Below are 72,089 nucleotides of genomic sequence, written 5' to 3'. Positions count from 1 at the left end.
ATTTTTACTGAATTAGAATTTTTCTATTTAAAAAGCATAAAACAATGCATTTTACAAAACGTATTTAGGAAGATAACTTCTAAAAACATTCTTGCTTGACTTTTAGATTTTTTTAGAAAATCAAAGTTAAAAATCTAAAACTTAATGCTCCGATTTTAAAGAGCTATTTTAAAGTATCATAGAGTGTCCACATATTAACGCAATTTTAGTCTTTTAGTACATGTGAGGGTAGGTTAGAATTAAATTATACGCTAGTATGAAAGTAAAATTTCTATTTGTATATAATATTATTTTTATACTTGGAACTTTTTTTTTATATACAATACTTTTTGCTGTATCTTATATTATGAAACAATTTACCTTACACCCATTCCATGTGCCAAAAGCAACCAAAAAGAAAAAAGCTTACATTCTTCTTGAAATAAAATAATGCTATATTCAAATTGGACATATAATTAACACACTCTTCGAAATGGAAACAGATGTCCTCGTTTGACATATTGATGTTTTGAAAAACGGCTCACCTTTTCGCAAAAAAAAAAAAAAAAGTATAACTTAAATATATTAAAAGATATTTTTTTCTCTTTTTTTTTTCTTTTGAAAAGGATACAACAGCTACAGTTCATAATTTATTTTTAATGAGTTTTTAAATCTTGTGCGCACTTGAACACAAAAAGGAATTGATTCAGCATGAAGACAAATGTGTCGGCCCCGCTTAATCGGGTAACGGATAAACGAATACCCCGCTTATACGAATAAAATATCCCGGAACCGAATATTTCCCATGCCTTAGATGCAATGTTAAAAATCCCCGAATAATCAAATACCCCGCTTAGTCGGATAATATTGGACCCGACAGCATTTGTTTAAGCGGGGCCAACAGTACTATATGTTTCTCGTTTCATCCACGAATCATCGATGTATAAACTTTGATGTCATTGGTTAGTGCTTTAAGCAATGGCTGGTTCAAAAAGTGTCAACACAAGAAATTGAAAGTGAAAGTCACGCCTATATATACGCAATTTTTCGATAAAATCGGAAACAGGTTTGAAGTCGACTAGAACAAACAGCGTTGTGACTCACAAATTGAAAAATGTATTGCGTATGCGTGTTTGGTGTTTTCAAAGATCCACTTTATTCAATGTGAAAACGTTTTGAGCTTCAAGAACCAAGCAGCAGTAACAATGCGCAGTTTTCTTGCGCAAGCCGCAACCTATTCTTCATTTTGACTTCTGCTTGCTTCCCATAGCTCAAAATGATCCCATTGTGAAAAGGGACGTTTTTATTAACTCAAATACATGTATGCAATAAATTTTGCAACTTGTACGCTACATATTGTTTTTTACATTTAGTTTCACACAATAATAAAAGTTTAGTTGTTATGGTTGTATACCCAATCGTTTTGAGTCTCAGTCTCGAACCGCCGTTTGAAGCCATCTATGACCAGTCAGAAGAATACAATCGGCGGTTCGGCTGACTGATAGAGGCTCAAATTGGGGGGTGACTACGAAAATAAGAAGTTATTTTAGCTACTATCTTTTCTTAAAATGAACTTCGTTTAACACCTTCTTCCACAACAGCGAAAACAAATTCAAAAAAAAAAAAAAAACATGGCTTGTCTTCATTTCAGTCATTTACATAGACTAAATGTAAAGCCAAATTTCTCGTTCTGTTAATAAAAGCCTCGAGAAATCAGGATCTCATTTCGTGGACATATCTTTTATTAACATCGTACTCCTTCACATCAAAGTTCGATAGCATTCTATGCTCCAGTCCAAATTTTGCACTCAGATTTGATATTTATAATTGCAACAAATTATTTTACATTTGCCAAAGGCAGAAATTATATTTGTCAGTTTTTGATGATATTTTTTTTTATTTCGATGTCTCGAGAAGTTATGATTATAATTCGCAACTGAAGCGATTTTAGATAATCATTTGAAATATTGTGTTATGTCACCTTAATCAAGTCAAACATAACTAAATAAAAATAGTTTTTACAAAATTCACTAAATTCATATGTATTTATAAAGCTTTTAATTAGATAATATATTGGTATGCATAAGAAACATGTTTGTAAACAAACTGCCATTGCTAATTCAATATTTTTGAAGAATTAACAAATTCGTGTTAAAAAATACTTTCTTTAAAAAATAAAAAATAAAAAAACAGCAACATAATAACAACACATATTGCTTTTTCAAAGTTGTCAACAGCAAAAAAAAATCCAATATTGCAGGCACGTGCGGTGGCCAAAGCAGCTGTAATGTACTCAATTGTCTCCATATTATTACTTATATTTTTGTACTAGAAAATCTGTTTCCTGAGTAATTTGAGTAACTGTCATGTTTAATAGAACACTTTATGTGCATCAAAAACAAGTGATACATAATACTGATTAATTACACAAATACCTTACAAATGCGTACTAGCAGCACGTTAAAAAAACAAATAATGACTGACACTGGGGTCGAAAATATACAGCGTTATAAAATACTACTAAAATACCACAGAGTTTAGAGTTTTTAGAAGCACATACGGCATTTAATTTAACAGTTCATTTATAAAGGAATTCCATTCTTCATTCATTAGCATTTAAATGTTCAATTACAGAATCGAAAAATGTGTTTCTCTCCTTTAGAGCATTTAACAGTTCATATTCAATCGAAATCAGTCCAAGATTAGAAAACCGCTTTTACACTGTCGAAATGCAAAAAAAAAAAAAAAAAAAAAGCCAAGAAGCCAGGCGATGTTTTTTTCAAGCGAGACGATTTCAAAACAAGTCAGTCTGGCAACCCTGCTATCTCACCATGCTTGGAACTGTTTGCTTGGTTTCGAATCTGAAGAAGCGCCAGCAGCGGTTTCTAATCATTGGACAGGCGCCATGGTGACACTCTGTTGTCATGGCAACACCCCGTCGTTCTTCCTCATGCATAGGTTAGACTTGTTGGTTTTCTCTTTCCTTTGCCTCGGGATACGTGCTTCTGGGAAATCACATTTTTTTAAACTTATTTCCAGTGAAAGTCAAGACAAGAAAAAAACTTATAATTCATACTTCTTGTCAATTATGCTCATAAAATGCAAAATGAAATTTAGAAAAGTATAATTAGAAAAGTATAAATTGAACAGATGATTCAAAATTTTTGAAATACAAATTTTAAAATGATTACTTTTTTTTTCAATGTATTCATATAAATGACTACCAGGTAAGCCATGGATAAAATTTATACAATTAAGAAGCAAATGTCAGTGCTAATAACGACTTCTCTAATCAAGTTGGTATGATAGACTGGGAATAAAAAATTTTATCTAAAATTGACTATTAATTCTATTTAACGTGATAGTCATAGTATGCAGATTTTCAGACTCGTTTATCAAATACAAATCGTATTTTATGCGAGTCTCGTTCAAAGACAAATGAAAGTAGTTGTGAAGACTGCGATATATGTTACTGACTACTTAATGGTTACTCTGTGATTCGTTTTAAAATTTTAACTATTGTTCGAAGTGGCTCAATCCAAAGTTCTCGCGTACGGGGTTTGGTTCATAGCAGCACTTATATGTATACAGCGTGTCCCCATTTAACCTGCACGACCCCTATTTTCGCAACCGTTAGTCTTAGATAAGTACTTCCACTCGCAAAATTGGTCAAAATAAAGTTTAGAGTTAGTAGATTGAAAGTTTGAAACAAAAACAAAAATTAATGAAAATATACGGTCTAACTTTTGGTACGAATTCTAGGTCCTCTAACTTGCATTTAGGGAAACAATCTCAATTGAAAAATAACTTCAGTACAAAAAAAAATTGAAACAGTTGCTACCCAAACTCAAGAAAATAGTCGAGTTCAAAATTTTAAGGGACCATGCAGAAAATGAGATTGGAACTTATCGCATTTTCAGAAGACTGACAGGTTGCAAAGTAAATAAACTAAATATTTATATTTTTCATTGCTATTGAAAAATAAATGCAACGCTATGCTATGATACGTAAAAATACACTAAAAAAATCGTACAATTTTGAAACCCTTGTTATCAGCTATATTCCTCCCAAAAAGTGTTATTGAATGCGAGTGTACAGTGGTGTTAGTTACAAAAAGCTGTATTTCAAATCTCGGTGATTATTCGTTGTACTAATGTCAAATTTTTTGAGTTGGAATTATTTTAAAAGGAGATAATTTCTTTAAATATAAGTTAAGGGACCTAGGGTCCGTATAAAAAGTTAGGTTTCGTATATTTTCACGAACTTTCTTTTTCACTTCAAACTTTCAATATCTTAACTCTGTACCTTATTTTGACAAGTTTTGCAATTGCACTGTTATAACCAGAGGTTCCAGACGAGTGAATATATTCCCCCTAAGGTGAAAGCATGGTGACCAAGGGTGCCATACTGGCCAGGAAGTAAAGCAGAGGTGCGAAAGTAGCAGACAGTCGTAGACAGGGGTGCCAAAACAGCAAGCAATCGCTAAATGACTTGCTGGCGCATGCGCTTCCGGCATACATTCACCATTCAACCACTTCAATATGGCGGACGAATGATAGGTTGCACTACGCGTGGCTTCTACGTCTTTCACATTGAATGAAGTACACTATTGGATTAAATCTCAACTTTTGTAGGATAATTCTTTAAAATAACAAGTAAGTACAGCTTTTGATCACTTTGTAGCTTTTAGGGCTTTCAAACATAGTTAAAAGTACGTTTAATGCTTTTCAGTTACCGTTAGTCCGTTACGATACCGTAGTACCGTTAGTTGTTTATTTTCAGGTTACCGTTACTATCGTGAAAATTCCATCATTCACACAAAACGCTACTAAATGTATCTATCATTATTTTCTTGAGTACTCGATAAGCAACATTTAATCACCGAAATAGTAACCGCAATGATATTTTCAATAACCAACAAGTGAGAACCTAAATAAAAATGATTCTTGTGCTTCCTGTAGCGAGCGCAAAAAATAAAAAAGAAATCTCTCTCCGTCTATCTTTTTCTTTTGCTTTTTCGTTCAAGTGTTTGAATCATTTCCTGTTAGCGGTTATTCGATAGTGTTAGGAGTTTCTTTAAATTTTTAACTGTCGAAAAATTTTATGCGCATTTTATTTTATTGTTATTTTGATTGAAATGTTGAACGTTTGAGAAACGATTTTGTTTTATCGTAGCTTTAATATCCCAGAATATTTTTGGCTGTTCACATGTAAATAATTCATAAGTACATCTACACTTTACTTTCGGTGCGGTTATTTCTCACAAATGATCATTAACTTAACTATGATTATTCAAATAATTACTCGTCTTTAACTTTAAATATATTTGTGACAACTCTTTGATACCAAATAAAGTCTGTAGATATTTATTGTTTTATTCATCTTTAATATTACTTTGTAAAACAAAAAAAACAAAAAAAAAAAAAACTCATCAGTACGCAGAATTTTTTCACAAGTTTTTTACCGCCCCGAGAGTTATTATAATTATTATTATTTATTTTATTTATTTTTAAGAAAAGGATAAAAATTTCACAGGTCCGCAATGTTTTTCATTTGTTTTTACCGACCCGTGGGTCAAAAGAGGTTGAGAAACACTGATGTAGAGAACGATCAGATGAATTAAAGCAATGAGCACTTCTTAACTATGTTGAAAACTCTGAAATATGGTCAAATGCTGTAATTACAAGTTTTAATCATTTCCAGTACTGAATTCATGCAATGTGAAAAGTGTGCAAAACGTAGACTATCATGAATCAAAACAAAACTATTAAAAAAAGAAAAATACACAACTGTATTCAAAAACGCACGCAATACGGGGGAGGGGGGGGGAGGATCTACAGTAAGGGTGCCATTTCTCTCTCCGAAGGTTCATTCTTTTCACCCCGGCTGCCTACTTTTTGAAAGGTGCCTGTTTTTCACCCTAGTTAGAGGTGAAATTTCGGCTCCGTATTGGGTGCCGCTGGTGAACAAGCGTTTCACCCCTGAAAGGTGCCAAATGCAACCTATAGTTTTAACAGTGTGGAAGTATGGACTAACACTTGCGAAAGTAGAGGTCTTGCAGGAAAAACGGGGACACGCTGTATATTATCATACTAGGATTGACAATGTGGCTGAAGCAAAAGGGTTCTTGAGGGGGCTAGGATTCAAACCCCAAAAACTTCATGGTTGCGTCTCTGATTGTTTTTATTTTGAATTAAGTACTGAAGAACGTACTGTCACGTTGAACAAGAGAAATTTAAGTGATTCAGTTTTTTTTAAATCAGCACTTTTGTTTATTATTGTATTTTACTGTTAAACTACGTTTGTCACGTATAATTAGTATTTTTACTCGACTTATCCTTAGGAATATGTTGGACATTGAGATTACATTCAGACTATGAAGTAATAAGTAATTCAATTGTGATGAAAAATTGGACAATTTTTAACAGACATCCAAATGAGCAACATTTATGCTAAAACTCGTTCAATTGAATTCTATTGTTTTGAACACGAATTAAAACACAATTCATATTTTTTTTTAAATTAGAGCTTAGAAAACATCAAAATATGAACATTGAATGAAATTCTAAAACATTTGAATGCAATTAAACTGAAGCAGTTACATTTTTATTCATCATTTCCATGCGTGAGTTTGATATTAAATATGAGAAAAAATTTAAAAATGTTATTGTTAGTAGATAAATTAGCAGTAAAATTAGTTTAAAATTATTTTTATAAGAATTTAATACATATTATAAAATAAAATCAGAAAAAAATTTGTATAAGAGTTTCTGCGTATGTCCAGTTACGTTGTACTTTACTTTGTCCTTTAAGTCCTGTCTCACTTTTGACGAGATAGAAGTCAACATAATAATTTTGAAACTGAGCTGTATTAATGCTATAAGCTGCGTCCCTCTTTGTTATACTCATTTTTTCTTTAATATCCGAAGTCAGTTCGTGTAGGTATAAGGTAATGCATTTCAAATTTTTAGATACAGTCAAGCATTAAGAGGATCGAGATATCGAAGTATAGTGGACTATCGTAATGCTGCAGGTGTAGGACATGCCTTTCATCAGTATTATAATGTAACCTAGGCATGGGGAAACTCATTTTTTGAATATTAAATTTTATGACAGTCACAACCACCCTAAGTTTTTACAGCAAAATCTATCTCCTTGTTTTTCGACAAAAATCTCACAACTTCAACTATAGCTGAAAAAAAAAAAAAAAAAAACAAGGGGGATTCCCTTGCATCATGGAAAATAAAATTTGATGTCATTACTGCCTCGTGTTAATGAGGAATGGAATTTTAAGTTTAGGTAACGGAGGTGAGCATTTTTTATGTTACATGACTACTTATCCTAAAAAAACGAACTAAAATACAATATTTAAAAAATTAAATATACTTAAACACTTAGTATTTGAGACACTTATTAAAGGAATACAAGATAAATAAATATATACTTTTAATTAAACAAGTTATTAAGCAACATATACAGTCATACCAGGCGTGTGACATGCTAAGGAGGTGAGAATTCACAGGTTGTGTACCAAAAATATACTAAAATAAAAATTATTATTAAAAATTGTTGGCAGGTTTAAATAGATATATTCTTGATGAAATTAAAAAGCATTGTTAAATGAATTGTTCCTTAAAGTTTTTTCTGTAAAAGGCGTGTGACAGAAAAGTTACACTTTTTGAAGAATGACCCATATGTATATACAGGGTGTTCCGTTTTATCCTGCAAAACCTTTATTTTCGTAACCGTTAGTCCTAGATGTATACTTCCAATTGCAAAAATGTTCAAAATCAGTTGCAGGGTTAATATATTGAAAGTTTGAAGCGAAAATAAAAATTAATCAAAAAATATTAAATTTCACTTTTTATACTGGCCCCAGGTTCCCTAACTTATATTTTCGGAAATAATCTCCATTGAAAAATAATTCCAACAAAAAAAAAAGTTTGAAATTAGTACGACCAATATTCAAGGAGATATGAAACGCAGCGTTTTGTGACTTAGACCACTTTTCACTCGCCGTCAATAACAACTTTTGGGGGGAAATATAACGGTTAACAAGTATTTAAAATGATATGTGTGCATAGAGCGGGTTTCTCAAATTGTTCTAGGTTTTGTAGTGTATTTTTACGTATATCACGGCATAACATTTGCGTTTATTTTTGAATAACAACAAAAAAATATAAATACCTTGTTTTTCTTACTTTGACGACCTGTCATTCTTCTGAAAAGGCGATAAGTTCCAAACTCATCTTCTGTATGGTCCCTTAAAACTTTGAAATGGAATATCTCCTTAAGTTTTGATCACACAAATGTTTTTTGTGTTGAATGTATACATCTAGGACTAACGGTTGCAAAAATAAAAGTCTTGCAGTTTGAAACGGAACACCCTGTATATATATTTAGTCACAGTAAGGATTTTCATCTTATACTCATATAAAATGTTTGCTCAAAGAACAACAGGCATTTTAAAGACTAATTTAACGTCCTTTAATACATAATTGAGTTGAGGACTGACGGTTTTAATGGATTTCATCCATGCTAATACCTTGATCGTCACTGTTTTATTTTCAAATTGTCCCCACCCTTTTCTAAATATTTAACACTTCATCTAAGTTGTAATATATATCTGTACATGTCTCATTTTATCACTCAGTGGACAAAATATTTCCTTCTTATCCTCTCTCTCTTTTTCTCACCCCCAAACTCTTTCGCCCGAAAAATATAAAGAAATCTAAGCACAGAAAATAAACGCAAATATTTAAAGCGTTAAATTAAAAAAAAAAAGTTATTGATTTCTTTACTGTCAAAAGTGTGACAAGACTTATCGAACAAATATAATAGAAATAAACATCGAAAAGAATATATGTGCAAAAGTAGATAATCGGCAGAAATTCAGCAAAATAAAATTTGATATTTGTTTTACATACATACCAAAATATATAAAAACTTATAAATCTTTTAAATATTTCAAGGACTCGAACTTTTTAACCAATCATTAAAAATAATACATGTTTATGATTAAAATTTACATTGTGCATTCAATGCTAAAGCAAGTACATACATTAATAGCTTCCTTGCATTCTTTAACAACATTTAAATTTTAGAACAAGGTGCACTTTTTGGAACCGACTAGGTTTCATTTCTTATCATTGTTATTACGAATCAAATGTGTGTATTTTGATAATGTTATTTTTATTTATTACGGCCATTCGGATTTCATCTTCCGTATGAAGCATTTAAAGAAGCTAGTAAAATTAGATGCTGTGAGAGCATTTTAATCTAACATTCAATGGGGAAATAAGCATTTAATGAAACTTGGACACATTATGCTTAATTTTATTTCGAAAGTGACATTTTTTTCTATGCTTCAACCAGATAGGTCGGTCATCCAGAGAGATACATGAACTATCATATCGTAAGTCGGAATGCGCGTAACAAGTGTCACACTTCAGACCGTGAAAAATAGCGGCAAAAATTTCGACGCTCAAACGTTGAGCCTGCGCACCGTCTGCAGATCTAAAATATGGAAAACAGTACTCAACATTGAGACGAGATGAAATAGGGGGAGTGAAGACTTTCATTTATGAAACCATGACCCCCAAGTCACATGATAGATTTTAGAGCAAACCATTGGAAGAAATCAGATTTCTTTCGCTTGTTTCATGCAAAACGTGCCAACCATTCGTCGTTGTTGAGTCACGTGACTTGGGGTCAGCTTTTGCTAAGCCAATGGTTGGACTTGCTCCCTTCATTTTAATTCCTGCTCTAAGGTACAGAAGATGCAGCAAAAACTGAGCGATGGGATTTTTAGTCGCTGTTGCGCTTCATCTGAAGTAAAACTCAACTAAAGAATAAGGCAAAAGTTTTTTTTTTTTTTTGTTATTTATTAAAAATCTAGTACAGCAATTATGAATAATGCGGATATTATGAGTGTTAGTAGAAAAATCCAGATAACCATTTTATGCTTATGGCCACATTATCAACTTCTAGTTTCACGACAAATCTTAGCAACCACGAATGAAACAATATTTCAACAGATTTTTAAAATTAATATTTTCCTTTGGTAAGATTGTGGTTTTTTTTTTTTTTTTTTTTTGCTGAATTAAGCGCAAAAGTAGCCTAAACTATTCCGTTTTTATGACAAACAATGCCTATTTTTAATGGAAGAAATGAAAAAAAATCATATCAAACAAGTACCTTGTTCTGAAATTTAACACATAATAACACAGCATACTGTATTAACTATGCATATTTAATGGTTAATTGAAAATGCTCAAAACGTAATTGAAGAATTCTTCTCATAAGAAATTTTGATTTTATACAACTTTAGTCAAAATTTCAACCTGAAAATATAAATAAGTGCATGCTATTTATATCAAAAAAAAATGTAAATATATAATAGCACATCACTGCAAAAAAAAAAAAAAAAGGAAAAGAAAGAAAGAAGAAAAAAACTAAGCTTTTCCTGCTACTAAAAATGATGCACTTTTGGACTATGTATGACATCATCCTACACTCCTTGTCATGTTGTCAAAGGATATATTTACATAATATTAATATTGTTGAATTTGAGAAAATGTTTTTATTCACTATTTATCAAGTCGCTTTGCTGAAGAATAATAACTATAAATTTTGAATTCCAATTAAATACGCATGATCTTTTATTAAAGTCTATTGTTGTAATATCCGGAAGAAATGTCGGAAATATCCTAAAAGTTAAACTGCCATAGAATTAAGCATTTATAAACATTGGTCTTGACTGAAAAGATCGGCATGAAATAGCTTCTTCACTGTGCTGAAACGTTGCACTTTTTCATAGTGTAAGAAGAAATACTGCTACCAATTTCATACGTGTGTGTGTGTGTGTGTGTGTGTGTGTGTAAAGTGAAGTGCTCGTTTGCCAAGGAAATTACTCTTACATCATTTAAACCTCCCACTGCTCAAGTAAAATCGAATTAATAAAAATATTGAACGAAATACTTTAATAAACAAACATTTATTTCTGATAAACAAATGATATTTAATATTGTTATTTTTTAAATTTATTTTTAAATTTTTGCATTTAAGTATTTTAGTAGAAGAGGGAGAAATTTTTGTCTCCAGATCAGATTAAAAATAGCATTTTTGCATAATTATATTACGAGATTACCTGTTGGAGTCCCCCAAGGATCTGCATCCTTCCCTCAAAGGGTCATTATCGCTGACATAATATGTCATGTAAAAATGCAGAAAACGGTGAATCGTCACACATGCGAAGATATTTTTAATGCAACGTTATTGATTTATACTGACTTCCGAAGCGCAGTTTTTGCAAATACAGTATCTCTTCCGGAAATTATAATGGTAATATTTCATATGATTTTAATGATAAAAAATGTACAACAAATTTGAGCTCTTAAAATGTTTTTATGAATATATCAAACTTGTAAATGGAATGTTTGCCAATTATTAGATTTATCTACTTATACTATCCAAATTAAACTTAGATAATAAAAGTGTTGAAATATTTTATTAAGACTCCTGTATTACTTATTTTGCTTGAATTACTGACACCCTTCTCCGTAAATCCATTACATATTTTTTTTAAAAATACGTTTCCTTCAGTTATTTAACCTTTTAAGCAGAACTTAATTTGCACGAGAGCCCATCCCCTGCAGTTCTTTTAAACTTGAAAAAAAAATTTACGCGTTTGCTAGAATCCATATGAAAATATACTCTTCTTTTGTAGCAAATGAGGCCCTGATTCCAAGTCCATAAAAAATTGAAGAACATAATCTGTTTAAAAAAATATTAATCTTAAAACATTTAAAAAACGCCTTTTTTTCAGTAACGCCTACTGCGCAGCTGTGTTTATTTTCTTTAATTATTTTATTTTTATATCTTTTTTGCAGAAGAGGAATGACTACAAGTGTTATAAAGTATAGATAAACAAACAGCTTTATATTCAGCAAATGTTATGGTTAAATACATCCCCCCCCCTTTTCTCCAGAAAAAAAAAGAGCAGCACCGTAGGTCTTTTTATTTTTTTTTAGAGAAAATTTCTTAGGGTATAGCAAGTTCATTTTATCCTAAAATATAGGCATATCATCATGAAAAGTTTCATTTTTAGGTTCATTCTTTTTCTGCGCAAGTATGAAATAAAAAAGTTAAATTTCATTAATTTCAGAACAACACTCGAAGTTTTAGGACTTTTAGGACAACATTTGAAATTTTCAGAATTTTAGGCCAACTCCTACCCCTGTCGTAAACATATCATTTGAATGATTTTGATTTATTCGGTATTTCTGGTAGTCATCTTAGTTCAACAACTATTTCTACATACCGTAGAAAAAATTCTGCTTCAAAATTGAATCGACGAGTCCGAAAAACTACAATTTCCTTTGGAAAAACCCGTAGAAAATAATCTGTTTCTAAGTTCAACTGACGAGTTAGAAAACCTGTAATCTCCTGGTTTTTACCACAGGAAATGAAAGCTGTTCGGTCTCATCGATTCAATTATAGAAACAGTGTGAACAAAACAAAAAAAAAAAAAAACATTGCTTCTTATTGAACTCATTCGCAAATTAATTTTTCGCTTTAGTAACGTCGTTTCTAAAACTCATATATTTTCAGGTATATCGTATTATTTTCATTTCTTATTCTGAGTCATTTATTTATTTTTAAAAAGTAGTTTGGTAAGCACTACTTAACTTTCTTTTTAATTCTTACATTTTGAGTTCCTTGTTTGCGTTCACTGCCCGTAAATAGCAGTCAATTACAAGTTTATTGAAACTACGTGCAATGTTCTAATCATTTACAAAAAAATTTAATTTTCTTCTAAACATCGTCGTCTTAGAGCAACAGAAGGAAATCTTACTGTCGTTTTCAGGCTTTTTTATGTCACATTGTTGCTCTGAGGCGACGATATACATCGAATGTGCCACTTAAGAGTAGGAATCACAAATCTGATGAACGTTCCAGTGTTGGAATGAGTAACAAATATCAACTCAAATCCAATGAAAGGCAAGTTCATAAGGAACCTTTTTGCACTGACTAAAAAACTGCCTGATAGAAGGTAAAGCGAAAACTCGTTACAACGAACATCAATAAAATACTTCGCTGTAACGGAATGTTCATGTAACGAGAAGTCATCATAAAACTTGATCTGAATAAAAATATTAATTTCTCAAATCCATGCACTAATACAATTAAATCGCTAAAATTTATCGTTGCAATAACGATCTAAAATATAACGAAGCGCATTATTTATTCTTATTAGTTAAAGAGAAAGATATTGGATACTGACCTTTAATCAATTTGATGTCATTACAAGATATGTTATTATCTTGTGCACGAGGGACTTATAACGAGAGGACATATCAAAGATTCAATTGGGTAAACATGAGATAAATTGGGTTCATTCTGAGACGAATTTTTTTTTTTTTTTTTACGCGTTGGGTTCAGCATCATCAATATCTTCATTTCTGGGTTACTTATTTGCTTGAGAGTTTTTAATGGATTCAACGATTTCAGAACACTTCATCAAACTACCATCCCCCACTAAGAAGAAATCGTCTAATCTTAAACAGTCAGAAACTGATGCATGTTCCTTGATTGTGTTCGAAAGGTCTTTTAAATTAGAGTCGTCAAGTTCAGGTAACTCAGAGTCAACTTCTTCTTGGAGCTTAATGCTCAGGTTTTATTTGATGAGAACTACAATCTTAGATATTTCGCCTCCCTTACATGAATCGATTATTTCAGAAAGGGCATATGTCCAACTAATGCAACTTTTCAGGAATCAACAAAAAGTGATTATTTCATTCAGAAATGAACTAAATTCTACAAAAACTTTTATGACTAATCTAGTCACACGTAGGATCATTACCACACCTTAAATTCCGTTTCATTTTGTCACTGAAATTAATTATTATTTTTTTAATTAGGGGACTTATGCCCTTTCTGCAATAAATATCCTGAAAGACTAGTTTTGAGTGAGAAAAATGGAAATCAAGTGAAACAGATTTGTTTCAAGCTGATTTATGATAGTAAAATATAATATAACAAAGTGACAAAAATAATTAGTGAAGTCCGTATTCATAAATTCATTATCTTAAGAAAATACATTGTGTATTTTCTTCTTTCTCTCGTCTTGTTTTAGTGAAATAATAAAGTCTGGTGTAAAAAAGTTTTAAAAAATACAAAAACTGACAAACTGAGATAAAAAGCAAAAGTTTTACATAAGAGAGAGAGTCGAAAACTATTCATATTCATGTTCATCAAATACGTCCTCCATGAAAATCTTTTTTTCTATCCTTCTCTTGTCTAGTTTTGTGTACCAAGTTCGATGTACATATTAGTAAGACTATGTTCAAAATTGCACTGAATAATCATCTTGATATTTGTTGTTTTTTCCAACAATAAGAAAATTTTCCCTTTGTACTCAATATTGGCAACGGTAGTTCAGCCGACAAGCGTTACTTCGCAATATTCTCTCGAAAACTGTTATAAAATAGCTAGTCCGAAACCGTTCCTTTGTTGTTCTATCGAACATTTAAACATCATGAATGTTGATATAATTGAAAGCATTTGTCGCCCAGTAGAATCTTTTTCCAAAATCTCAATTTGGGAGACAGGTCCTCTTAAAAAATGAAGGGCACCTGTTTTAGCAGATACAGATTTCATTGTTTTCAACAGATGTGACTGAATCTTAATGTAATTTCAGAATTTCACTTATAAGAGATCGGATTTCACATGGTAATCACCTGTCATATTGGTTTGACACTCGTTTTACTGTCCTAAAATCCCGGTCGCAAAGGACAAACAAGTGTCCTCTCAGAGGTAAGTCATCAGCAATCTTGTTACATTTCTTCAGTGTTATTTTTAGAAAAAGTCTCCTGCAATGCTGTTCTTATTTTGACCACTGAAAGCATACAATTTTTTCGCAGTTCCTAGAGTGATGCCAATAGAACCATTGAGAAAATAGCGAACTTCATTCCGATTCCGTGATTTCGGATCCCCCCCCCCAACCCCCGAACTGACGAACCTACCATAACCGAAATTATGCTAGATCAAAAGAGTTATTTGTTTTTACTTCATTACGCCAAAAAAAGCTAGTTCTTCTATGATCTTGCAGATGCCGTTGCGTCTTACTATTTCTTCCTTCGCGTTTAGTGCAGAAAGGGCATAAGTCCGAGACTAATGCTCTTTCTGCACTAAACAAAAAATGTGACCCCTAAATAAAGTGCTTTGTTGTACAAGGATTGACTTCCTTGCTACACTAGTCGATGTCTGTACATACAAATATGGAAAAACCACAGCTAACTCAATTTTGAAAAAAAAATGCGACTTACGCCCTTTCTGAAACAATTGATACACATATGCTATATTTTTATTCCATATTAGCCGCCTTCGGCGACCAGCTGGTCCACCTTTTTACGCCATTCGCCTTTTTGCGCCAGGGTTGCCGTCTTCGGCGGCTGCTTAGACAATTTAGCGACGGTATTAATCAATGTTTTTCTTTATAGATCAATATTATCATTTGCCTTTTCACGCCAATGTTGCCGACTTCGTCAGCTGCTTAAATAAATTTCGTGGCAATATCAATCAATCTATATTGAAAGAATATTTTCTAGACCTATCTTCAGTTCCGTCGTTTAGAATACTTTTAAAGGAGGGGAGGGGAGACACAAACGTTGTACTCTTCATGCAAATTTTGTCGAAAAATAACAAAAAGCACTCTCACTTTTATGTGAAAGCATTGTTTTTTCAAAGTCATGATGTGTGTGGAGGGCGGGGGCATTGACACCCCGTTGAAGTTTTTTAAATGACGGGCATGTCTCTTTCTTGCTGTCCATCTACTATATCGACATCTATATTTGTTTATCTATCTGTCTGTCTATCTATACGATCTATGCTTATCTACCTCTGACAGTAATTAACAATCTTTTTTTATTTATGTAAGTATTAATTCGAAAAAAAAAACATTTTTTTCCACTCAATCTCTATCTCTGTATCTACCTAACCTAACCGCCAATCCGTAACAAAAACACAGATCATGCAAAAAATCGCTTGCTTTATTTATTTAATCAAAGTAGTCCGCCAAAAAAAAAAAGCTATGTTCCCCGCATAAAAAAAAAAGTGAAGAGAAGGCAAACGATTTCAGTTGGATCACGTGATGAGGTAAGTTCGGAACTCAGCCGGCAAGCGTTGTGTCCCGTTAAAAAATTGTTTAAAAAAAACTATTGCGTAGTTTTAAAAACTTTTTTCTTCTGAAGGGGGCGGAATGTTTTTACTATTACCAACTAAAATTTTAGAATTGAGGGTTCAGTACTTTTCGCAGGATGGGTTTCGAAAAAAAACAAAGCATAGAAAAAAATGTGAAATAAAGATTTTTTCAAAAATTCATAAAAAATACAAAAATTGCTCTATCTTCAAAATGTTTTCATTCATCATATTTAAAATTAAATTTCCTACACTATAGTACAAAAAATATCCGTATGGCGCGATTGGTTCGGGGTCTGTGAGGTTAAAAGTACTAAAAAGTGCTAAAAATATCATAAAACATTAAATTCTTTTTTTTCTAATTAAAATATCAAAAATCTAAGCCCGAGGTGCACATCTTCAGCAAAAACTGTACCTGCATACCAAATTTCATCTTTCTAGGCCTTACCGTTTTCCCGGGATGCGCGCCACACACACACACACACACACACACAAACATCTTATTTTATTATATGTATAGATAGTACAGAACATGAAAGAATTTACAGCACAAAGTAGGGAAAGTGCATCCGTCGCGAGGGTGGGAGTCGATCCCTCTGCCTCAAGTGTGTCAAGCAACTGCTCTGACCACTCGGCCACTGAGGCCCCTCATATACTACACACATATGAGGGCCCTCACTACATTTCCCTTTTCTTCTGTTTAAAGGGTTTATTTTCAAGAAAAACACAACAAAATATTTTCGTGTTTTTTTAGAAAGTATGGAGTGGATTTAGGCAAATTTCTATTTTTCTCTCTGAAAGTATAAGGATTGAACTTTTAAGGGAGTACATTGTATAAAAAAAAAATTTCTCAGTGTAGCACACAAAAAGCCAATTGGTGGAAAATCACGTGACCACACTTTCTGTAAAAGCTGATATGTTGCCTGTTGTAATTTCCAGTCAATCACTAATTTCCCGGAGCTTTCCAGGTTCTCTAGGGGTATTTTAAAATTCCCTGAGAATTTCCTACTGTTTTCCAGAGTGAGTGGCTACCCTGAGCTCCTTAGAAAATTTTAAATTTTTTTGATACCTGACTTGCTACAGAACTCTCAATCAATATTAAGGAAATAGCATACAAAAACATACAAACGTTTGTTTTCATGTGACACATTTCCACCAATTACGAAGAAAAATTAAAGAACATTCACCACGCGAAGTGAGATCAGTAAGAAATTTTGATTGCTGAGCAAAAAAATAAATAAATTACTGTTTGTTGTTACCCTCTCCGTACAACTTTGAAGAATTATGAGAACAAAAAAGCATTTTTAAGGCTTCTCTGGCAACAGAAATGGTGCATATAAAAAAACCATATCAATGTTTGCTTGAATTAGCTGACAGAGGTATCACCCAACCCTGCCTATGCAATTATGCATGCATTATATCAATTGTTTTACACCTTTTGGGTTTTTTTTTTTTTTTTTTTTTAAATCTGTTAAGAACGGCGCATAGTGTTGCAAATTACAAAAAATAACAATTAAAATCTGACAACAAACATCAATGAAATTCAAGCTTTTTTTTTCATAAAATTTTTATTGCTGCATTAAAATTTGCATTTTTTAAGGACAAAGAAAACATTTTTTAATCATAAAAATTGTTTTGGAAAATTTTACTTAGTTATGATACTAGCAAATACTTTTAGGAACTCACTAGGTTTATATAATTTGAAACAAAATTTGTGTTATAATTCATAAAACACAAAATTATATACTATTAATACAGTAGATTTTTTTTAATGGTTACTCTTCAATTTATGCCAATTAATAAATGTAGTAATGTAAATATATGCGGCGATTATTGATAAATACTGTGAAAATAAACCAAAATGAAACGTAACCCTATAGAATTGGATGACATGTTTCAACAGAAAATAATGCATTTGTACATAGGTTATAATAATAATAATTAAACATTTGTACATAATTTACATAAAATCACTTAATATCTTCACATGTGCATGCATATTCCATAAATGCATTCAAGTGCTAATTTCATGCGATTTTCAAACATCCATATTATATTTATTGCACAGATATCCACTTAAAATTTAGAAACTCATGACTTCAAAAATTATCAAAAAGTAAATGATTATGGAATGTTAAACAATATTTCAAGGGTAAAATACACTGAAATCAAATGCATAACTATGAATGCACACACATCTGGGCAACAGAAGCAAACTAGCTGACTTACAGCAACGGAAATTGAATATATTGCATGTAGACAGATAAAAACCACAGGTTTTGAAAAACAGAAATAAACCCAAACCTGGAACTTTGTGGAACATTGAAAATTTTAAGAGAAAATCAACTCAATAACTTTACACAATACTGTAAGACATAATACATGAGCACACAGGGTAGTAAAACTAAAATGAACATACAATCAACGCTCATTTAGATTTTAAAATTTAGTACTAAAATAATGAGTAGACTTTTATGTATCATTCAGTTACTGCAAGTCAATCATGCTCTTCCCTTTCATTTCTTGGAGGAGTTGATACTCAAATTTTTGACACTTTTGCATGAATAACAATCAAGAGGAATGAAAAAGGACTTTTCTTCTCTCACAATGCTCAATTTTTCTTTGTAACTGAAAAACAAGCATGCAAATTTCATTGCAAATTTTGTTTTGCAATGAAAATTTGTTAATGTGTACAGTCTGTGCAAAGATAATCAAACACTTAAACATTGAATACATTTTGTAAGTAATTCAAAAGAGCATTTTAATTGAGTGAGGAGCAGTCCTCAAAAATGTGGTTCATTGCCAGCAACAAACTATTTTCCCCCACCTCATGCAGCAAAACTTATATTTAGCCAAATTACCAAAAATTCTTGCATGATCAAATGTAGAAGTATCAAAGGGCACATTTCAGCTATATTTTGATGATAAATGTCTTGTTTAGCAGATAAGAAATTTCTGTTAATTTCATTTTGATACTAAAAACTTAATGCATACATATTTTCATTTGTATGCATAATTTTAGTCAGTACTACATAAAATAATTATAGCTCAAAATAAATGAAAATACTAAATTAAAAATATTTTAAAAATGCCCAACTATTTTCACAGAACAGTTTTCACTCCACATAATCCAGTTATGAATGCCAACAAAAGAATCAAAAAATGAATGCTTTTTTGAGCCAATCACAATTTTTTAAAGATAATACTGAAGACGCTTATTTTATTGATTGGAACTGCTGAGAGCTTTTAAGCTTTACTTAGTCAGAAAGGTGAAAAAAATTGAACTATGTAAAAGCAGAAAACTTCCAAAACAGGACATAGCAGACTTAGGATTATCCAAAAGGGCAGGAAATCCTGGTTAAACATATACATGAGAAATTAAAAGAGTATAAAGAAGTTCGCTTAATTTATTACTACATGACTAAATGGCTGAAAAGTTGACATAACTTTTCGGCCTTAATTTTAGAGCAGCAACCTGCTGAATTCGGAGCAAAAATTTCTCTGCATATTTTTTTTCACAAACTGTCTAATATATCCTGTGTGACCATCTTTGTGATCTAAGCAACCATGAAGTTCTTCAGCATATTGATTGCATCTTGACAACAGAAGTGACACAACTCAAAAAACAGCATAGGAGAAAAATCAAGGTTCTACACACTGCTACTTATAACTGATTTATTCTTGAATACTAAATCATTTATCATGTCATTTTTGCTGGTTGGTTTTTATAGCTTAAATTACAAGTGAATACTTCAAGTTCAAAGACTGTCTACTAAATTATAAAAGTTTAATGATTTGTCACTAATGATTTTACAATTTTTTATGCCATTACACATCAAGTTATTTAAACAAATTTTATAAGTTTTGTGCAAAGAAAGAGCATTATATATAGATTTTAAATCAATAACATGAGGTATTCCTTAAAATTTTTTGAGATTAGTCACTTTTGCTTCTGCGGTGCAATATGCAATAACCCGAAACAATGACTAAGGATATGCATTGTTATAAGATCAACTTCTGCAGTGATCAATTGATTTTATTGAGTGTCTGAAATGCATTGCTCAAGTTCCATCTTCATTTAATGTTTTACATCATGCTAATTTATCTTTTTCTTAATTAATAATGTATCTACTTTCGCTAACATGTTTCTGTTTGCAAAATATTCAAGACACTTTTCTCTCAGAATCAAATTCAAAGGTTAAGCTTAGCCTCAAACTTTTAATTGAATCTTTGACACCAATTTCCATTTTGACATTACTGCTTGGTTTTCCCTCTGATTATGAAAGAACATCTGATTGGTATATACTAAAGCACAAGAACCCCCTTTATTCAACTTTTAACAATTACTCTTTTATTTGCCAATCTAGTTAAAATGTTTGTATTTCTATAGCTTCTGTGCTTATGAGCAAAGAAACAATGCATTTGCTCTTTAACTAACTCACACACACTTCATTCTTACTTATATTATTTACAATTTTTTCAGCCATTCTTACAACATTTATCAAGCTTTATTTTCATTTGTAAAACAGGAATAATCTACTTTATGAGTTGCTGGTACATTAACAGAAATTATACAATCGACTTAAACATTTCCCATTTACATAGTTGCAGACAACACTAAAAACATGAATCCGACAATTTTGAGATGCATGTCTACTATTTTCACTGCAAAATATTGTTCTTTACAAAATCTACACTAGTACAAAGACTATCTTCCATGTTGAGAGAGAGATGTGAAGACATTCAATTTTTTTAACAGCTGCATCTGAAGTTAAGATGCTTAAAGAAAAACAAAGAATTTCCAAATGATCAACAAATGAAGTAATTAATGAAAAGAAAGATGTTAGGTTTTTTTTTATTACATGTATCTCCTGCTCTAAGCCATTTAAGGCAGGTCCTACTTAATACTGGAACCTGGAAAAAAAAAGTGAAATAAAAATGTAAGCATGCTCATGCAAACTTTGGTTTTGTTTTTCGGATGATTACAACCATTTTTGATTGTGAAAGTACTTTCTGAAACCTTTTAGACCATGTCATATCCAATAAAAAAAGCTCAAAATGTGAATAATTTATTTTCTTACTTGAAGCATTGAATTAATTGAAAAGATTTGCACCACATTTTGAATCCAAATAAAAAGCTTCAATTATTTATCATAGTATTGATTCGCAAATGAATTGCCACTATTTTCTAATATATCTTACATTTTCGGTTGCATAAATTTCTACTACAAGCTATACAGAACACTACTCCTTTACAACATTAAAAAAATAGATTGGCTTCCGGGGTGTCAAACAATGCCCGCTTTATGGAAACTACTGCCATAAAGTAAATCTTGTTAGTCCATGGTCCATAATGCTTTGCACCTCAAATGAAAAAGAGAACAAACAACATGTTGCAAAGTTGCAAATTAACTGCCACACTCTCTTTGTCACTCTGCCATCAAATGTCATCTGTTATAATGCAGTTCCAACCAGAGACTGCTTTTTTTATTTTGCACATTTCAAACCAATTTCCCTCCTGATTAGCCAAGCTTAGGTCTCTAAAATGTTCCCTTAGCCTGAATAACCAAACACAGCAAATTGATGTAGATAAATGCAGTTCAAAATGATTAATTTCCAATGTAATTAGATATAAGCTATTTTCTTATTATTTTTGAAAATATTTAAATGCCTTCATAATAAAATAAAGATAGTTGAATTGCATTTTTTTGGGTCCAAATGTTCGAAAACCATTTACAGAAAAAGCTGCCAGTGCAGCAATTGCAATAATCGGATCAGATTTATTTTTAATGTGGACATTAAATGAAATTTTTTTCCTATAAATGCAATAAAGCAATCATACATTATGTTGACTTACATAATGAAGTTTACTTTTCAAATCTTAATCCAAGAATAAATTACTTGCATAAATTAAAAATAGATGCATTCCCTGTGGACAAGCTACTTTAGATGGCTAGTAGTTTAAAAGAGCTGGACACACCTGATTAATATGCAGTAACTGCTCAAATTCAATTTATTCAATTTCAGAAGAAAAAAATAATTGGGACACAGTAAACTTTTAAAACAAAGCAACAGGAACATTATTTTAGAATGTCTAGTGAACAATTCATCTAAGTTTTATACTTTATGCTGTGGAATTATTCTTATTCTCATCTGTGTGATTCTCTAACTCACCACATTTAAATGAAAGAAAAAAATCAGTTAATATAAGAGTTTTTTTCTGACCAAAGTAAAAGTAATATGATAGTAACCAAAAAAGACACTATTTATTATAGCTTTTCCAAACATAAAAAGCATAAAAATAGGAAATTTTTAAAAAGTATTCTGAAACTTCTTCACAACTATACAGAAATTAAATATAAAACTAGTATCTCTGATATATCAGCTTTCAGGCTTGTATACTTTAAAAAGAAAAACAAAGAAACAAGCAAGATTTTACAAAATACAACTTTAAAAATTACCCCGATAAGGTATAGAATTACATGATATATTTATGGTAATCTTCCTAGATTGTACAATATTATCAATGTCTTCTTAATGCCAGTTATTATATTCAATATGCATTAGTAATTCAAACTTGCATTTTGAGATCAAGACGTTGCCTCTGCAACAAATTGGACGGCAAACAGGATGGCATCTCAGTGGATATTAAATGATTGGTGAACAACCAAGACATCAATAAAGTTTAATATTTTCAAATTGCAGAGGAAAAAAAAAACTACAGTTCTCACAGAAATACTATGCACACATGTATCTCGTAACCAGCTGAAATTTTATATAGAATAATTAGGAAATTGAAGTGTTGAAAAGTTTTTGAATGATTCACGATTAAACATGGGAAGAAAAAAATGTATCACAATAATTAGAACATCATTTTTTAATCGCTCCAATATAAGAAACACATAAAAAACTGTTTCATTGTCCAAGTAAAAAAACTATGAAAGGAATCAACACTAAACATAACGCAATTGTACAAGTTAAATTAAAATCCAATCTTTAATAAGTTTGGTTCATAAAATGTTGTACTTCATAAAGCAAATGGGGTGAACGCACAAAAATCAACTTCACATACGACTTTAATAAACATAGACAGAAAATTAAGACAGCAGCAAAGTGCATTACAAAGGAAATTACTTTACATAAAATCTTTCAAGCTGAAGTATCACGTGTATATGCAAAATTAGAAAGACTAAGCACAAAAACAATGTTCCCTGAACATTACTTGAAATAAGACAAACATTTGCCGGCACATTTGATATTCATTTCAATGTACAATAAATTCATATATAATTTGTTTCTGTTAAATAAACATGTATTTACAAAGCTAATATTAACAAAATCAGTTTTGAGCAACATCTTGAAAGCATACTCAATAAATGGCCAATCAAATCTTGCTTATAACAACAATTCTATTCATAAATAAATATAATTCACACAAAGAGCAATTACTTTACAATGTTGAACAGCACACACCCGCTCCAATTCCCATAAGCTGATTATATGAAAAATAACATAATGTACAAATGCAGCAAGTTATTGTTGCATGAAAAAATTGCAAATGTAACAAAAACTGCATAAATGTAAAATGAATTTCTAAGCTATTTTTCTGGTAAGCGGAGCTTAACACAGCAACCACAACATAGAGGGCTGCTTCAGTTGCTGGACAATCAATGATGAGTCCAATGGTATTGGAGATCAACTAGAAATCAGTTGCAAAGAATTTGAGACTTCAATTATTCATGGCATATAAACGAGTCCATTCTCTTGCTAAAAAATAGAAGAAAAAGATTACAAAGGTATGACCAATTTTACTTATAATGTGCTAACAGAAAAAAGCCTATCAATATTACATTGCTTTGGTTTGACAAGGCTCTAACAGTAATTAAGTTTGTTTTGAGTAAAACTAATTTAATGTTTTCACTTATAAAACTTAATTTATAGAACAAAAATACAGTTAAAATCCTGTTCAAAACAGAAGATTTCACAAAAAAGAAAATTGACTATAATGTAACATAGAATTTTTGTCATAGTAACGCTTTTATTATATGATCGGTAACAATGATAAGGTGCAACGTTTGAACACATTTCAAAACGCAATGGGAAAATTGATGAATATTTCATATCATGAAAAATCAAATGTGATCATTAGAAGTTTTTTTTAAATAAATACCACAGAAAAACTTACATTTTTTTAACAGATAATTTGTAGGAAAACTAGTAAAATGAATGAGGTGTGGATTATATGCAGCTGTGGATTATCCCCCCCCCCCTCCCTGTGCTTTTTATTTTCTCAATGCCAACGCATTGCCTCAATTTACAGCAGGCTTCACCAATAGAGACCGTTTCGCTGGCTGTTGGCTGTAGGGTTGATTATTTTACAAAGCTTGAATTTTCCTCTTACATAATTCATGCTGTGTAAAATAAACAACCGTACAGTAAAGGAATTAGCCTCCATTTACACAAGACAGAACCAGTTGGTCCTTTGTCTTAAAGTAATTAGCGTATTATAATCACAATATCAGGAAGAAATCATTATTTTTGATTGTGCCTAAAGAATTATTACTCTTTCATATTTTTAAGTTAATTGCTAAAACTGTATGTTAAATCAAAACAACAATTTTTACATCATATAATCTGCAGATTATATGCCGCTATGAATAATACACAGGAAAACAGGGTAACTTCTAGCTAAAATTTTTATCTGCCAAAAAATTGTTTGATATTTCTGTGATGTTAAGTTTTTACCTTTTTAAGAAGTTTAATTTTTTAGTTTATTCCACTTTAAAAAATTTGAACTTTTCACAATTGAGGCAGTGAGAAGCAAAGGGATGTAAGTGCCAAAAGTAAAAGTTTTGAGGTATCTAGTGCAAATGTTAAGAGGTCTTCTTCTCTGTTATGGGGCATGAGTTGGTACTTTGGTAGGTGCTGCTATTCAGCAAGATTTAGCAATAACAAATATTAATGGGTTAAAATTTTGACAGAAAGCAGGATGAGGGGTCAATGTTTTAAGCTATTCAAATCTCAGGCTCATCTGGAAATTAGGAAAAATTATAACTTTAATAGGGTTGTGGGCACATGGAACTGCTTACCGGAAGAGACTGTAATGAGTAAGGGAGTAGATACCTTGAAGGGCTATTGATCTTCATTGAGAACTAATAATCTGACTAGGACCAGCCTAGCTGGGCCCAGAGCCTGTTGCTGGTTATCACATTTGTATTTGTATCTTAATAAAAAAAATTATTAAATGTTTATCTCCATATTTTCTTTCTTTTAGTTGTTTTAAGATCAGGGTTCATACTCATTTTAAAAAGTGAAAAGTAAAGAATTTTTAAGGACTCTAAAACATTTTACGAACTCATCGGAAAAAATTAAATAACTTTAGGTACACCATTTTAAAGTTTTCCAGTTGGGCAAAGTACTTGGCACATATTACATATGCACATACACAAATGCATAACATTGTTTCGAAAATACAGGGAGAGGTGCAATTGACTGTGATGCCCCATCATCAGTGAACTATACTTTAAAATTTCATACATCACAGGGATGAGAGTGATCAGAGAGCAAGATGAAAGAAATCAAAAGTGAAAAAAGAATCTTAAAATCATGCAGAAAAGGGATGAGATCAAAATAGCCCCTGAAGTCCATGACATTCTAAAATTCAACAAAATAATGTTAATTTACCAGTTTCAAAGATAATACGATATTTCCCCCCTAATAACTATGTTTGAAATAATTGGGTAGTAATAGTAATTAATGCATGGCACATATTGTTCTAGTATTTCTCAAATTTCAGTTATAAAAAAAAGTTCAAGAAAATGAGGACAACTAGAAAATTAGTTCTATATTAAACATTATTTTTTAATTTTTTTTAGGATACATTATTGGAAGGAGGGACAAATTGAAGGAAAAGAACTAAAATCTCTTTTCTTCAAGATATTTAAACTGGTTTTGTTACTATTGCTTTTCATTGGTTACTAACATACCATTTTGCACAAATTTGCTGCATTGAACAATTTCTTGCAAGTCTGTTTATTTCTATATGACTTTAAATTTTGAAGGAGAGGCAACAATTTTTACCCCCGAGTCCTTGAATAAAGGGTTGAGGGAGCCAGGGTTCAATCTTGGCTGCATCACTCAATAATATCAATTTTTCATAATTTTTAGAGAAAAATATTTTTAATTAAAAATATTTGAATTTAAGGAATTGAAAATGAGAACATGAATTTTAAAAAATTAAAACAGAATGAAAAATCTAAGTTTTCCTTATATGGTAGAACATGCTTTTCACAGCAAGAATTGAAAACATATAAATAAATATATACACAAATAACTGGTTGTCAGTTTTCCTTGGATTGGAACTCAAAATTTGGTTTAAAAACCTTCATAATACTATTTCAGGATCAAAAGAACTTGAAATTGCTTCATTTAGTCATGAAATTCCAAAAAATTCTATAGACTAAAGCCTAAACTATTAGAGATGCATCATTAATATTTTGAAATCTTTCTCAAATACATAAAAAAGTAACCATGCCAAGTTTCAATACAATCCAAGACTGAAGTAGGGGCACATTTTTTTTTTGAATTGTGCATTTTTTCTAAAAAAAATTTAAGAAATAAAAATATTATTGAAAGAATGAATAAATAAGCAGATATGAAGTAGCATATAGTAAAAAAAACCTTCCAACAATAAAAATGATTGAAATGTTTTCAGGATGCAAAAAAATTTAAATCTCAAACAAGGCATGAAATTTTTCGGCGAAACATGTGTTTGCACGTCATTGTCATGTTTCCCAAACATGTGTTTTCAACAGATATCACTGAGGATGAAGACTTTGGCGAGAGGGGGAGAGGGAGAAAAATAAGAAAATGGGGACCAAACAATATAATGCTTTCAAAATTAAGGAAATTTTCAGAAAATTAAGGTTTTTTTAAGGGTTTTTCAGAGACCTTAATTTTGCTTGATGAATTTAAGGGTTTTTTAAAGGAAGTACAAACCATGAAGCTGTTTCTCCTCAAAAGAAGATTACTGATCCCATGAACTATTTTATATGTACCCAAGTGTGTCTTGTAGAAATATCACCTGCAACATTTTAAAATGAAGTAGTCATTAAAATGAACGAGCTCAATGAACAGGTAAAAATAATGAACAGTCCTCTGATGAATGGATCATTAAAAAAAACGACATTGCTCATCTCTAGTTTCTAATGACTACTTAAAAATGTTTCTAGGAGTCCCTCATATCAAATTTGTTATGCATTATTTTAATACGAATTGGGTGCAAAAATTGTGTTGCTTTTAAAACTGCCAAATCTCATAATTTAGAAATTTGGCTATTCTTTGGAGATTTTTAAAAGCAATCGAATCAACGAAAAAGCAATAATTTCTAAGAATACATAGCAAAGTTGCCAACCTCAAAAAGAAAATGAAGAGATTTTTAGGACACAGGGAAGCAGAAAAAAAATTGATGATCATAAAGCCTTCAAAATTTTTGGCATGCTCTACAATCAGTTCCCAACTTATTTGGTTTAGTTTTAAGCATTATAATACACAGATGCAGTCATGTCAGACAAGAAATAATCTAATAACCTTTATAACATTGTGCATTGCATCTGTCAAAAAAAAAAAAACTGTGTGACACAGAACAGTTTGTTTTTTAAATCACTATTCACAATTTAAATGTCAGCTGCAGTAGTACAGCAGATGTTTCTTGTACCTTTAGATTTCAGTCTTTTTTTTTTCATTGCAACCACTGATTGTTTTTTTTTTCTCGTCAAACAATTTTGAGCCAAAAGGAGGTCAATGAAATTTGATTTTGGCACCAGTTGCTTTAATTCTATCTTCTACCTCTTTTCTGATTTTCTCAAGCAGCATGCATTTTTACTCTCATTCAAACTTTAGTAGACATCAAAATCAAGTTAAAACATGACAAAAGCTTTAGATTTGATGAAAATATTTCAAATTGAAAACAAAATGACAAAACTTAACAATAAAGAGCTCATTTGTTTAAAATTTTATGCTCTCCCAAAAATAAGTAACCGCAGAAAAAAATGAACAGTTAAAAAAAGAATAAATTAAAGTAAAATTTTAAAAAGTGCAAAGGCTTTGAGTATGTGTAATTTCTCTTAATCAACTGAGTTTGCTATTACTTTCAAAGCATAACTTGAAGCAAAATCTATCCCAATTACAAAGTTTGATGGATGGGTGACTGAGAGAAGGGTACAAGGACTCCAATTTCATCAATCCATACCAAACGATGCGGTAGCAATAAAATAGGTTGAAAAATGTTTAACTGAAATTTCAAAACTTAAAGTTAAATTAAAAGAAAATAGGTTTAACCCAGGTAATAAAAACATCAGGAAAAACACACTAAAGCTGGAAAGAAGGAGATTGGCTGCAAAGCAGGAGCATGCTGCCAAAATCAGAAGAGTTGATTAGGGGAGAGTGTTGTACCTTGGGTCATTTTTCATATTTTAATATTTAACGTCAATTATTTGAACCAAATTTAAAATCTAAAAGTCACATTAAAATACTCCAACATACTTCTATGCAATGTATTTTTTGAAACTCAGACAGTTTGAAAATAAAATACTGCCAGTAAAGTAAGAGTTCCAAGCAGTGCCAAGGTACACCCTCCTATTGTACCTTGGGACACAAATCCTGTTGTACTAGGGGAAAGTCTTCATGATTGAGAAAACAGCCATATTCTTGAAATAGTTTTGCCCCAAAAAGCAACAAAAAAAAATTTCATGGTAATTAATTTTATCATGAATAATGAATTAATGAATTACTATCTAACATTAAATGTGTTTAAAAGACTACATAAGATTAGAACATTGTTCCATGTTCCTAAATGTATCTTAATTATTAAGAACCACGCATATGAGTGATTCTCCAAAAACCTGACATTTTCCAATCACATTTTTTTTTTTAAATAAAACTGCTAAAAAAAGTCTGAAAAACATTTTACCTACTCTTTGTTTGGAACTTATTAAGGGAAAAATAGAGGGAACTCGCTTTAACTATGTTACACCCCAAAAAGAGGGGGTCAAACTTTCATACACCAAGAGACTGACAAGCAGCACCAGGAGAGTTACATACTGAATTTTTTCATGGGTTATCTAAAATGTAACTATAGTAATAAAGAAATAACAGAAGCCTAAATCAAAAAGTATGGCTATTAAATGACGAAACAAAATTTATTTAAAACTTCCCTTAACGGACACCCCCTAATTTCTTCAAGTGTAAGTCCCACATAGGTTTTTCCATATTATTCACTCTGAATAGCTTACACTTCAAATAACGGATATTCATTTCAACAAACAAAAAATCGATTGCTACATTAAAACTTTCAAATTAGCCATACACAGCAAGATAAAATTTGCAAAAAGAAAAGTTACCATCTTATTACTTGCGAATTGTTTTACCGTTCAGGAAATACAAACATAAAACAAAAAGGGAATCAGCAACCTAATTTAAAGCAGCAACGAAATTTATAGCAACTTTACTAACCTATTCGAGCATCATTTAGATAAACAAATGTCTAACTAATAAATCTCTTTTGGAACGATTTGTTTGAACAACAAAAAAGAAATATTAAATAAATAGAATTATTCCACAGATGTATTTTTTATTTATTGTTTGCCAAATTCAACTTTCTTTTTTTCAATCAATCTTATTTTCCAACAAATGTATTGGAAATAAATCCTTCTATTCTACGAGATGCATTACCAGTGCTTGAGAAATAATGCTAGGAGAGTGATTTTTTTAGGACAGGAGTATGACACTCTTTTTAAGACAGGAGTATGACATTTTCCACACAATTTGCCTGTTGCGAAAGCCCAGGATTATATTTATTTAACACAGAAATTTTGACCCGGAGAATGACAGCAAAAATGTTACATACCTATTTTTGAAATTCAAAGTTTTAGTAAGAACAGCAGACAAATCATATGAGCTTAATGCTCAAGGAATCAAACAAAATGGTTAAAATAAACAGTGTTGTAGCACAGCAAATCAAAATTTCCTTTTTTTAATCTATAATAATTGAACTCATTCCTAGGACAGGAGAATGACATGAAACCTGCGGACAAAGTCTAAAATGATGTACGTTGATGATTTGAATAATTTAATTTATTTAAAGAATGCTATTTTACACCTTTAAGTATGCTTAATTTTGTACTTTAAATTGAATTTGTAGAATGTTGATATAAAATTTTTAAAGAATTTAAGTTCATTCGAAAAATGGATGGGGACATGCCAAAAATGTGACTTAATGAGTTACGGTTTTAATAAGAGTAGAATAACATCAGATAAGTTATTTCTAACTGTTAAAAGAAAATAAAACGCTTTCTGAGTTAAACACTTTTTGTGGTAAGCTACTGGGACATAATTGTTATGGCTCTATGGTACAATATGTTTGGCTGTCCCATGGTACAATCACCATGTGGTTTAAGAAAAACCAAAATGGTGGTCAATCTAGATGCACGACGACGAAATGGCCAGCATAAAAATCAACTGATTTTCCATATGTTTGATACTTAGATTTATTGCTATGGTGTAATAAGATTAGTTCATAATTATAATACATTTGCTCTTGTCAATTAATCATTCAATTCAATTATAATGATTGTATACTTTAGTATCTAATAAATCCAAAAAAGTTGTTAATCTCACATTGGTGCAACTAATTTTAGATTATAACTAACTTAAAAGTAATAAAATTTAACAAAGTGAACAAGCTATTGAGCATGATTACATATTACAATAACAGAAATTGAACTCAATGGAACAGTCACATTAAATGCTTGGAGACATACATACAAAAAATATTTCCTTGATAATTATTGATAAACATGAGGATGAAATGGATGCAAACATAAAGAATATAATTAATAATATTAGGTAATATAAATAAGTGAAAATTCTAATTTGTCTTTTGAAATATGTCGGTATTTCATAAGATGTACTACAAAGAAATTCCTCAATTATTGTAGACGTATCTAATCAATTTCAAACACTTTTGAAAGCTGATAAACTTAAAATTTATAGCAAGATGTTATAGAAAAGATTTGATGACAGCATCACCCCAGCTCACATTGCATCAAAAATACATGCGTGAAAGACTTACTAGAGACCAATAAGAAATAGCAACGAATTGGCTGAATGACATTGATAAAAATCTCTTGATGATGCTTGTTACATATTCTATTGAAACAGCTCCATTTCTAGCAACCAACATATTGTATTTTTTGTAGCCAATTATAAACATAATCTAGCACCAGCAGATTGGTGGGAATCACTGAAGAGACAGAGTAATTCAGAAAGTATTTCCAATTTTGCATGTCAAAAATTTTTTCATTTCATTAGCCTCCATCAGCAAGTACTGAACTTATTTTCTCAAATATTCACATGATACAAAGCAAGCTTAGAAACAGGCTACAAACTGGTAACACAAATTGGTAATTGCTAATGAAAGCTAAAATTCTAAGGATAAAAAACCTTATTGATGACGCATTTGACAATTATTAAATATTTTTCAATCAATGCACATTGAACATCCTATTAAAATTTCAGTGTGGCTGTTATGCATGGCTGTATTCCCCCCCCCCCCGTAAAGTATTTGTACACTGCATGTTTTTATGGATATGTTAATTCCATACAAGTTAGGAAAAAACTATTACTTTAGTATGGTTGTGAGCACTAAGAGCAGCTTACTGAAAGAGGCAATAACAAGCAAGGGGCTAAATAGCTTTAAAAGGGTACTTAACCTTCATTAGGGATTAATAAATTAACTAGGAACAGCTCAGCTGGGCTCAGAGCCTGTTGCTGATTTTTGTATTTGTATTACAAGAACAAATTTTATTTCATGGTAACATTTTCTTTATTAATATCAATTAGTTTTTTTTTTCTTTTATTTTTTTTTTTATTTTTTGTTTTTATTTTTTTTTTATTTATGGTTTCTAATGTTTTGAGAGTGTTAACCTTTTAAAACTTATAATTTCTACATTTTAATTTTATTAATACATTTATTATAAACCTCCCATGTCACAGGCAAATATCTTAAAATTTACTGCGGATGTGCTTGTTTTCATACATGCTATTACATGCATTATAACTTATTAATATTTATTTGTATTATATACACATTTGCATAACCTTCAATTGATCTTACTTATTTCATTTTCACTCTAAAATATCTTACAATTAATTGTTTATATGCATATTTATGTTAGATATTTTTATATTACAATATTACTTGAATGGGAAGAATCTATATATTTATTTGTTATTTTCAAACTTTGAATTTTTAAGTAAGTACTTTCAGTTTACTGACAAAATGGACAAAATGATATTTTGTCTAGGGTGATTTTTTCTGGGGTGGACAAATAAGGACAACCCTGGAAACTAGGGGCCCGGCAACATTGAAGGAAAAAAAAAGAAAGAAAGAAAAAGAAATAAAGAAAAATGGAAAGAAAAAAAGGGGGGGAAACGAAAAAATAAACTCAGAATAAGCCAAAACATATAAAGAATAAAATTTTCTTTCAGCCTGAGTCTTTGCAAACAAGCACACAAATGTTCTGTATGCACTAATGATTGGGAGGGTAAAAGTGAGTGGCGAAATAAACGTTGATCTTTCCGTGCATGCAACCTTTTGTATATAATATTTATAATAGATTCTCCTCCCTCCATCAAAAGAACGATCATCAGAAAACATGAGAGGTTGTTGAATTGAAAATTGCGAATTGTATTACTGATTTCAGTGGCATATTTACACTCTTGAAGCCCGCCTCAACATATTTTTACCGATCCCCCTGATCACTCTAGAAAAACTGCAATAGTTTTTAAAATGAACTTTTCAGAACTTTGATCATGAAAAAAAGAAAACAAGATCAAAGATTCTTCAAAGGATTGTCTTCAGACATTAGATATAGCATTGTAAAAATAAATTTCATTTCAAAACTAAGTTGGTTTAGTTTTTCACCTTACATGATAACCAAGATTAATTATTGATAAAATACTACCTGTTTATGAAGCACTCTTATTTAAAGATTTATAGACAAATCGGGCTCCTAAAGTACAATGCAACCTCTTGGAGTTTTAGCACTAGAGAACAAGCTTTCAAAAAACTTTGATGAAGTATAAATCATTTCACAAATCAAAAAGGGAAGGAAGGTTGCTTCGAATTAAGTTCAACATTGTGAATATGCCTAGTTTCGATGTATGAAAGTTTGGTTTTGATGTATTCATTTTTGTGTCATACTTTTTTCTTTTTAAATTAATTAGCAAGTAGTATTTCTGAATTAAAGTTATGATTGTTTGTTCAATTTAATCTTTTGGTATAGAATGTTGTGGTACTTAAAATAGAGTTTGTTTTCTAGAATTTGATTTTTTTTATTTTCCCGCGTTTTCCTTTCTTCTTTTTCTTTTCCTTTCTTCTTTTTCTTTCTTTTCTTTTTGTTGGAGGGGAGGGGCAGTAACAACTGACTATCAGCCTGCCCTGGCTTTCTGCTGCCCTGAAGACACGAAATGTTTAACTCATTGATGGTTTTGAATATCTTATCACACCCTAGTGAGCATGTTTCAAAAGCATTTTACTTATTTTTCTTATGCTAAATGTACGCTGTCAAATAGTCAGAGGCACAGGGCGGTAGCATACTAGGCATTGATAGAAGGTAAGGCACTTCATTTACATTGCAAGTTACTCGAAAAAAAATTTCATGGTGAAGAATTTCACACATGTTACACCTGACCCAGGACCATCAGGGGGTTAATCAAGCTTATTTTAATATTTCTTGCTGATTTCCTTCAACTCAAAAATTTTAAAATCAGTCACAAATACGGAATCCAGTATTTCTATCAAAATCATGCTGAAAGCAATATTTTTCTGCCAGTGGCAAAGCATATGAACCACCATAAGCAAAAGGTTACAAGACAAAACTACCTGTTTTGATAGCTTCAGCTTCATTTATTTTCCATTGTTCAGCAACATCATTTGCTAATGGGTCATCTGGATTTGGTGCACTAAGTAAAGCTTGAATAGAAAGCAGCACAGTTCTAATTTGTAGTGCTGGACTCCATTTATCTAAGAATTATGAAACTTTAAAATGCCACATTCATACAAACATTAACCGAAAAAAATCAATTAAAAAAAATATACAGGGAAATTAAACTAATAAGCACAGCAGACTTGCAAAAACAATTTGGCGAACCATTATTGTGTTTGTTATAAATATAAATACAGATAAATAAAGTATCTTTATGCTAGATCGATTAAAGTTTTCTTTCACTTTTGAACCATTTTATAAGTGAATCAATAAATTCAGAAAGGGCATAAGTCCCACGAATGAAGCTTTTCAGGATTTAATAAAAAGTGTTTATTTCATTCGCAAGTGAAAGAAATTATGCAAGAAATTTTGTATCTAAACCAGCCTTAGTAGGATCACTACCGCACCTTAAATTGTGTTTTATTTTGCCACTGAAATTAATAATTGTTATTTTTTTAGTTTTGACTTATGCCTTTTCTGTAATCAACAACCAGAAGGTCTAGTTTAACATGAGGAAAATGTAAATAAAATAAAACAGATTTATTTTAGACTGAATTATTATAATTCAAAAACAATATAACAAAGTTTAAAAAAATAATAATTAGTGAAGTCCATATGCATACAGTCATTATCTTAAGAAAATACTTCTTGTATTTTCCTCTTTCTCTCATCTTGATTTGTGAAATTATAAAATCTGGTGAAAAAAAAAGAACTATTAAAAAATAAAAACCAACAAACTGAGAAAAAAGCATAAGTTTTGCATGTGTGTAAAACTATTCATGTTCATCAAATACATCCCCCATGAAAATATTCTTTATCTATCCTTCACTTGTCTAGTTTTGTGGATCAAGTTTGATGTACATATTAATATGATTACAGGCTAATCTCAATTTAACAATTGTCAAGGACACGGAAAAAGTCATCATTAAATTGAGCAGTATAGACATTTAATACGGTCAAATCTGGACCAGTACAATGTATCATTAAATTGAAGAATTCATTAAATTGGGAATTGTTAAAGGCTAAGAATAGCTGAGTTCACATATGAAGGGCCATGGGGAAGAATGATCATAGTCCACCATGCTCAAATTTTCCTCATTATGTTTTTGAGCCTGAAATCTTGAATCATTTCCAAGTTAGCCTCATTCTTCCCTGTTAAAACTCACTATGATGATTCTTGCCCGAATAACATTTCTCTTGACTATCTGTCATAATCTACGTGTTCCTACAGGTTAACCAGAGTTTTTTTTAGAAAAATGGACTTTGATAGTTCTTCCCCGCAGCCCTTCATATCTATCTTAAATATTGCAATATCTACTAAAAAAAAATTTGCACTTTTCTATTGGCTCTGCAGTGCAGTAAATTTCTTTTTCTTCAAGCATTGGATATATATACATTTAACACTTTCTTTTCTTTTTAATTTCAAAAATTTAGCAGACTTTTCAATGTTTACATTTTCTGGATTTTTCAGTGCATTGTCCTTATTACATATTTAGTGTAGCTTTGTAGATATGGTACTTGTTACCTTGAGACTTCCAATGCTGAAAGATTAATCTCAAAGCATCTTTTTCCTTTTATTTGGCATTTTTTTAAATTTCCCACTTTTCAACTTTTTCTATTCTTTTTGCTAGTTCTTTTATTAATTTACCATCACTTATTGTACTTTACTTCATTAATTGCTGCTTTGCACATTTTTAAGGGTTTTTTTAAAGTGTTTTAAACAGAAACTGTTTCTCATCAGCTGATATGAATCAAAGGCAAGATTGAGGAATTTGTGTTTTCTACGGAGGATGTATTAGAGTTTTTGAAACAATTTAAGCAGCTAAGGCTCCAGGAGCTGATATTTATTCAAAATCTTAGAGGAGCTTGCAGACAGATTAGTAGATGTTATCCCTAAAAATTTTCAATGCTTTGTATAGCTCGGGGATAGTGCCAGAAGACTGGATGCTGGCAAACATTATGCTACTCTTTAACCTTAGCGTCAATGACTGGGTACCTTTTTGCGACTTTTATCATAATTTTTACCCAAGGTCTTGGTAAAATTGCTTTAAATCCTTGTTATTTACATGAATCTGAACTAAAGAAAGTTGTAATCGTGTATTCAGAAGTAATTTTGGGGAGAGTTTTTTAGCATTTAAAAATATTATACTTATATTCAATAACCAAGTGTACCCAGGTTCCCATTACACTGCACATCAGAAAATACCCCTTGAAAATGCTTCTGACACCATTTTGATGGTTCTCATGTAAAATGAGTCCTTGAATCAAAATATGACCACCAATTTCCCCCACTCCTCCCCCCCCCTTTGATATCATACCTACTAATTTGATTCAGTTTTCAACAGTTACATAACAATTATTTGTATTTGATAGGGAAAATAGTATCGTATTCACCATTAATATTCTTCTGAAGGGTAAGAGAGTGTATAATGTAAAAGCATGAACATTTGTAGCAAGTTGTGACACTCAAGAGAGTACCACCAGCCCCCCCCCCCCTCCAAAAAAAATCCAGAAAATATTCACAATTTTTTTTTTTTTTTTTGATACAAGTTCATATTTTAGTTTTTTCACTTATTTTCTTGGTGTAAAACCAAAGACTCACTTCCCATTCCCAAAAAAATTTTCACACTGTAAAAAAATTAAAATTAACACTTGAAAACATTGTATATTACAAACGAGTCGCACTACAGATCTTATGTGCAAAGAAACTTTCCGTATTATTAACATTTATTCAAATCACATTTACATAAATAATCAAGATTTTAAATGAAATAAAGTATACTCATAATATGGATCAATGTATTTTTATATTTCAGAGGGCACTACACCCATTGTTTATCACCATTCCATCAAATGCTTCGAAATTATCGAAACATTTGATCAATCGTGTCAACACCAGATTTTGTTTTGTTATAAAACAAAATAGATGTGACTTTTGGTGCTCCAGAGTTGCTTTTGTTATGATGTGAAGTTGAAAACAATATTACAGCTTTTTTTTCGTGTTGATGTACAAACATATTGTTACATCGTCAGTGATACCAAATTAGAAACTTTGTGTCTCTCGATATTTGGACAATAATATTTCAGTAGGAATGTATGATGTCTTTTTTTTTCTTTTTTTTAGTATGCCTATAAATGTCAGACCGCATGACGGCAAAGGTTGAGAAAATGATAGTGAGGATAAAAATTACACACACAAACAATATTTTTTGATGCAACTGGCCAGATGAATGAGCTTCCTGGGCCCCTATGTAATCCTCGAGTCATAAGTTGAACATCACTGGTAAAAATAAATAAAATACTACGAATTCACTATGAAATACCATTGCGTAAAACCTAATACATCCAGTATTACAAAAAAATGGAGAAACACATTTTTTCTAACAGACCATTTAGCGTGAAACGTAAACATAAAACGCTGGAAAAACAATAAGCCATTTCGTTTTTTGTTAAAAACAGGATACACACATTACCCAAGATGAGGGTGGAAGAAAATGTTCCAATTGAATAAAAGAGGTGTCAGGAAAAAAAATATTTTCCTGCTCTAAATCTTCGAAATTTGAAATGAGTACCCGGGTACCCGGTTATTGATAGTAAGGGAAAAGTTTGCTCGTTGACGCTAGGGTTAAGAAAAAGTCAAAGCCAGGAAGTTAACTACAGACCTGTGAGTCTAACTTGGGCAGTTTGTAATATTTTTGAAGCTTTGAGAAAATAATGGTCTGCTGTCCAGTTTGCAGTACAGTTTCAGAAAGGGAAGATTCTGTACCACAAATTTATTGCATTTCCTGACAAGATTAAGTCCCCTACACACAAGTCCTAAACAGACCTCCTCATGTCGTCACATCTCACAGAGTTCCCTGAGTTACAACTTGATCTAAGAAACAACCAATTACTTTGAAATCCCCCATTATGACGACTGATCCATTATTGGACACGTTACTAAAACCATTTTACATCTTATATTCTTCTTCGTTTAAATAAGGTGGCCTATCAATTGCTCCCAGCATTTTTTTGTCCTTATTGCTCCTAACTCCAGTCAAATCATATCAATATCATTCAATCTATCATTTAAGACCACTTCATTGCAAGTTAGTGTCCCTTAAGTAAAATAAAATCCCATCACCTCTTCTTTGCAATCCATATTGTCTAAATACATCATACCCATCAATACATAACAAATCTGCATCACTTTCGGTAGCCTATGTCTCAGTAACTCAAATTACATCCAACTTCTCATCTATAATTATGCTCTTCAATTGATCCATCTTGTTCCTAATAGGACAAAATCCTACTTCTCAGAAATTCACTTATCGCAGTTGAGACTAGAATAGATTAACCGTGATAAAAGAGGGTTGACTGTATTCAATTATCACTATATCACCCCATCAGATGCTTTTTAAAGCTAAACAATCTTCAGCAAAATTTTTATGTTTTTCTTTTAAGAGATGCATCCTAAATAAGTGCAGGGTTGCAGATTTTATTTCTATCTTGAAAAAAATATCTATTAAAAACAGAAACATTGCAAGGAAAAAAACAAGTAGAATGTTTGAAATTGTCAACTGCTGGCAATTACCTAAAGTACCATACATACAAATGAGAATAACAAATATACATATGAAATAAAGAACTGAGAATACTATTTAATTTCTATATGTACATAAAAACATTTATTAACACAAAATATGGTTAAAAATGCTAAACAAAAAGTTTGAAATTTACCTTTCAATATATCTAAGCATATTCGACCTAATTTATCTATATTAGGATGGTAAATTTTTGTCATAAAACGAACTTTTGGTGCTGACATAGGATATTCTTCAGGTAAAAATAATTCCAATTTGAAAACTCCTCCTTCAAATGGTGACTAGAACAAAAAGTAGCTTAACTTATCATAAGAGAAATAAAGAGAAATAAATAAATAAATATATATATATATATATATACTTTTTTTTAAATATAACTTTCTATCTCATACCAGAAAAGTATTAAACATTAGAAAATAATTCAAAAAAAAAGTTCTTACAATAGGGAAGTTGCAACCTATTAAATGTTCATATTTTGGCTATTGCATATTTGTTAATTGACCCTCAAAACTAAAAAATTCACCATCGCCGAATTTTAAAACACCGTGGTTGATTTTTAATGAATTTTTAAAAATCCACGCGCAAAAGTGCGCTCTTCTGAAACGTCACGAGCCTACGTCACAGGGCGCGAATGGGCAGCCTTCCGCCGAAGATCCCTTGTTTTCGCTAGGGACATTTTGAGCGCGCTGATATTTTTATTTTTTAGAAATTCAATAATCCTTTTGAACACACTATGGAGGCCGGATTCGTTAAAGCACAATCCAAATAATCTTCCTCAAATAATATCAATGGTGATATTCGAATATTTCCGAGAGGATGAGAGGTTTAATGTTCCAGAAACGCGAGGAGATAAGCCTTTTACGTTTCATCTTCGAAGTCGAATGCACGTTCTTCGATTTCTCCCATGACATGGGAACCGGTTCGCTAGCGTTTCTCTCCTCGGACGTCACTTCCTATGCCATCTGACGTCACAGGCGCTTGAACTTTAAAAATTAATTTAAAAAAAACTACTTATCGTATCGCAAAAATTTTTTCACCTATGATGTTCATACATGTTACTCTATCATATAAAAATAAAATTGAAAAATCGAAAACTTCCCTATTTAAATGCTATGTATGTTGCTTTTAATGAAATCAAAGTATGACACATAACATTTTTATAACAAATTATATTGACAAAATTGTTTGAGTATTTAATTAAAAAAAAGTCTTAGATTTTTAATGATAAATATGTATAAGGACAAACAATTATTCAGCACTGAACTGTTCTAGCAGTGAAACAAATGCGACTGAGTCAAATGATACAAACAAAAACCATCAAAACTATAACCTTAAGTTCTGACAGTTTTACTGACAATAGCCAATTTCATTTGAGTTAAAGAAAATTTTTATAACATCAGATTACAAGGAAAAATGCCGCAACTTAAATGAAGTGTGCAGAAACATCTGAAAAATAGCCAAATGGATAACTATATGAGTTTGTGTAGTTCATTCTTATCTTCTTGTTGAATTTGATATCTGAATTTTATTAAAATGTTGATGTACAGTTACTGAGTAATGAAATAGCTTTTTTTTTGAAAGATCTGAGAAATAATATCTTCTAATAACTTCTTTCCATATAAGCTCCGAATATTTTTGGCTGGAAAAAATTTATACAAATACAATGCAAAAACAAATGCGACGACCAGCAACATGCTCTGGGCCCATCTAGGCTGGTTCTAGTCAGTTTATTAAACCCCAATAAAGATCAATGACCCTCTTACAGCTTCCCCACAGAGACTGTATAAGTAAGGGCCTTACTCATTACAGCCTCTTCGAGTAAGCTGTCCCAAGTGCTCACAACCCTACTAAAGTAATTTCTCCTAATTTCCAGGTTAGCCTAAGATTTGAATAGCTTAAAACAATGATCCCTCATCCTCTTTTAAGAAGCAAAATTTAACCAATTAACAACTTTCATTTTGATAGATTTAAACAAATGAATCATGACTCTCCTTTGCTCCACACTAAACGTATTATGATTTTTGTCTGGCATCATAATCTAAATTAGAAAGTCCACATACTAGCTTAGTAGCGCTTCTCTTTGAGCTCTTTCCAATAAAGAATATCTTTCTTGATCTAAGAAAACCAAATACCACAAACACCATTATTTTCCTAATTATTGTCAGAACTGAAATAAATATTAAACATTGGAACTGACCCTACTAGCAAACTTTCTTGCATCAACCTTGACAGATCTTGATAGTATACTGACAGCGTCAATATTGACGTGTTTCATACTGCATGAAGGTTGCATAAAAGATTAAAAAGCTATATTGCAATAGCAACACGTATGCAACTTTGCATTAATCTTAAAATAGCAATATTGATATTACCTTACAATATCAGCATTGCATCTATGCTGATGCCATCAAGATGATACTGATTTCATGCTGTTGCTGTCAGGGTAATTAGTACACATTAGAACAGGTGGAACTTTGTTCATAGTTGTGCATGAATGGAGTTCATTGTACCCAGTGTTCCTTGTTAATGCTGGTCTATGCTTTTATCTTACTTCTTTGACGTTCGACACAGTTGTTTGAGCTCTGCTTCATGCCGCACGTGGCAATGCAAATTTTAGGCTTTGCAAAAAATTGGTTGCTTAGTTTTTAGTGAGGAACATTATTGTTTTTGGAATAATTTATGAATGACTGAGAACTGCATTTGTTTATTAATATAGTACTGGACAAGCTATATCCCAGACAATGTGCGATCAACGACAGAAATTTCCGGCGAAAAAAGTTTTTCGTTGCTGACTTTGAAAGAAAGGACATGCCGCCCAGAATTTCGTATTAACGTTTCACTCTCAAGAGCAAGAATAATTTTGTTTAATGATTATTCATGTTATTCTTAAAGATAAATTCTTGTTTTTTCCAGGCGATATTTTCAATCATCTGACATCTACTCGGAAATAGACTTTACTTTATTTATCTATTTATTGCTATCTTTACTCTTTAATGTGTTTTAAAAATTCCCTCAATTATTCCTAATTAGGCATTTTATGTCTTTATAATACAATTAGAAGCATGAATTTAAAAAATAAGTGGAGTATTACACAAAACGAAGAAATGTTCATTTTTTAAATTAAATAGCGAGTACTATTAATATCTTTATATGAATTTCCAATCAGATATCAGCTTTAAGAAAATATTCTTAGGCTAGAAAACTAATCAGTCTTGAAGAATAACAGAAATAATTAAAGAATGAAATTTAATTCTTGGTCTAAAGTGAAAATAATACAAATGAATAATTAGGTAAAACATCTTGCAAACATAATAATTTCATACTGTCATGTCAATGTATCCTGATATTTTCCTGTCATATCAATATGTATGCAAGATTGCAAAAACAAGATCATCTTGCCTACAGCTTGATTTCACTGTCATGACAACAACTTGATATTTTCCTGTCATATCAATACGTATGCAAGATTACAAAAGCAAGATCATCTTGCCTAGAGACTAGATTCATGCTGTCATGACAATATCTTGATTATCCTGTCATATCAATATGTATGCAGCATAACAAATGCTGCTATCCTTGATATTTTGCTGATTTTATGCTGCATACACCTTGTCAGTCAATATTGTGGCAGCCTGCTGGCAGCATAAATGGAGTAACATAACAATACTGAGGCAGCACTAATGCAAGATTATTTTTCCTGACTTACAACCTTTATTCAATATAAAGGCAATATATTTTGCTTACTGGGGAATGAAATTAATTTTGTGCTGCTCTTTGATTTCACTGAATTGGCATTTTGTGCAATTTGCTATAACACTTTTTTTTTAGTGTGTAAAATTATGCACACTTTCTTTAAAACTTCATTGAGGGCAACTAGTCTGGTGGTTAAGAAATGGGGAAAAGTATCTTTGTGTGATGAATGTAGATGCATAAAAAGATCATATTATACTCCTGTTTGTGAAAATTGCAACACCATGAAGGAAGCATCATAGTTGAATGAAATTTAATACACAGTTGAGTGGTAATGGTACAAATCAATGATTACATTTTCAAACCAAACAATAAATAGAGATAGAAATTAGTATATTGTGTTACCACCATGTGCCGCAATAAGAGCTGCTACACGACTCGGCATGTAGTGAAACAAAGTTTGAACACCTGCCTGTGAAAGAGTATTCTATATTGTTTGTATGCAAACCAAAGTTTGTCTGTCGAAGCAACAGGACGAGGATCACGAGCGAGACGCCGCCCAACGAAATCCCACACATGTTCAATCGGTGACATATCCAGGGAATATACAGGCCAAGTAAGAAGCTGTACTTGCTGTGAATCAAGGAAGGATTTGACAGTCCTGGCGACATGTGGACGGGCATTATCCTGCTGGAATACAGCCCCTGGCAATTCTTGCAGGAAAGGAATAGCTTAGGGCTGTAAAACTTCGTTTATGTATCGGGTACTGTTCAAATTGCCCACAATTCATAGCAATTGTGATCGTCCATGATATGCTATGGCACCCCAAACCATAATTCCGGGTATTCGTCCACTGAGGTGTTCGATAATGCACTTCGGAATGTGCTGTTCACTGGCATAGTGCCCGACAAGAAATTCGACCATCATGGTGCCACAAATTGAAGCGGGATTCGTCAGAAAAGACGACCTGCTACCAATCAGCATGCCAGATCCTATGCACATTAGCCCATTGCAGCCGCAGGTGGCGATGGTTTTGCATGAGAGGAATCCTGTATAAAGGAATCCTTGCGCGCAGCCCACGCTGCAACAGACGTTTCCGAATTGATGAAAATTCATTTTACAAATCATAGCATTGAAGTTGTACTTTTTTTTTTTTAATTCAAACTGATGGGTAGATGCAGTATTTACCATTTAAAAATACTTAAAATGTAGGGGAATGTGAGGCAAAGTGAAATGGTGAAATATTTACTCTACCTTTAGCGCCACCTATCAAGTAATATTTTAACTGTGTATTAACATGTGTAGTTTATTCCAGTCAAGAAAAAAAAATCCCTCTGAAAAATTGATTACTAATATTCAGTGCAGTGTTTATTTGCTTATTATTAAGCTTGTTAGTATTATAAATGCTTGTATAATTAAGCATGTCCATGCGGGGCAAAGTGAAATAGTTCATATCATATTCGGTCTTTGATCAAATCACTTACGTATTTAATTATTAATTAGTTCATTTACATTCCTTTTACAATACTTCTCTTATTCATTCATTTATTGACTTATTTTCTTAATAATTCGCTATTTTATTCACTCATTAACTTATTTTCGTTTATTCCTTCATTTTCTTTTCACGTATTCATTCTTTTGTTTACACACTTATTTGACAAAAAATATCTTTAATAAAAGAATTAAAAAACTTTCATTAGAAAAATGTTTAATTTTTCACTTTTCCCCATGAAAAAAAAAATGAAAAATTACCATTTTTTTTTTTTTTTTTTTGAGGCACAAACTTACTGGCAAAAATAAAAAATACTTATTCAATGCGAGTTTTATGGCAAAACACATTGTCCTTCCTTTCTGTACTGTAATTTTCAGAATGAATTTCTAATTTGTTCATTTTGAAAAAAGCAAGTTACCTTAACTATTTCACTTTGCCCCACATTCCCCTATAGTTTTTTTTTTTAATTTATTACTTTGATATTGGTATTTATTATATTTATTTTGTATAATAAAATTAATTTTCCATAATACTATACAGAATGGTGTATAGTAGCATGTAGGGAAACCATCTATTGTACAATAGAAATCTAGAAAAATATGAAAAGTTTTAATTTTCTCAACTTTTTAACCTTACAAGGTAAGGTTCTGATTGAGTTAAACAGTTTTGCAGCTGAAATTATGAGAGTTCAGTCTGCAATCCCAGTTATTTACGCATAGCACATTTAACTGAAATTTTAATGATTTTATTTAATCGACTAAAAGAATGATTTTAAAAAGTTTCAAAATTGTACATTAAATAATGCTGACATTTTTGTGCTTCATAGTTTTTTTCACATTTTTTCAAAACGTCATTTTATTTTTAAATGTCTCGAATTATTTGAAAAAACTCGGCCACACATTTTCCTGTGTGCAATATGTATCTAGTGGCGTTATATTTGTATAGGTTAAAGTGTTAGCACATCTCCAATATATTTATGAACTCGAAGTTGAAAAAAATAATTATAAAAGACCTATTGATCAGTTTGCTGGCTTTTTCTTTTTTTTTTTTTTTGGAATTTTTCATGTTTGTTTTTAGCTATGAATTAGGGTATAATTTGTTAGAATCAAAACTTCTAACCTGTCAATAAGTGACTAATAATTCCTATCTAAAATTAAGATTTTATTTAGTAGTTATGGGGGGAAAATAAGACTAGAGAAGTCATATATTCTGTATGTCTTCTTTAAATGTAACAAGCTTAATCACACTTTAAATGAAACATTCAATTAAAAGTAATAAAATTTATTATGTGTTTCTGAAAATTTCACCATAAGTTCTACAAATTAATGTTAAGACAGGAGCTTTAGAAACTGCATGTAATAATAATTAATGCTCTATCTCTAAAATCATTGCCTTGATCATTTCCCTTTCCATCTTTTCACAATTCCACATACAATTAAAGCTGCAAGAGCGAGCATTAAGTATTTGTTTACTAATTTCATCCACAACTGCAGAAATTAAAGAGATGCAGAGTGATTACCAAATGCGGCATTGTCGAAAAGCGATGAACAAGCGAATGCACATGGATATAGACTAGAAAATGGTAGCCCCGGTTGTGAGCAACTCTAGCAACCGTCAAATGGGCAGCAACCCTACAGGCAATTTCCCGTCCGAAACACCAGTTCCAGATAGCGTTGACAGTTACTATTGTGGTTGCGATGTCCTGGAATTTCTCTCGTGTGATGTCCCCTTAATGTTGAAGCTATCTGACATAAAATGTGTGTTATATTGTACTTTCTCATAATACTTTCACATTACACAAAATAAAAAGTACATTGGTTGTTAAATGAATAAAAGCACAACTTCACTGCTTTCATTCATTCAACAGCATAAATAATGAGCTGTCTCACTATGCAGCATCGAATTTGCACCTATCAATTACTTACACAGACCATGACAAACAATGAATAACAATGAAATAAAGTCAAAGTTTGCTAAAACTAGATAATTAAATATTAAATTTAATACTTTGTTAATAAAAATTAGTTTCATGGAAAATATATTAATCACCTTCCCATGTTTAACAAGTTTTAAGAAGAAAAATTGAGAACCAAAAGATTTCCCCAATTGATTTTCCCCACTGCAAAAAAATGTACTGAACTTGGCAAGAACATCAACTGTGTGGGTGTGAATTTCCTCCAAAACAAAAGATAAGGAAAACTGTTAAATCAACCATTTTTGTCAGTTCAGGAAAAAAAAATGTAAGCAAAAGAAATGAGTAAAATCAGAACTTGTGGTAAGTGAATGCTGACCCATGTCCATTATCAAGGTCTTGTGTGATGATGTCATCCACCCGCCAGACAATAGGGAAGTTTTCGATTTTTCAATTTTATTTTTATATGATAGAGTAACTTGTATGAACATCATAGGTGAAAAAAATTTTTTTGCGATACGATAAGTGGTTTTTTTTAAATTAATTTTTAAAGTTCAAGCGCTTGTGACGTCAAATGGCATAGGAAGTGACGTCATGCGCTCTTCCGATAGGGGAGAAGCCGAAGGTCACGCATTCGACTTCGAAGACGAAATGTAAAAGACTTATCTCCTCGCGTTTCTGGAACATTAAAGCTCTCATCCTCTCGGAAATATTCGAATATCATCATTGATGTTACATGAGGAAGATTATTTAGATTGTGCTTTAACGAATCCGATCTCCATAGTGTGTTCAAAAGGATTATTGAATTTCTAAAAAATAAAAATATCAGCGTGCTCAAAATGTTTCTAGCAAAAACAAGGGATCTTCGGCGGAAGGCTGCCCATTCGCGCCCTGTGACGTAGGCTCGTGATGTTTCAGAAGCACGCACTTGTGCGCGTGGATCTTAAAAAATTCATTAAAAAATCAACCACGGTGTTTTAAAATTCGGCGATGGTGAATTTTTTAGTTTTGAGGGTCAATTAACAATATCCAATAGCCAAAATATGAACATTTAATAGGTTGCAACTTCCCTATTAGAAGTAACCTTTAGACAGACACACTTACTTGCACATATATATATATACCTATATATATATATATATATATATATATGGTGTTTTAGTTAAATGTTTCAGAACTTCTAAGGAGGGGTAGGATGCATCCTGACTACTCGAAATCATATGGGAATGAGGGATCGGAAATGATTTCAAACCCCGAGAAGTTTTTGATATGCTGCGAGTATTCAAGACTGTTTGGAGTCCCATGCGCCGAAGATGTGAGGTGGCATTGAAGTTGGAGGAAAAAACCTCAAACACTTACTTTGACCCACGTACCTTTTGCTGCTTTAAATGAAGATTTTTTGCTTAACGGTTTCTTTCTTTATGATGCTTCTTTATTCCCATTACAGCTTGAGGAAGGCATTTACGAATCCACATTGCCATACGATTTTGAGCCATCAGGATGCTCCTTACCCCTCTGAGAAGTTCTGAAATGTTTAACTGAAACACCCTGTATATAGATATGACTGCCATTTATTTCAATCACGTTTGTCTAAAACAATTTCGATTCAATAAAGTAAAAATGTGTACATATTTTTTAAGCATGGAATTTTACATACAATTTAAGAGAACGTGATAGGTTTTTTGGTCAAACAAGATAATGCTTCATTAAAAGCATGCTGTTCACTCAAAATAGTCATTCCTTGAGTATTTAAAGAATTTTACTTTAATAATTTTTTTTAATAACAGTGTAAAAACTCAATTACAGAACTCAAATTTTACCTTATGTGCTTCAAAAAATGCATCTGTTATTGATTGCTAACAATAGGTAATAATTAAATGTAGAAATTCTTTTTTGAAGTCATAAAACTAGCTATAGTCCTTAAAATTTTCAACTCGTTGCTCCAATGTTAACGCTCCAAAGCCTAGAGAGCAGACATCTTGTTCACACGTCCTTCTCTGTCTCACTGATTTTTTTTTAATTTATCCTGAGAAAACTATTCTTAGAAGTTTACAACACACTGCCTTGCCCTCTTTTCACTATTTACAAAAAAAAAAAAAAAATAAAAAAATAAAATAAAATAAAAAACTCATATTACTAAAAGAAGGCAAAAACAAAAAAAAATAAGATTGCACTGACGCACCCAGTGTTTGTGGGAAATGGTTAGTCACACATGTTTGAATAATTTAAGTGGCATTGTTTGATTCAAATATCTGGCAGTTTTTCAATGTTAAAGCTTGGTTTATGTTCTGTTTTGGAGGATTAGAATCATTAAAGTGGATGATTCAATAAACCACTGATTCAGTTACAAGGCGTTCACTGTAGTCAGATTTTAATAGTATAGATTTTGATTTTTATTGTGTTGAAAAAGTGGCCAATAGGGAAGTTTTCGATTTTTCAATTTTATTTTTATGTGATAGAGTAACATGTATGAACATCATAGGTGAAAAATTTTTTGCGATACGATAAGTAGTTTTTTTTAAATTAATTTTTAAAGTTCAAGCTGTTGTGACGTCAAATGGCATAGGAAGTGACGTCATGCGCTTTCCGATAGGAGAGAAACGCTAGCGAACCCGGTTCCCATGTGATGGGAGAAACTGAAGAATTTCTTTCGACTTCGAAGACGAACTCGCGTTTCTGGAACATTAAACCTCTCATCCTCTCGTAAATATTCGAATATCATCATTGGTATTACTTCAGGAAGATTATTTAGATTGTGCTTTAACGAATCCGACCTCCATAGTGTGTTCAAAAGGATTATTGAATTTCTAAAAAATAAAAATATCGGCGCGCTCAAAATGTTCCTAGCGAAAACAAGGGATCTTCGGCGGACGGCTGCCCGTTCGCGCCCTGTGACGTAGGCTCGTGACGTTTCAGAAGAGCGCACTTTTGCGCGTGGATTTTTAAAAATTCATTAAAAATCAACCACGGTGTTCTAAAATTCGGCGATGGTGAATTTTTTAGTTTTTGAGGGTCAATTAACAATATCCAATAGCCAAAATATGAACATTTAATAGGTTGCAACTTCCCTATTACAAACAAAATCTCCTTTTTAACTATTATTGAAAATAATTTTAACTACAGTAAATAAAACAGAAAAATAATTAATTATTATTAATCGTGATATATTTATGGATCCATATTAAAAGTTTCAATTTTTTCCTGTGATTTTATCAGGAAAACTAAATAGAACTCATAGAAAATTTCACTAAATAGTCGATTAGCGGCAGTTTACTCAATGTGTTCTGATTGTTAGTGCTCAAAAATTTCAAGCCATATGTATATAGCAGAGGTTTTCAAACTGGATGCCTTAGGAAAAGGTGAGAGATGCCACAAAGTGTATGTGGTATTAATATATATATATAAGATGAGTGTGCTAAATAAATACCGGTTAACCAGTAAAAAATCCTCCACTTTTTCATACAGTATAACAAAAATTCACTACACTTTAAAAATTCAGAAAATTTTTCAGGCAAATATTACTGCAAAATGAAGTGTTTGCAGTATAGAAAAATTTAACCGGAAAAAAGTAAGTGATTGCAACGCCAATTTGTACACCATGTGACTTACAGAGCGATACACCAACCCACTCACCTGCTGCTTACCATTTGGTATAGGGGATAGCGAAGCGGCCTGGAATCCCAACAGCGCAGGTTCGAACCCATTGTGAATATCTCAAATTCTTTACTTGCGGGCAATGTTCTTGTTTTTCCTACCGTAAAATTGGATTTAACAGTAAAAAGTACTGACAACATAGATGTCAGTACTTTTTTACCATAAAATTTCTTGAAATTTTTAACAGTATAAATTCTCTTTCAACGTCATCAAAAATCCTAAATGATAATAAAGCGTTATCGACAAGCTATTTTTAACTATCAGGCTGCAGTGCTGCAAAAGTTGTTGCAGAAGAGTGATTTCAAAACCAACTGATCTTATTTTACAGTAAATTTTGTTTCTGCACGGTTCTCTGAAATTTAACTAGAATAAAAAAGATTGCATACTGTTCTTGAAAGAAAAATTATGAAGTTGACGAATTCAAAAAGAAAAATCTTGTTATGTGCCGCCATTCTTCCCGAGATTTGATAACCTAGAAAAGTAGATAGTAGTACAATAGGACCATTGTCTGCTCTTCTGATAGGATGTCTTTATAATATAACACCGGAGTACTTAGGAGGAGGATATGATCCGGGTACTGCATATGTTGCATGAACTGTGCCCTGGTGTGGGAAAAAATCCTTGAAAATACCTACTTCTTAGTAGCTTACATAATAGAGATAGACTAGGGTGCAGTGAGAAATTCTAAATCTTCAAAGAGTGACATGAATCAAAAACGTTTGAGAGCCCCTGGTATATAGCATTAATAAAAAAAAAGGCAAAGGAACTAGAAGAACAAAATTACCATGAATGCAGGCATAAAATTTGAGATGAAAAATTATTCGCCTTTGGGTCATTTTAAATTTATAAAAACTGTACAAAACAAGATTTAAGGACTTTAAAATAATAATATATATTCTGCTTCCAAAAAGCGTGCAGTGGGGTTTTATAACTCACAAGTTATTCTTCACTATATTTTGCAACAGGCACAAATATCAATGTTCTACTAAAAAGAAAATGAAATGTACAAAAAATAGCAAAAAACAAGAAGACACTTTTTCAAAAATTTGACAATTATATACCTCTTCTGGTCCTGCAACAACAACATGAAAATATCTAGCATTGCTTTCATCCGGTATCGCACTAATTTCCTGGGACTGGTTCAGCCATTAAACGTTGAGTTTCCTAATGAATGAAAATTGCGCTTTAGTTAATTACATATGGGAATTATAATGATATAGGTTAACCTTTAGAGGAAAACAATTGATGAGCAAACCAACATCACAGTAGTATAAATTGCCAAAAATATTGCAGAGGTTTTGTTCAAGGATTACAAGGTATTCATTTATCAGTACATTAACGTTTATGAGCTTTGCAATGTAACGAATCTGAATTATATCCCAAAGCTCATAACTCTATATCAGCGGTTCCCAACCTTTTTAGTTGTGCGGCCCACCAGTTTTGTGGGAAAACACCATTGAGGCCCACTAAAGACGTTTCCAGCCAAAATTTATTTTCTGGAGAGGTTAGGGGGTGGTATCTGCTCATAACTGTTCTTAAATGCAAATAATATACTGTGTTAGGATTGAAATTGGTAAAAACAAGAGTTCTGGAGAGGTTAATCCCCTTCTCCGTTCATGCTGCACCACTGATATAGATACACAGTATAAGAACAATTTGCAAAATAATTTTTTAAGAAAATAACTTTATTGTGTATTCACTTAGCTGGCATAGCTGTAAGAAAACTCAAAAACAAGTCATCAAAGTTAAAGCTCCGTCTGATTTTTGACGCTGCTTTTTCCTTTACGAAGGAGTTGATATCTGGAGTGAAACTGGAGAGTTTTAGTCTCAAATAACCCGCAAAATTCAAAGCATTTCAAACTTAAAAAAAAAAAAACTGCAATGAAAAGTCTCATTCAAATAGGTAGATAGTCGAAGAGCCCCTCAAGTGACTCTATTCACTAGTTAGTAATGCCAGTTCTGCGAAGGAGGACCATTTTTTAACTAGAAGCTTGAAGCTAATTCTAGTTTCTTTGGCAATTTTCTTTAGAGAAGTTTCTGATTCTGAAGGGGAAAGTTCCTCAGAAATATGAAAAATCTTAATCTCAAAGTTCCTTATTGGCTATGATGAGCCAGAGTGAGCTTTTGAATGACGGTACATCTAAAAGGTGAATTTTCGCAAAGAACGGAAATTGACACCCCAAGATTTGTTTTGGTTAACAATTCTCAACCAGTGTCCCACGGCCCAGTAGCACACTGTTCGCGGCACACTTGTGGGCCGCGCCCCATGGGTTGGGAACCGCTGCTCTATATATATAACGAAGCGGCCTGGAATCCCAACAGCGCAGGTTCGAACCCGTTGTGAATATCTCAAATTCTTTACTTGCGGCAATGTTCTTGTTTTTCCTAGAGAAAATATTTACGTAATATTTATCGTAAATAATATTTTCTCTAGTATTGCCTTTAACCAACACTTCATTTCTCTGTAACTGTCTTACTTGTCACATGTATGATTTTTTCTAGAGTAAACCAAATGCTTGGACTCCAGTTTATGATGTTTTTGTGAATTAAGTTTTTCAGTCGACCTGGAATGTCTTTGGAACTGTTTTTATGGATGACACACTTATTTATTTGGGTTTTATATTTATGGGCTTGATTTTGTTTTTATTTTTATCGATTGGCACGGAAATGACCCCGATGGACGCGGATTTTACTTTTACACCTGGACACATAGGTAAGACTTTTGATTTTTGCTGGGCGGTACGGTGGAGGGACATTATTGATAGCCTTGGCTTCTAATGTCCGAGACAAAACCCCAGTGCTTAGTTTTAGTTCCTAATTCCAAAAATCTGCATTCTTTTTTCACATGTGGTGTTTTTGCCCAATGTATTCATGAATGTTGACTTTTGCGGAATTGGACATCCTATTCTTAGTTTTAGTATTAAAATTTTTGGTCTTTCGACCATAGGATGAAGTTTCCACTGCTGAAGAGTACTGGCTTCATCTCTGTCATTTATCTGTGTTGTAACCTTGTCTGTTTATTGTTCTATTGATGTTTATATTTACCTGGCTTATTTGTTTGGCTGCTTTGTGCATCTTTGGGCTTCTGGTTTATGGTACTCTAATTTTTTCCCTATTAATATGTTTTTAATAATATATATATACAGGGGCAGACTGGCTGACTTTGACCCAGTCAGCAAAAGAGTATTTTGGCCCACCTCTGTAAATTAAAAAAGTTGAATTAACCAGAGTACTGGATCTCGATTCTTCCGAGCCAAGCAAAGACATTAAACTACCGCTATAATTCCTATTTCCCTTTAAAGTTCTAAAAAAAAGAAAATTGTGTAACGTAAAACAAAGCTAACACTGACTAGTGCTGGGCGATGTTGCAGATTTTAACATCGCGATACATCGCCAGTAAACATCGCGATATTCCGATACATCACGATATTTCGATGTATTTTCTTTTCATTAAATCAAGGGTGTAAACGAAGGGGGAGGGGGTGGGGTAAGGCGCAAGGCCTGCAAAAGCATGAGCCACATAAAAACCCAGAAGATTCATTTTAATTTCATATTTTGGAATACATTCCCCATTTCAAACAATGACCCCAGTCCACTGCTCATTTTTTGTGCGGGGGGGGGGGGGGCAGAGAAGGGGTCTGACTGAAAGAAAGAAGTAGCAAGGTCAAGGTGAAGGGGAACATTTTGATTAGAGGATTCAGAGTCTTAGTTGTTTCTTTTCTTTTTTCTTTTCAGTGGAGAAGGAAAAACTAAAAAAAGGGAAGGACTAAAAAGTTTGTGTCCTAGAATTTCGGGGGGTATTTGTCCCGACGGTCCCCACCCTGTCTACGGCCCTGCATCACACGGCAAAAGTGCATGCGATGGTGTAGGAGGCACTGTGAAAAGACTAGCAGTGAGAGCTAGTCTTCAAATGATACATAATGACCAAATTATGACTCCTCGACAGCTGTATGAATGGGCAAAAGATCACATTAAGACAATACATTTTCAATATAGTACAACTGAAGAACATAAACAAGAAGAGGAGACTTTGAAAAACAGGTTAATGACCGCAAGAAGAATACCAGGTACTTAGAAACTCCATTCTTTTATTCCACTGAACATGAATCACATGGAAGTCAAAATATTTTCAGTTTCAAAAAATTCAAGAATAGAATATGTAAGAGCTGCTCGGGACAATATTGAATTCGCAGAAATGGTCGGGTTTTTAATCTGCAGGTATGATGGACATTGGTGGTTAGGTTGCGTTTTAGACTCTGATGAAGAAAATCAAACACTTAAGATAAAATTCTTGCATCCACATGGACCTTCATATTCTTTTTACTATCCAGACGTAGAGGATATTCTGAATGTATCTGTAGATGATGTAATATCAAAAGTGGATCTCAGGATAAATCCCACAGGAAGAGTTTATAACGTGTCGAAGGAAGAAATGGACATTGCTAACCAAAAGTTGTAAAAATAACTTGTGTCCTTCTGTAAATACTTTCGGAAACGCTACAAATTGCATTTAAGTAGTAAGCAGATATATGTTCACTATTTTATTTTACCATGATCCCATTATGAAATTTTTTCCACATATACAGGGCATTAGTAGGTAAAAAATAATTTGTTTTCAGATTTTTAAAAGATACTTTTTGAAATATTCAAGGTCAAATTATATTTTTCATGACCTTGAAATATTAATGACCCCAAACCTTATAATGTGACATATCCTATAAAAGCCCATTTCAAAAGCTTTAAAATAAAAAAAAAATGAACTCTTTAGCTCTAGTAGAAGCTGAGAAAATTAACTTTTTGTAATCACCAAAAACTCGTTTTTTGTATTTTTCCCCCTTTTTTACATAGCCCTACACAAAAAACCGGGCAACTTAAAAACCTGAAAAAAATATTTTTCTGTATCATTTTATATATATAATCAATCCCCTGAAATTTGTTGGAATTCGTGATGGTCAAGTTGTGAGGCTCGTTGATTTGACATGGAATGACCCACAAGAATTGCTCGTTTAAAGATATAAGATAAAGAAAGAAAACATATTTTATAATAAAATTTGCATTGAAGCATTGTTTTTTGTTTTTGGCAGTAAATTTATACTTTTTGGTGAAAATTTTCACTTTTTTTTATGTGGCAAAGTGAAAAATAAAATATTTTTCCAAAAAATGATTTTTGATTAATATAGAATTTTTATCTAATAAATGAGTAAATAAAACAATGAATGAATGAATAGGAAATGAAATAATAGATAATAAAATAATGAATGAATGAAAAAATAAGTGAATGAAGGGAAGAATAAGGGAAAATTAATAAAGGAATGCGTAACTGATTTGATGAAAGATTGAATTAATAAATGAAACAAACTATTTCATTTTGCCTTGCATGTTCTTGACTAACTGTACAAAACATTTAAAATACAAGTAGCTTAATACTACACAAATAAATACAGCACTGAATATTAGTAGATCTTAATATTTAAAATGTTAATAACAAAATTTTTATCATATAACAATAACAAAAATCATTTTTGACTTACAACAAAATATTACAATATAAGTATCAATTTTTGAAAATTATTTGTATTATAATATCCTTTGATTTTCAGAGGTAACATTTTCTTGACTAGACTATATGAGTTACTATGTAGTTAAAATATTGCTAGATAGGTGGCTCTAAAAGCAGAGTAAATATTTCATCATTTCACTTTGTTCCGCTATTTGACTTTGCCTCTCATTCCCCTATTTTATTGATGTTATATCAGAACAAAAGCAACATTACAGAAATCATATTTGCAAAAACGAACCCTTTTACCAAAATCATGAAAACGAACATTTTTCATACATAATTATGATAACTGCTCATTTTGGATCGTAAACCCCATGATTATAAAAATTCATTTTTTTTCTTTGTTGACAGTTTATTTGCAAAAAAAAAAAAAAAGGCAAAACGTTCAAAAATCAGGGAAAATCTATTTTAACGCGATATTCCGTTTTTTTCTCTAAATTTTATCTTTAAAAGTTAGGGGATAGCAGGGGTCTGTCCAACATTTTTCACAAGATCCATTTTCTGTGGAGAGGCGATTTCACTCTCTGAGAGATGGGCTTTTAAAATAAAATTTTTGATAAAAATTATTTTAGGATTGCAATTTCGAGTCCTATGATAAACATATCATTACTATCAGGACAGTTGAAGCAAAAAAAAAAATAAATAAATAATAAATAAAATTTAAACCATCGATTTAGCATTATAATTTTTGATTCATAAAAGAAAATGGAATTCCTCTTTAAAAACATGAAATAAGCATTGTTACAGAAATAAAGAGACTTTTCATTCATTTGCATCCTAATACAGCGAAGTTAACTTGAAAAAAGAATAAAATATAATTATCATATTGGATGTAAAAAGATTGCAATTTTCAAAATCAGACTCTGAAGTATTTGGGGAGAAAAAGTAGGAAATAAGGAATCAAAAATTTAAAAAGTAGGAAAAAAATCACTTAAAAAAGTAGGAAAAAATAAGAAGAGATAGGACTACACACACGTCAAGAGGAAACAAATTTAGCGTAAATTTAATTTCTAATGTAAAATAAACTAACAGTATTTTGGATTTAAAACTGTCCCAAAAATAAACCAACAGTACTTTTGAAGTATTAAAGGGATTTAATGAAAGACTGAGTGGCAGAAACAATACGAAAGAAACAAGCCGACAATCATCAGTATGAGAAATAAACTGGTGGAAACAAAGATATTAATTACAAAAATAAGAAAATAAAATCCAAACAAAGAAGCACTTTTCAACAATATAATAATAAAAATTTTAAGTGTGAAGGAATAAAATGCAATATAGAGATCGAAATAAAAGGAAAAAAAACAATAATAATAATAAAACGCATATTTTGGTGCAATAAAACCATTTTGTTTTCTCAAAAACGAAAACATTCCTTCCAGAGCATCCATTTATCAGTTGGCAAAGCAAATATTAAATTAGTTTTATATATAAATAATCAGCAGCTGACACGCATTCTTGCATAAACAGGAGCAGATGTTTGAATTTGAAGAAAAAAAAAAGGGAAAAGACTGAAAATGCAGAATTAAAATAAATTTATTCTTAAATATGGGACATAAAATTTATAATAAAATAATTAAAGTAAATAAGTAACGAAATAAGTAAACTAAACGGTTTGTATTATCTTATGTATTTTCAGCATTCAACATAAATTTTTGTTTCATGCATGTCATTTATGAGGGTCAGTGGGGTCAATTTCTTCCTTCCCTGGCTTTGGAAAATTAATGCTTAACTATACAAGTTTGTGCCGTTTTTGTTGTTTTCAGATAAAATTTCCTTTCAGTATATATCCTTCGTAAGCCACACCCGGGGGAAAAAATCAAAATGACGGGCCAGTTTTAATTTCAATCAAGCAATAAAAACAAATATTGTTTCATTAGTTTGATGATTTTTTAACCTCCTTCTTGTTCCAAAATTTTTGTCACGGAAAAAAAAGAAAAATCCATGCATGGCAAAAATAACATTTTTATCAAAGCCAAAAAAGATCAGTAACTAATGTTTCTCTGCGCATAAAAGGGAAGGCATGAAGTTTCTCTCCATCCTCACCATACAACAAAAATTTTCATTTGGAAATTGTTTCATGAAATTGAGTGACAGGTGGGGACACTTGGCATCAAATACCTGCATATATTTCTTTCTCCCTCCTCCCTTTAAACAGACGCCCTGAGTACAATAACTTACCGTAGATATGCCGAATCAGTATAATTGCCGCACCCCAAAAAGAATAAAAGTATGTCAAAAAAATTTGAATGTTCAAAAATGCCACATTGCCATAAACGTTGCACATAAAAATGGTGAGCGACTCCTCAATATTGATCACATATCAGTATTTTTTGTTTTTTTAATTTTATTTGGACAAGCAGAACGGTCTGCTTTTAAAGATACAAATTACCAAATCAATCCAAGTCTCTTTTACAATATTAAATGCTTTTGCAATCTAAACTTTACATGTTCGAAAGAATTTATTAACACATTCCATATCAAAACTTAATAATTCAAGTAGTAGGTACAGATTAAGTAATGTAAAAATGTGGTAAGTCAAGCTCTAAAAATAGTGATCGACGGTTGGAACTTAAGGAAGATAGATCAATTAGCCACGAATTTTTTTTTTTTTTTTAAATTGAGGGAGAAAATGTGAGCAACTAACAAGAATTTTGGGGGAGAAAAAGTTGAAATTGTAAAACAAGTAATGCGAATATTGAACAAGATTTTAATTTTTTTAAAGCAAAAATTGAGAGTCGCTTGTTTTTCGGTCGTAAAATATGACAAATTATTAAATTAAGCAAACAGTATAACGCACGTTAACCTCATGGGGTTATATTTATACATTTATTTTTAAAATGCACAACGAAGCGACAACTAATCGTATGAGAAGAATTCTAAGTACTATTCGCTACAAAAAACATAACAAGCAAAATCCGTATACTCTTTTTAGGCAAAAAATTTTTTAATATTCTAATTTTCAAAAAGAATAACAGGAAAATTAATTCGTTACTTTATTTTAAACCAGATGCTTAATATAATAACAGTCGGGGAAGTCAAAAAATTGTACCTTTATTATTCTTCGTGGTAAACCAGCCATTGGAAATATTTACTAGTAAAATTTATACAAATTCTTATTTTCAACACAATGTTTCGATAATACTATCGCCTATCTGATGGATGTAAACTTAACCGGAAAATTATCATTGGCTGTCAATAAAACCGGAAATGACGCATGATTTGCTTATGGGCACTGCCTGTTTAGGAAAATATCCTTTGTGAAGTCAAAAAAATATGGAGGTACTACATAATTCTTCTGTTTCATCATGTGAAGCCTGCAGGTGTTATTAAAACTTGAAAGGAATTATTGAAATAGAGCTTGTTTCTTCCCATTTCTCTGTTTGGTCTTCAATTAAAGAATTTATTTTTTTGCCAAGCAACTCACGGGCTATGGTCACCTAAAGTAACCGGTCGGCCATAACCGGTAATGCCGGTCGATGGCTGGTTAACCGGGGCTGTCGCAGATAGCCAGGATTGTTCAAATATACCTACTTGTTAACCGGTTGTTTCCGAAGTTACTCAGCAGAAGTCCTAAACGAAACCGGCTTGTCTGCTACAATGTTCTGCTACGTTACCTTTTCGTCCACCATTAGACAGTGACTGCAGTGCCCCCTATAGTTCGTTGGAGTTGCGAATTGTTTCCGAACGCTTGCGGTGCTACCGGTGCCTGTTTCCGAATGTAGTCTTAATATGAAGAAATAAATTTCTTTTAATAGAAAAGTTTTCGGAATGCCATTTGTAGAACGAATTTGGTAAGACTGTCATACATCACAGAATTGAATATTGTTAAACAAAAATGATCATTATTCGAAGTAGTGATTTGCCTTGCGGTCGCAAAGAATAACCTGCCGATTGCGGTTAACCGGTTAGTAAGCAGGAGCGCGTAATGAAAAGACAAAAGACCCTATAGTACTTCGATGTCTCTGTGGTAGAAGCAGGGAGGCTTTGTCTTCTAAATAAGCCGATAGTCATGGGTTCGATTTTTGCCCTCAGTGAGCGGTGAGGTGTCATTTTCCTCAGTTTTTTGCGTTGATTACGAATAAGCTGAGGCGGAAATCGAATTCGGTAGCTTTTGTACAGTAAGGTTACGTTCGACGAACTCAACCGGTCGAGCGGTGACTAACCAGTTACTAACCGCAGTGTTCTATGATCACCGGTTACCGTTTTAACACAGGGATTCAAGTGAAACACGGCCGATCGCAATGCATCGCTGCGACCGCTATTTCCCCAATTTGAATTCAATTGTAACATTGCGATTGTCTTCAGTCCCGATTCCCTCGCAAAATTTGCAATTGCTCTCGAGCTCTTGTAGGTCTGGAAAATCTCTCGCAAGTGCAGAAAAACATCAATGGCGTCTGTTTTGAATGCAAAGTTGATTTTAGAATTAATGGAATGTTATTGTTGAAAATTTTCAATTCTAAATTGGCAACTCAATGCAAGACTCGTTTTTTGTTTACCGTAGCATTTTTGCAGTAGCCTTCATTTTACATTGGAAGTAAAATTGGTTTTTTTTACTTAAAATATGCGATACTTCTTCAATTTAACATTGTTTTCATCCACAAATGCAGTACTTATTTTAATTATGACTTAATACTTGATGGCATAATATTCTGCATAGTCATTATACTACTTCGTCGTTTTGAAGAAATCAACGGAATTTTTTTCCGGCTGAACAACAATGCAAGTTGAATTACGACTGTGATGAGAAATTATAATTAAATTCTCTTCATTGTTGTAATTTTACTAGTTAGTACTATACTAGTTGAGAAAGAAAAAGAAAAGGGATTGTTGAAAGTGAGTAAATTTGTTTAACGTTCACTATCTTACTAATATAAAATCTCAATTCTATGCTAGTATTTTTCAATTATTTGCTAAAATTGCATTTACTTGCACATTATGGTACAATAACAAAATGCATCAAACTTAGCTACATCCCTACTAGCAAAATTTCTTGCATCAACCTTGACAGATCTTGATATTATACTGACGGCGTCAATATTGACATGTTTCATACTGCATAAAGCTTGCATAAAGATTAAAAAGCAATATTACAATAACAACACGTATGCAACATTGCATTCATCTTAAAATATCAATATTGATATTACCTTAAAATAACAACACGTATGCAACATTGCATTCATCTTAAAATATCAATATTGATATTACCTTACAATAACAACATTGCATACATGTTAACGCCGTCAAGATGATATTGATTTCATGCTGTCGCCGTCAAGGTAATTAGTACACAATAGAACAGGTGGACCTTCGTTGATACTTGCGCATGCGCACAGTTCTTTCTACCCAGCGTCCCTCGCATTGCTTGCTGGCACATCTTTCTAATTCGATTCAGTCGGTTCAGAGGAGCTGCACGTGGCGTTGCATTTCTTTAGGCTTCGTTAAGTTGGTTGCTTAGTTATTAGTGTGGAATCGTATTGTTTTAGGAATAACTTATGAATGACTGATAACTGCATTTGTTTATTAATATAGTACTAAACAAATCATATAGCAGACGATGTGCGATCAATGTTAAAAATGGCCGAAAATAACTTTTTTCGTCCCTAGACTTTGAAACAAAGGACATGAAGCCCAGAATTTCGTATTATCACTTCAATCTCATGAGTAAGATTAATTTTATTCAATGGTTATTTACGTTATTCTTTAAGATAAATTCATGTGTTTTGTCCATGGGATATTTTCAATGCTGACATCCATTTGGAAATGTACTTTATTGTATTTATTTACTTATTTATTATTTTGCTTTCTTTACTCCTAAATGTGTTATAAAAACTTCCACAATTATTCCTAACTAGGCATTTTATGTCTTTATAATACAATTAGAAGCATGAATTTAAAAAATAAGTCAAGTATTACGCAAAACGAAGAAACTTTCATTTTTTAAATTAAATTGCGAGTACTATTAATATATTTATATGAATTTCCGATCAGATGTCAGCTTTAAGAAAATATTCTTAGGCTAGAAAACTAAATTGAAGAATAACAGAAATAATTAAAGAATGAAACTTAATTCCCGACTTTAAAGTGAAAATAATACAAAAAATAAAATAAAATAAATAAATAAAATAAATAGATAAAACACCTTGCAAACGTGCTGATTTCATACTGTCATGACAATGTATCCTGACATTTTCCTGTCATATCAATACGTATGCAATGTTACAAAAGCAAGATCATCTTGCATAGACCTTGATTTCATGCTGTCATGACAACATCTTGATATTATCCTGTCATATCAATACGTATGCAAGATTACAAAAGCAAGATCATCTTGCCTAGACCTTGCTTTCATGCTGTCATGACAACATCTTGATATTATCCTGTCATATCAATACGTATGCAACATTACAAAAGCAGCATACCTTGATATTTTCCTGATATTATGCTGCATACACCTTGTCAGTCAATATTGTGGCAGCCTGCTGACAGCATAAATGGAGTAACATAACAACATTGAGGCAGCATTAATGCAAGATGATTTTTCTTGCACGTCAACCTTTATGCAATACTGAGGCAAGATATTTTGCTTACTGGGATGGCCCCGGTATAAGTTCCTACTATGACATGCATTGTACTCCCATTAAAAGGTAAATTGTGAAAGTCTGAAATCTGGTAAATGTCGACACTAGTCAGTGCATATCAACATACACATACCAAAGGCATCGGTGATATACTTAATATATTTCTGGTGAATCGTCAGTAAAAGTCGACATTCTTTAATTTTGGTGTTTTGCAGACTGCATATCCATGATTTAAAAAAAAGTAATTGGCAGAAACATTTCGCTGTAAATAAATGAAAAAATAAATGACGATCCAAATCCCGTTGTTTTTTTTTTTCCAATGAGGAAAAAAATAATGGCAGTACTTCACAAAGGTGCATATGCATAACGTAGTCAGACAAGGGGGGCAAATTTCGAATTCAGTCGTTTAATACTGGTTTGGGAGGGGGTGATAGTGAAAAGCGAGCAGTGCCAGATGCTTAATTTTTCTGTTATTTTTATATGTCTTTGGCAAATGTTGAAACTGATGCCTCACTAGTGATGGGCATTATCGAGACCTTTTGATAATCAATATCTTTCGAAATCGAGAACTTGAGCGATTGATAATCCAGATCTTTTGAAATCTAGAACTCCAGCTGAGTCAATCAATAACCAAGAATTCGTGACAATCATGGGCGGATTTATGGGGGGGCAGGGGGGGCAATGCCCCCCAGTTTTGGGAGGACTTTATGTAGTAAAAACACATCTTCCAAAAATTGTTTAAAAAATCATTTCTTTTTTCTTTTTTGACTGGTTCAGAAGGGCATGGGTGGATTTATAAGAGGGGGGGCATAGGAGCAATGCTCCCCAGTTTTGGGAGGACTTAAAATAGTAACAACACATCTTCCAAAATCTTAAAACAAAAAAGTCATTATTTTCTTTTTTGAATAGTTCAATGAAAATGAAGAGAATAGCGAATGTCCTTTTCTGATGGGAAAAAAGAAGAAAAAAAAAACATTAAATACAAATAGTACAGTTTTCACTGGGGTTCTGAAAATATGCCTATATTCACTATTTTGGACTGAAAACCATTTGGGCAAGTATATAAATGAAAATATAGGCTAAACGAGCTATGCATTCAGCTGCAACACTTATAATAATTGACGATTATGGAACAAATCTGATATACCCCCCTCTTGGCGACTTTTTCCTGTTGGCGCCAAAAAAGCGTCGCCAAGAAAACTATGTATGACGTCATATGTCATACATCGTTCTTAGCGATGCTTTTTTAGCGCCAACAGGAAAAATTCAAATTATGTCATTAATTATTTAATGAAATTAATGCATTAATTTTTTCCGTTGTTTCTCCGGGATACGAGCCCTCGGTCTCATAGTACTTTCGTAATGAGACCTCGGCTCGCCGGCCCTACCTCGGTCTCATTACGAAAGTACTATGAGACCTCGGGCTCGCCAGGACCTCGCTGCCGCTCGGTCCGTTATCCCTCCGACTTTTAATATACATCACAGTCGGATATAAGTCACAGATCTCCTCCGTTCAGTATACAATAAAGTCACAGATTTTATGTGAAATTAACACCATTTTTGTGCTACAAAAATGCCAACCAGACCAAAATACAAACTACCAGAAACACACTAAAAACACAATAATTCAAAATATGTTCACTTACCTTTTTTACTTTTCTTTTACTTCCTCACGTGAGGCAGTGCACATATGTTCCGCTCTTAGGGAAATTATCCCATTTTTTATTATCATTACTTTACAAAAATATTTAAATTATGTTTGTTTTGACAAAAAAAATTCCAAAAAAAAACAACCTTATTTTACTTGTATTTTGTTCTCCACCCAATTAATTTCGCGAATTATTTCCAAAAACTTTACAAACATATCCTCATTTTTGTATTCACAATTTTTTTTGTATAAATAATAAGCTAAATAAAATTTAAAATCCCCTAATCTATTATATGTTGGTAGAGTACTTTTAACGTGTCTCTATGTGGATTCAATTGTGTTAGTGTGACATTTAGTTTCTGGATCTACAAAATTAAGTTTATGGTTGACTGTTAAATGCTCATACCCCTCCTCCCCCAATGTATCATATGCCCTCCAACAATCGGAGTGCACCGTCGTGCCTGGTAGCATCCACTGCTTAATTGCCAAAAATAGAGTTTCCCTACCCCTATCCCCAACAGCAACCAAAAAAGTTTTCCCCGAACCCCGTTCAACCCCCCCAAAAACCCATTGTCCCTCAACTGCATGTCCCCGATTATATTTTCTTTTCCCAAATTTAGATTCATCAACTTCAATAACTTTCCCAACCCCCCCCTATTTGTTCGGATTTTAATTCAATGTAATTTAATATTTCTTCATTAATATAATTTCGCCAATCGGCTAAAGTTTGTGATGAAAAAAAATATTGACTTTCAATATCAGCAGTTTTGGTCCCAATTAAAATCTCATATGTTATCAAAAAAATCTCCTCTATTTTCAACTTGCTAGAACTAAACCATGACCCACTCCTGATCGTTGCTTCTTTTCCACAAACAACACCCCCAATAACCTTTCTACAAAAAAAAATTAACCCATCTGAACATTTTTTAGTTTTTTTAATTTTCATAACAGAATTACATCTAGAACATAACATTTCATTCTTAAGTAAACCAATTTCCCTTAAAAATTCTAAAAAAAACCTCTTTATTTTCAATTAGTTTAAATATAAAAAATCTATTTAGGACTCCGGTACGTCCAAACGTTGGACGACCTGACGAAAAAGAAAAAGAAGATTCATTCAAAAATTTCAATTGATACTTTTGGACAACATCACAAACCGAACTCATAATTAAAATAGAAAATTCAACTAAATTAACATTAAAAAACAACAAGAAAAAGAATACTCTAAAAGCGGAACATATGAGCACCTACCTCCTACCACACAGACACGTGCAAAAAGACAGACTTCGAGAAACTACTTTCCAGCGTTCAAGTTGCAAAACCAGGGTTGCCAAGTTATCGCCTTATTGGCGATTTTCGTATCGAGCGAAAAATTAAAATCTCGCCAAGAGGGGGCATATCAGAGGAGAGCCACGATTATTTTTAAATTAGAACCTAAAACAAAGGGAACCCTCCTCCCCCATTTGCGCAAACAGATCTGATGATCAGCTAAATGATCTACTTGTTATGATTTGTTTCCTTTATTTTCAGAGTGTTTATTGAGCAATACACGATTGCTTATTGCTTTCATTTGACTGTTTTCGATGTCCTATCATTTTTCCCACCGCCACCCTCCACAGCATCACCGTCGACCGGGTCCTCACGATGCTGCACCTCTAGCGAAAACCGTCTCCAGGTTTCGTCAATATCCTACACTTACACGCATACATATACGCACCTACACACATATACATATATACACCTACACACATACACAAACACATACACACACAAACACACACACTCACATACACACAACTATCCACACACTCATGCCTGCACACAGACACAAACACATATACCTACACACACATACCCACACACTCATGCCTGCACACAGACACAAACACACATGCCTGCACACAGACACAAACACACATGCCTACACACACACACATACCCTCCACACACAAACACACACGCTTACATATACACACACACTCGTGATTGCGAAAAACATAATTTGAATTCAAGATGACAAAATTCAAATTATTATTATTTTTTTTTTTTTTCAATTTGCGTGATTTCAAAAACTAGACATTTTGTGTTGTTACATACGAAATATTTTGAAGAACCTTCTGGAATTCACACGTTCATATTGGTAAAATTGTAAAAATCCTTTAACCGCAAAGACTGACGAATTTCCGTAAAAATTACAAAAATCTGCAGGTAAGAGTGAATTACATATAGGGCCGGATTTGCCTATAAGATAAACAAGCTATAGCTTCGGGCTACTGCTTTGATGTGGGTCCGTAACGCGCAAAAAAATTACATGATTTGTTCCTTAAAAAATGGAAAATGCTTGAAAAAACTAATTTTATTTTCAAGTGGTTGGAAACGTTGAATATTTGGAAACGTGTGGCTAGAAACCTTAAATTTTAAAATTACCTAACAAATGGTAGGGGGAGGAATGCCAAAATATGTCAAATTCAGCTCCTTGCTATATCCTGCATCAAAAGTGTAAAAATCGTGGTTCTTTCGTTTGTAACATATTACTTGAAATAAATTTTTGTGACTCACATGTTTCATATCTTGCTATTTATTTAATCCCAAATGCAGTATTTTGGAAATTCTTTTGTATTGATTGCTTTTATCTTGCTTCTACTGCATATTGTTAATCTGTTTAGTCCAGAAAAAATGATACACTCTATTTCTTTTTGTTTTCTGCACTGCTTATAATTTAAAAAAAGGTTGTTGTAATGAGATAATTCTATAGTTTATTTTTTCTTTTAAACTTAAAATAGCTGTTTTTTTTTTGTTTTTTTTTTACAAAGATTGAGTAATACTGTACTACTGTTTTTCCTAGTACTCAATTTCGGAGACTGGAAAGCGCAAATGAGGTGCCTTAAATTATTAAATGTTCTAAAATCCTTGAAAAGAAACACCCAATCTAACCAACCAAACCTTGAAAATAATTAGACAAGTCTTTGAAACTCCTAAGCAAAGTGTGCTTCTATTTTATTTCTTATCAAGTGCATAAATTATAAATTGTTCTAATAAGTAGTATGTTACTCTCGTATTGCATATTTTCTAAATCTGAACAGCATTTCTTTTAAAGTATTAACTTACATAGCACATTTAAATCATAAAACTTAAAAAAAAAATATTTGTCTATTTTTTCCCCGAGATTTTTTTCGATCCAATTAACCCTTATAAAGCTTCAAAATGCAGAATTTTATACCCATTTTACAAAATTTCCTCCGGGGAAAAAAACCCCGGACCCCCTAAAATTGGAGATATTCTATATCACACTTAAAAGGGAGCCCTACTTCACTCTCTTGATACCAGTCACCTCTCTTGGTCAATTCAAAAAGGACAGCATGAAAACACACATTAAATGAAAACGACACAAAAAAAAGTAAAGCATGGCCTTATGCATCACAGGAAAACACACTCAAACATGGGGGGGGGGGGGGCAATTTAAAATGTCGCTCAAAAAAAAAGCCTGCCCCCCCCCAGGAACTCAGTCCTAAATCCGCCTATGGTGACAATAAGAGTTCTCGAGTGATTCGATTATGCCCATCACTAGTCCTTACCCGTCTACCTTCAAGGTTTTATATCAAGTTTGAACAAATTTGAAGAAAATAATTATGGTGAATTTTGCCGCCTTTCAGAAGTTGCCGCCTGTAGCAAGGGCTTGCTCCTATATATGTAGTACAGTCCAACTCACTAAAAACAAGCGCAAAGAGACTGCAGCATTTACGTGTTATATATACCAGAGTGCTCGTAAAAAAAAGGGTTTGTGGAAAAACTCATGAAAATTTATGCATACTGAGTTATTTTTATACTTCAATATAACACCAAAGTTAGCTATTTTCTTTGAACTGTCTTATTTCTCTCTTTCTTGTTATTTTTTCAAGGATTTCGTGATATGAAGAACATCGCCAATGGCATCTGCGGCTTGTTTCCATTTCCAGGGCTAGCAGGCCCCTTGTGAGACAGCTTCAAAGTTTTTGCCTGGCACATGGCTGTCCAAAGAGAAGGATGAGCAGGGCATCCAACGCCGGGCGGGAGTGAAGACATGACAGCGAGCTCTAAACTGAGCTTTAGCTGCATTAAAATGTATTATTTTTACTTTTATTCAGTACTAGTGGTACCCACACGGCTTTGCCCATAGTAGAAAATTAAAAGGTCATTTGGTTCGCCTTTATATTTAAATAATGTATGGTGAATTTCTCGCCAATTCGCTTGCCCATGTTACAATTCCGCGTTATGATGATTTCGTAATTTACTATTCCACATTGTGATAATTTGTTCGGAGAAATTTTCTGAAAATTGGAATAGAAAAAGAACAAAATTGAATTTTTTAAAAATCGCTTTGAGGTGCACACCCTCATGCTACAAACTTTGCTAAATTTCATGAAAATTGGCCAAATGGTCTAGGTGCTATGCGTGTCACAGAGATCCAGACAGAGAGACTTTCAGCTTTATTATTAGTACAGATTTAATTTAAAATACTAACACATTCCTGTCTTTTTTAATAAAAGAAAATATAACATGGTCAGTCTCTTTGGACGGCCCTGCCAAAGCTTTCCTACCCTCTGTGCGGCCTTGGTCAGGCCCGGATCTACATACGCGCAGACCCTGCAGTGTGTGTGGGGAGGGGGGCATGCCACTGAAAGTGCCCCCCGGCCCTTAGTTACATAGAAATTTAGTAGACAGTTAGCCGCCGTGCTGATTTTTGACAGGGGGCCTCAAAATTGATAGATTCGTGCCCGGCCCTGGTCATACTGTGTTCTTTCATTGTTCGTATTACAGTACATGTAGGTGTAATTAGTTTTATAATTTTGTATTTGAACAAAATTTCTTTTTTGAAGCTACACTTATTTCAGGGTAACAAGAAATTAGTTTACATTTTACTGATGAAAAAACAACTGACTTCCCTTAATAACAAAGAAGATATACTGCAATCACACCTGTTTAAACGAAATCAAAGAGACCTATTATGATCTAGATGAACTAAAATAAGTAAAATACAGTAAAAATGTGTTTAGTTGAAGCAAAAAGAACTTATCTCTGCACAATGTGTATCAGCATTTCAAAACTAGATGTATCTTATCTATGTGATTATTTGTAACTATTCTAAAAATTGGCTCCAACTCTTGAATTTAAACTTGTACATAACCCAAACTATTAACAAAAACTCTCATTTTGCTTCATAAGTAAACATATTTTTACCTATTACTTGTGCAAATGTATTCAACGTAGGGAAAAAAAACATGTTCGAATCAAACAGATATTACAATAGGCAGTTTAAATTCAAAATTCTCTAAGTATTATTCATTTGTCGTTGTGAGAAAATTATTTGAAAATCTTTGATCCTCATTAGATTCATTCTCATCGGATGATTATCAAATCGTAATTTTCCTTTAAACATCATGCGTGTTATTCAAAACAAATACAATGTGCATGTAGAACATATAGAGCATTTCTTAAACGGCAACATTTTTTATCCAGTTTGTTTTCTTTTCCAACTGTAGAACTGAAAGTTGAAAAAAAAAAAAAAAAAAATAGCACGGAATATATCCATTACGCGAGCGAACATGAATTCAACATCAAATCAAATATTGCATCACGATTTTAACCATCTCAAACCCAGGGAGCTCAAACCTAATTCTCTCATTGGTTGACATCAGTTAATCGCTCCAAGTACATGCGATTATCATCGACCAGTAGCTCCTACCCCGACTTCTCACTTGCGATTGTCCAAATTGTTTCACTTGAATTCGACTGCCAACAGCGATTGCAAATCTCGTCGATTGCGATTGTCTTTTTTGCGATTGGGTAGTGTTTCACTTGAATCCGGCCCTAAGTTGTTGATTGGTTGATTGGAGCACGTGATCATTAGATGTCACGTGATCAACCCACCGGTAGTTATCCTAATTGTCAAAAAAAGCATAAAAAAATCATCAATTTTTGAAGATTCGGCTTTTTGACAATTGGAGTGACTTTACGGGAAAAAATCCAAATGAAAGTTAGTCAGCAGTTTATTATATAATGGGGCTCCGCCCTCTCCTCAATTCGCTCGCTAATCCCTGTTCGCCACCTACGGTGTCTCAATGCCGCTGCAGCGGGTGGTTAATTTCTAGAGAAAAGAAACTGACTTGTTAAATAAATAAAAAAAAATCTTCAAAAAATTATTCAAAAAAGTACGTTACATGAAATACACACGCCAGCTCTGTCATTTCCAGCCGAGAACTGCAGTTTCGTGCTAAATTAGCACTCATCAGCCCGGCATAGGAAAGTGACTGAGCTGGAGATGGAAAACCTCATAAGGAAGCCAAGAGTGCGAAACAAACTGGTAGCCAATATAGAATTAGCAGACCAGACGAGTGACCGAAGCAATGGTTCGGTTCAACTCGAAGATTGAACGCGAGGCAAGGTATATTCAGTAAATTACCGCCCATTAGCCAGGGCTAAATCAGAAATACGTGAAATACACCGCCAGCTCAGTCATTTCCAGCCGAGGAAATGACTGAGCACGAAGCTGCAGTCCTCGGCTGGAAATGACTGAGCTGGCGGTGTATTTCACGTATTTCTGCTTTAGCCGTGGCTAATAGGCGGTAATTTACTGAATATACGTTACATGAGTTTTTAACTATACTTGGGGCAAACCTAACCTGGTAGCATTGTAAAAGCTACGCTGTTCCTAATCTCAAAGTTATGACGCTGCTATGTTAGGTTGGTCGGAATCGTACTTATGTTGAATTTTAAAAAGATGCAATGCTAAAGAAGAAGAGTATTTATGTTTCTCTTTTTTAATTGGCTTAAAAATCGTTGTTGTCGTCATCCCCAATCTCCTCACAATATCCAGTATTTATAAAGTCGCGACTATCTGCATCAAGTTCTTGTTTGGCACATAAGCAGTAGCAGAGGTGAGTACCATGGCAGGTTGACATCGGAGCATGGTGGACACACTCCTTCTTAATAATGAAGACGGTTAAAAGTCAATTCTGGCAAGTCGTTGAAAAATTGTACAAGTTGCACTTGAGTATTCACAAAACACAGCGTGTAATTTTGAAGGAATGTTATTGCTTCGAAAAGTTAAAATCCCTAACATTCTGACACAGTGGTGGCGCTAGGAAATCCCCGACGGTGTGTGTGTGTGTGAGTAGGGGGGAGGCAAGCTTGCCCGACAGGCGGGCGTAGGCAAATATGAGTTTTCAAGATTTTCCCTTCCAGTTTAGGTGATGATGAAACTAATCATTCTTGCGTCTAACAACACGAATTTCCCATAAAAATTAAAAGCAAAAAATTTTAATTTTAAAATATATAAAATGAAATATGTAGGAAAAAAAATCAAATTTAAAATGAAAAACATGAAACTAGGCTTTTGTGTAAAAGCAAGGTCATTGCGAGAACAGTAAACAATAACTGAGATACAGAATTTAACGAAAAATCTTAATATGATATAAAATCATTATAAATGTTTGCTCTACAGAGTTTATGCAGAGAAAGAAACTTAACAACATGAATTTTGCTGCACTTAGGGGGGTCCGGGGGTTTTCCTTCGGAAAATTTTCTAAATTGTAGCTCTGAAAACGCAATTTTAGATGATCTTCGGTTGGACAGAAGGGTTTGGGTGCTTACCCCGAAAAAGTTTTAAGAAATTGAAGTCCTATAAGATTTTAGACAATCTGTAATGGTATTTTACTGGGAGTGAGAGTCGAGGTCCGAGGTGCACCCCTGAAAAAGTTTCTAAATTAAAGTATCAAAAACGCAATTGTAGGTCATGTCGAGGTCTTTATATGAAGATGAACTTCGCGGGTCAGAACACGTATAAAATTAAATTTATTTATATTTCATTTCATTAATTTATTTTTCCGGAATAACTTGGGAAAGCACGGAAAAGGGAAGGCAGTCACAACTACCAAGTTTTGCTAGTGCAAAAGCAGAATCAAGAGAAAAAATTGAAAATCTTTTGAAAAGCCTTGCTTGCTAAAACCAATTACAAGTATTTATTTGATAACAAATAGAAACTGGAAACGGATAAAAATTTTGCGCTAAAAAAAATTGGAAAAGGTGCAAATGTTTACGGTTTTTAATTATTTTCTCTATTAACAAAAGTTCTACAAAGATTAGGCCTAGCTGGTGGTGGATGGAGTCGGCTGGCAGCCGGGCATTTGTCGGGTGGGCCACTTCTATTTGGAACGCATTGAATTTTGAAATTGAATAGTATTAAAATAAATCCATGATTTTTCATTTCTTTTTTTCTTTTGATCAGATAAAAAATCATGATAGTTTCACAGGGGCCGCCAACATACACCTCTGTTTGTGAAAATTGCAACACCATGAAGGAAGCATCATAGTTGAATGAAATTTAATACACAGTAAGTGATAATGGTACAAATAAATGATTACATTTTCAAACCAAACACACATTAAAAAGAGATAGAAATTAGTATTTTGTGTGGCCACCACGCGCCGCAATAAGAGCTGCTACACGACTCGGCATGGAGTGATACAAAGTTTGAATATCTGCCTGCGGAAGAATATTCCCTATTGTTTGTATGCGCAACCAAAGTTCTTCTGTCAAAGCAACAGGACGAGGATCACGAGCGAGACGCCCCCCAACGAAATCCCACACATGTTCAATCAGTGACATATCCGGGGAATATGCAGGCCAAGGAAGAATCTGTACCTGCTGCGAATTAAGGTAGGATTTGACAGTCCTGGCGACATGTCCCCACTAAAAAGGATC

The 72,089-nt window shown here is 32.5% G+C and overlaps 1 protein-coding gene across 1 annotated transcript; it reads right to left on the bottom strand.

Annotated features, from left to right (window-relative positions):
• Positions 1-22,320: 22,320 nt before the first annotated feature.
• On the bottom strand, positions 22,321-58,199 carry LOC129231285 (ubiquitin-conjugating enzyme E2 N-like). The gene is given in 6 exon segments (XM_054865573.1): positions 22,321-23,946; positions 34,124-34,264; positions 38,946-39,090; positions 50,619-50,684; positions 50,686-50,721; positions 58,170-58,199. Coding segments are annotated over 6 exon segments (456 nt in total). The 3' UTR covers positions 22,321-23,908.
• Positions 58,200-72,089: the final 13,890 nt, after the last annotated feature.

The sequence above is a fragment of the Uloborus diversus genome, chromosome 10, assembly GCF_026930045.1.
Source record: "Uloborus diversus isolate 005 chromosome 10, Udiv.v.3.1, whole genome shotgun sequence".
Lineage (NCBI taxonomy): Eukaryota > Metazoa > Arthropoda > Arachnida > Araneae > Uloboridae > Uloborus > Uloborus diversus.
The sequence above is the reverse complement of the archived record's forward strand: the minus strand, read 5'-3'. Positions and strand labels throughout refer to the sequence as shown.